This window comes from Ochotona princeps, chromosome 1 (assembly GCF_030435755.1).
Source record: "Ochotona princeps isolate mOchPri1 chromosome 1, mOchPri1.hap1, whole genome shotgun sequence".
Taxonomy (NCBI): domain Eukaryota; kingdom Metazoa; phylum Chordata; class Mammalia; order Lagomorpha; family Ochotonidae; genus Ochotona; species Ochotona princeps.
Genome location: NC_080832.1, coordinates 37,772,470 through 37,844,558, shown reverse-complemented (window position 1 = coordinate 37,844,558; position 72,089 = coordinate 37,772,470).

Here is a 72,089-nt window from a genome sequence, read left to right as displayed (position 1 = left end):
CAGCAAAATTTCTGATGCAGAAACCCATTGGATACAATCAAAAAGAACAAAAAAAAAATTTCACATGGCAAAAGGAGCACTCGGTTTTAAAAGTATCAGGCATCTGGGGCCCCGCAGCATGGCCTAGTGGCTAAAGTCCTCGCCTTGAACGCCCTGGGATCCCATATGGGCGCTGGTTCATATCCTGGCAGCTCCACTTCCCATCCAGCTCCCTGCTTGTGGCCTGGGAAAGCAGTCGAGGACGGCCCAATGCATTGGGACACTGCACCCGCGTGGGAGAACTGGAAGAGTTTCCTGGTTCCCGGCATGGGATCGGCACAGCACTGGCCCGTTGCAGCTCACTTGGGAAGTGAATCATCGGACAGAAGATCTTCCTCTCTGTCTCTTCTCCTCTCTATGTATATCTGACTTTGTAATAAAAATAAATAAATCTTTAAAAAATAAATAAATAAAAGTATCAGGCATCTGATTGTATATGGCCCACAGACTATAGAAAAAACTGGACATTTTATTCAGAGAAAAAAGAAAACCTTAAAAGTCCTATCAGACTGGTAGAGTGAGGTGTCCATGGCAAGGGTCAACCTTGAACCACTTACAGCCTCTATCGCCAGCAACTGGTACTTCTCTGGATTGTGCCAGAATTCTCCAACAAATTTCCCATCATAGCTCAGAGAAGGTTAGTTCTCACTGATTGGTGTTTTCTTATAATCACAGGAAATGGAAAGAACAAAGAGCACAGTACTTTGGTGACTGATTTTAAACTCTATTCTTCACTGAAAATGTCCTGGTGCCAACAGAATGAACTATTTTTTTTTTAATTTTTTTATTGTTATTGGAAAGCCGGATATACAGAGAGGAGGAGAGACAGAGAGGAAGATCTTCCATCCGATGTTTCACTCCCCAAGTGAGCCGCAACGGGCCGGTACGCGCCAATCCGATGCCGGGACCAGGAACCTCTTCCAGGACTCCCACACGGGTGCAGGGTCCCAAAGCTTTGGGCCGTCCTCGACTGCTTTCCCAGGCCACAAGCAGGGAGCTGGATGGGAAGTGGAGCTGCCGGGATTAGAATCGGCGCCCATATGGGATCCCGGGGCTTTCAAGGTGAGGACTTTAGCCGCTAGGCCACGCTGCAGGGCCCAGAATGAACTATTTTTATAAAAGTCTTTTAAAAAGAGCAGATCAGGCCAGCACTGTGGCACAGTATGTTAAGCCTCTATCTGTGGCAATGGCATCCAATATGGACATCAATTTGAGTCCTACCTGATCCAATTCTGATCTAACTGCCTGGGAAAACAGCAAAGGACGGGACAAGCCCCTGGGACCCTGCACTCATGTGGGAGACCTGGAAAAGCTCTTAATTTCAGACTGGCTCAATTTTAGCTGTTGTAGCCACTTGGGGAGTAAACTAGAGGATGAAAGATCTTTCTGTCTCCTTCTCCTTCTGTAACTCTCCTTTCCAATATAAATAAATATTGGGAAAAAAAAAAAAAAAAAGAGCACAGGGCCTGGCACCATGGCCTAATGCCTAAAGTCCTCAGCTTGCACACATCAGGATCCCATATGGGCACCAGTTCTAATCCCGGCAGCTCCACTTCCCATTCAGTTCCCTGCTTGTGGCCTGGGAAAGGCGCAAAGCCTTGGGACCCTGTACCCATGTGAGAGACCTGGAGGAAGTTCCAGGCTCCTGGCTCTGGATCAGTGCAACACCAGCCATTGTGGTCACTTGAGGAGTGAATCATTGGATGGAAGATTTTCCTCTCTGTCTCTCCTCCTCTCGGTATATCTGACTTTGCAATAAAAATAAAATAAATCTTTTAAAAAGGGACATAAAAAAGAAAGTTCAAAGGTTGAAAGGCTGGAAAACATGTTATCATACTTTTCATAATGGAATCAAAAAAGTGAGGATATGAAAAATAAGAGAAAGAGAAAGACAATAACATTAACAGACAATACCATTAATTCTGGTCCCTCAGGGGGAGCTCCATCCTCCCATGCACTCTAGACAGTTTGGTCACATACAGCAATTAACTCCTCCTTAGTGTGAAAGAGTTGTATTTCGGTCCCTTTACCTCAAAGTCAGCATACTCCTAATACTTCTCCAAGCTTAATTATCTTTCTTATTAAAGAATAAAAAGCCAGTGTAGGCATTTGGGGCACCAATTAAGACACCATGTATGATACCCACTTTCTTTAGTGGAATGTCTGGTTCTGAGTCCTGGCTTTAACTCTTAATCTCAGCTTGTTGTTATAGCAACTCTGGGAGGCAAAAAGCAGTATGTCAAATTCTAGGATCCCTATCACTCACACACAAGATCCTGACTGAGTCCCAGACTACTATACTCAGCCTGGCTAATGTTAACTTTTGGGAAGTGAACCAGCAGTTCCAAGATATTCCTTTATCTGACTCCCTTGCCTTTCAAAATGAAAGTAACAAAGCTTTTCATTAAAAACTACTTAACTTCTCAGACCTCAGGTTCATATTTACAAAAAAAATAGCCATCTACTTTTGCATATATACAGCGACTGCCAATTTTTTTCTTTCTTTATTTTTTTATTGCCATTACCTCACAGTCCCTGTCATTCATGGAAAACTGAAGTCTACTTCAGATCAGTATTCCCTACTTCTCAATGACCTTGTCCTTTTGACTATTTCCTGAACCTGGTGCCACACTTCCTTGAATTTTTCAGTTCACACCACTTTCGTCTCTGTTTTCCTAGAGTTAGCCACTTTCCATGGCCAGCACTTGCAACAAGCTTCCCTCTGAAATGTTCACATCAGAGATCTTAAGCTCCAGCTTCTCCAACTCAATCATTTCTTCCCAAATAGAAGATTTAAGTTTGTGTTGATGCCACTACTCATGAGCACACACTTACAAATCAAGGCCATTCAGCAGAAAATGGAACCTCACCGTTACTGAGAACACTGTTTGACATCTAATGACATAGCTCAAGAACTTTCCCTTTTTCCTAGACTTTGGATGGTAATTGAAAGGGTTAGCACATATTCAGGTCAATTTTTCAGTCGTCTCTCATTTCTCTGAGCATGTATGTGTGTGTGTGAGTGTGTAGGTGTTAGTCCATATCAATATGTATGCACACTTCAAAAAAACTCATGGAAAAGAGTCTCACAATACAAATTTATTTTGGTGCAAAAAAAAAATTTAAACCTATGTATGGGGGAGTTGTTTTAAAGTTTTTTGGAAAAATATATTATAACAAGTATGCATGGATTTCAAAATTTATACTTAATTTCTATCAAAAATCTTATCCTGTAATTTAATTTTCTACACAATTTTTTTAAAAATTAGTTTTTTTATTACAAATGCAGATCATATTTACTAAGAGAAGGAGAGACAGAGAGAACGATCTTCCATCCACTGGTTCATTCCCCAAGTGGCCATACGAGTCGGAGCTGGGCCAATCCCAAGCCAGGAGTCAGGAGCTTCCTCCAGTTATCCCACATGAGTGCAGAGTCCCAAGGCTTTGGGCCATTCTCTACTGCTTTCCCAGGCAATAAGCAGGGAGCTGGATGGGAAGTGGAGCTGCCAGGATATGAACCGGTTGCAATATAAGATGCTAGCATGTGCAAGATAAGGATTTAGCCATTGAGGCATTGTGCCTGGCCCTTTCCACACAAAATTTTGAAGTCTCTTGTATGTACTATTCTACATTCCTCTCAGCCTTTGATATGTTAAGCATGCATACATTTCTTATTGTTGACTATTCACATCATCCACCACTCCCTGAGAACCTAAAGCATATACAATATCAAATTAAGGCTCCTGACACAGAGTATTGGTTCTTGTACTTAACTGTATAAATTAACAAGTGCTCAACATCCAACACAGACAAGGCATAAGTTACCAATAATGGTATCTGTGCTCAAATACAAGAAAGCATAATGGGAAATTGTTTTTGTTTATTCTTATCATTTTCTTTACCAACTGGATCTCCAATAGGAGCTATGAGGTTCTAACCAGATTTGCCACATTCTGGCTCATGCACCTTAAGAAACAGCACTTTGGTCCATTCCCTACTTGGTATTCTGTGTAGGCACAACTGATTCTTTTTGCACACCACTCAAAATTATTGTATTGTTCACTACCACCTTCCCAGGAAAGCCAGGTGTGCCTCACTTATAAAATCTCATTTCCGGGCCCAGTGGTGTGGTCTAGTGGCTAAAGTCCTCACCCTGAGCAAGCCCGGATCCCAAATGGGTACCAGTTCTAATCCCGGCAGTGCCACTTCTCATCCAGCTCCCTATTTGTGGCCTGGGAAAGCAGTAGAGGGTGGCCCAAAGCTTTGGGACCCTGCACCTGTGTGGGAGACCTGGAAAGAAGTTCCTGGTACCCAGCTTCGGATCGGCGCAGCACCGGCCGTTGTGCTCACTTGGGGAGTGAATAACTGGATGGAAGATCTTCCTCTCTGTCTCTCCTCCTCCCTGTTCATCTGACTTTGCAATAAAAAAATAAATTAAAAAATCTCATTTCCTAGGTTCTTTCAAAACATTACTAGCTCTCTTCTATTTCCAAATTTACAGTTGACCTACTGTCCTTTGCAACTAGCTACCTACTTCACACTCTGGAGTACTTAGTGATTCAAATATGATCCTGACAAACTATGCTTATAAATTTGTCGATATTTTATTGATCTAACATTTAACAAATCTTTCTGCCACACTGAGTTTCATCAACAAATGGAGATGTTAGTCATTCCCAAACCAAATGGTAATAATTTTACTCCCTTTGGACTAGTCTGAATTGCCAAAGGTACCTCTATCCTCCATGAGGACACCATCAAGCCCTGACCATGTCCATCTTTTTCCATCAAAGACTGACAATGTTCTCATTCTTTACAGATTTATTTTTCTCCTTAAAATATAATCGACAACATCAATGCAAAAATGCAATAATTTGCTTGCACAGTAACAATATCCATAAAAACTTAGGGGATGTTATATTACTATGAATAGATATATATGAACTATTAAGAGAGTGCAAACGGAGTCCAGTATCTAGTGTGTTAAGTCGGGCAAAACACAACTTCCAATGAAAACCCCAAAGACACTTGAAAAGTTTCCATGAAAAGGACTGAAAAGGCTCTGCAGACTTCAAAGAGCCATTTAAAATGTTTTGATGAGTTATGTGTAAATGAACATGAAGATTAAATTTCCATCTAAATCCACATGCTTTTTAAAACATTGAGGGGAAAGGGCTTTGCCAAACATCCTCTAGGTTTTTCTCAACTCACGGCCATTTGCAATATTTCAACAAACTCAAATGTGGCAGAACTCACCCATCCCTGCATAAGCATAGCTACCAACCAGCAAGTGTCAGTGAAAAAGAGAAATGGATGCAGAGGATTAAAATAAATGGAGACTGATTTTGTTCTCAATTAAAGGAGGGAGGACTGTCTTAGAATTTTAAAAGTCAGCTTGTTTTCTCCAGTTTTTATTTGGACAATGATGAGTTTAATATTATATTTTTAAATTTATACTACTCATTTGAAAGGCAGAGAGACAGAAACAAAGATGATGGACAGAGAGACAACTCTCATTTACTGGTTCACTCCCCAAATGCCTAAACAATATTGAACTGGGCAAAGGCCAGAACCAGTTACCAGGAATCCAACTCAGGTCTCCTGCATGGGTGGCTGAACCCACATATGGCAGGATCCAATTACTTCAGCCATCACCTATTGTTTCTCATAATGTATGTTAGCCGAAATCCAGAACAGAGCTTGGGCTCAAATCCAGGCATGTATATATGGGATGTAGATAGCTCAAACCGGCAGCTTACCTGCTGGGCTCAATGCTCACCACAACAAAAACATTTTTGATCAACTACTACATGCCAAGCAGCATAACAAAATCAAAGCTACATAGGCTCTCTTAATTTTCTCAGGATATAAGGGCAAAACAAAGATTTTTTTTTGCAAATCTAAATACAGCACCACTACCTGGAAGACAGTGTCCAACTGCAAAGAAATCATTGGGGGGTACAGAGTAAGACACATAGACAAGGCTCACTTGTATGTGTTGTCTAGTTAACAGAGGATAAGACAGGTAATCTATGGTTCACATAATCCTGAAGTAATTTTAGGGTCAGAAATAGCATCCTCACCTGATAGTACTGCTAAATATCCCTGACCTGACATACCCCCAAGCCTGTCATCCCAGCATCCCAGATAGTAGAGCGGAGCTCTGGCATGAAAGTCTAAGTCATTAACACTTAAACACTATGGGAGGCCACAAATGTGGCATTATCTAGCTCAGAAATCTAATTTGTCAGAGCAGGTACCGTGGCACAGTGATTTAAGCTTCCACTTGGGACACCAACATCCCATAACTGAATGCTTTTGAACCCCTGCACCTCTTCTTCCAATCCAGTTTTCTTCTAATGCATCCTGAGACAGCAGACAATAGCTCAAATATGTGGGTCTCTGCCACCCACATGAAGACTCAGCTGAAGTTTCAGGCTCTTGATTTCAGCCCAGTCCAGCCTTGACTTTTGCAGGCATTGGGCATGTACACCAGTAAATGGAAGATATCTCTCATTCTCTCCCTCCCTCCCTCCCTTCTTTTCTCTCCCCCTTGTAGCCTATCACTACGTCTTTCAAGTAGACAAAAATACAGTAACTTTTTGAAAGAAAGAAGTCCAATTTTCCAGGAAAGCTTGGTGATAAGCAAAGAAAAACTTGATTTGGAGCCTTCCAGATTAAAGAAAAAATGTTACCAGCTCCCTTTACTGAAGAAGCTAGTCAAAATTCCTTGTTACCACAGGCAATGTGAGGTTCAACTTGATTCAAATATTACTGTCACTAACTCACACTTTTAAACATTCCTAAGCCTGTCCACATATTACTAATGAGAAATAAAATAGGACCATTTCATTGTCTGCCACGCCAGTCTGAAAAAGAGGGAAGTTGAGTGACCATACTTAAAATCTGCAAAAGAGAGATTCCAAGGATATGCAGCCCTTCAATTTTAGACATTCTGAGCATTGAACCCTCAGGTTCTACTTCTTTTCCATGCTTCCCTACAATGCCTGATTCTGAAGTCACTATCTGTTAACCAACAAAACCCTAATACCTGAAGGAAGGAAGAAGGATGAATGACCTGAGGGAGGAAGAGTATTCAGGGAAGACGCTGCTGCCAACCTTTTCAGCTGTTATTGCTGCTAATCACTACTGGGGAGAGGGAATGGGCACACCGCCCACTTGAGTGGCAATACACCCTAAGTTCAAAACCTCCACATATTCCCTGGACAAATGGAAAGCAAGAGAGTGAGTGATGGAAAAGGGACCTGCTCTAGAAGGGACAGAGATCTCTGGAGGGTGAATCATTTTTACCCATTCTTTCTTCAGCAACTGTCTCACCATTACTGAGCTACATTAGATATTGTGGGAACGAATTGTTATGCATGCTGCAGTCCCACTAAGTCAAACTTTGTCCCTTGGACTGAAGCTTACAAAACAAAACAAGAAAAATGCACCCAAAATTGATTCTGAAACACAGAAGTTTTGTAGTTCCATTTTGAGTGGTGTTGCATCTTTGTCCCATATTCCAAGGTCATGCACTGCATTCTCGGTTTGTGACCTGTTTCTGGGCTTCACAGAACAAAAGAGCACCAATCAGATTTTCCCAGGACATAAATTACATTCTGGGAGTAAATCAGGCACCTCTGGAAACAACACTGACTTTTTTAGGCCACCAGGACAACTATAACTGAATTACTGCTTCCGCAGAATAAGTAGACTCTTGTCTCAAAGAGAGCCAATTCAGGTTCTTAAAGGACCAAATCTAGCATGCTGGAAGACTTTGGAAAACAGGGATTCAACAGTACTCTGGTGATACACCAGAGATCTGTACTGCCTTCCAAATAAGTAAATGTTTCAAAGAAACCAGAGATCCAATTTTACCCAGGAATATACATGGGGTAAAATACATTGCCATTGAAGCTTTTCCATAAGAGAGGGGCTCCAATGGATGAGGGGACTGATCCAGAAGTGAGGGTCATAGAAATTAATCTAAAAAAGAAGAGAGCTAAGAGTTGGCATAGTCAGGTACCAAGTGAGCCTCTGCCTGTGATGCCAGCTTCCAATATGGGTGCCAATCACGACCTAACTATTCTACTTCTGATCCACCTCCCTGACTGGAAAATTGCTCAATTGACTGGGCCCCTGCACCAAACTTGGTGATTAGGAAAAAGCTCTAGGCTCCCGGATTCAGCTGGCACAGCCCTGGCCATTCCAGCCATTTAGAGAGTGATCCAGTGGATGAAAAGCAATAAATAAATAAATTTCTTTCTCTCATTCTACTTCTCCTTCTCTCTATAATTGATCTTTGACATAAAAACAAAGAATAATTTTTTTAAAAAAAAAGTAAAAAAAGAAAACAAGCAGAGAGCCAAGGCCTAGTCCTTGATTTTGGTCTTTAAGGCAGAGTAAGCAGGGATCAGAATACAAACCAGAAAGAGGAAGAAGAGATCATTATAAGGGATCAAAGAGAAAGAAGCTGAGCATCATGGCGGCTAGAGAAAGCTACAGAGCAGAGCACACTCTGAGATGTCTGAAGACACCGTATTCTATACCATCTCCTTTGTTTCCCAACTCTGATGGAAGCAGCTACACTGCAAAAGCTGGTCAAGGCAGTCCCTTAGAGAATTCATCAACAGATTGGCTCAAGCTCTACAAGTGGCAAAGGCAACACAGCCAACGATCAAATGGGCAATGGAGGCAGGAAGAGAGGCCAACTGGTGCCTAGACCAGTCCCCAACAGAAGACAACTGCCCGTCCTACTCAAACCAGAGGAAGATGGCCTAGAAGGCAGAAGGGTGTTTAAGGGCTCTGGTTATACTTCAGTAGAGGCTGTCCCTGCAGCAGACAGCCAGGTGAACAGCACCAGGAATACTCATCTCTGCCATATGAAGTTTCAAGCTTTTTAGTCACTCTTACCTTGCCACACAGATCTTAAACTTCAATTACAAAATGCCTGCTCTGGCTCCAGTAATCTGTTTCTAGTACTTTCCACTTCTGCCAGTGCCCCACCCATGTTCAGCCCTGGCCTGTCATGCAGGTTGCTTCCCTCTGACACCAAGGCGTAGCTCTATGGTGGCAGCTGCTGAATGTGAACCTCTGGCCAAATGCTCTTCCCAGAGGCGCAGACCCACTTGGCATGGAAGCAAAGACAGAGACCTGTTTTGTTTTGTTTTGCTTTTTTTCTTTATCTTCTGCTGGATATTATTTCTTTCCTATCTCTTCTCTTTCTCTATCAGTGTTCTCGTTCTCTCTCTCTCTCTCTCTCCCCCCTCTGCCCCATCTTGCCCTTTGTCCACACCCCTCCCCTCCTTCCTCAGGTGCAATAAATCATAAAATGAAACACATTTGTCCCTAGATTATTTAGCAATTGGCTAGGCAAATGTTACTCAGGAAAACACTACCAATCAGACTTGAAAAAATAGAGGAAGAAATGAGTAAATTCTGTAGGCAAGACCATGTCTGAAACTGAGATTCTTGTGTTGGCAAGGACATATGGAAGGATTAATTACAATATGTTGCAATAACTAGTTGTAATAACTAATTACACAATTCCTGATCAATCAAAGAACTCTGGTAAGTATTAACTAAACACATACCCCATCAGCACCACCGCCACCACCACCATCACATCACACACAGAGAGAGCTTGGTTCTCTCATATGATGATTGACCATAGCAGAGTTGGCACTGGTTTCATTTGTACCTCAGACAGCCACCTGCATCCCCAACCTGTCCTCCTTCCAGGACCCACTACAGTATAACTAACTGATAAATGTTATTTGAGATTATAGACAGGCACTGTGGTTTCAGGTAAGGAATAGACAATTCTGACACATACTGAGTTTGTTCTATGCATTAGCACAGAGTCAGCAACATGGTTCCTTCTTTTACTCACCTACAAAGTGAGTAAACTCTTAATTAGACATTGAAAGTCCAATGTTAAGGTATAGTACTGCATATACCTTTTTAAAGAAAAAGTACTACATACAATAAAACATAATGTCTGGGCTGTTGGCTGTAACCAGTGGGCTACCCAGTAATACCTTACTGCCAGGAAAATACAAGTATTTTGTGGGATGGTTATTTAGCCTATGGGTTAAGATGACTCACCCCATGTTGGAATTCCTGGGCTTCATTCCTGAATTTGGCCCCTAATTCCAGCTTTCTGCTAATGTGAACCTTGAGAGACACTGGCAATAATGAGAACTTCATTGGGTTCCTGGCTCCCAGCTTCTCTCCCTTCAATATGTTAAGTACTTGAGAAAGGAGAGGGCATAGAAGTATAAGTATGGCATACCAGATAATGAACAGATTCTGTGCTCTTGGGTTCCAGTTTTTCCATCAAATGGGAAGGATCACACTTGTCATAGAGGGATTAATCAGCAATGAATGAGCACAACATGAAGCATGAAACCCATCCCATGAGGGGTACTCAGAACCAGTACCCATTGCTTCCATCTGTGAGGATTTGACATTTGTACCTCAGACAGCCACCTGCATCCCCAACCTGTCCTCCTTCCAGGACCCACTACAGTATAACTAACTGATAAATGCTATTTGAGATTATAGACAGGCACTGTGGTTTCAGGTAAGGAATAGACAATTCTGACACATACTGAGTTTGTTCTATGCGTTAGCACAGTTCCAGCTTTAGATTCCTATTGTCTTTTTTGTAGTCCCTTAGAAATTGACTTTGAGATGGACAATTACATGCAACTTATTGCAGTGTTTGCAGGAGATACATCTGCATGGGAGTAAGCAGGCAAGCGGCATGTAGAGGGCAGTTCTTACCCGCAAAAACATAATAGTTGAGGCCTTCACTTTATCACATAGGAAGCTTTGCAGGTGTAATATTCTTCAGAGTTATCCCAAATGGAAGGCTGACATAGGAATTTGGATTCCACCACCAGATCACACCCCTGAGAGGTACTACAACCTTTAATTGCACAGGGCCATGTTCTCAAGCACAATTTCTGCAAGAGCAGAGATATAAATCCTTAGCAGCCAGTGTCACCAGGGAGGAAATACCATTAAAAACTAGGGTAAATTTCCTCCTGAGAACAGCTTCTCTGGCTGATCTTGCTTTCAATGGACCTTTCAGAAGGAATAGGGGAATGTGCCAAACCACTGCTGGAGCACCTGACCTCATGGCCATGGCTGAGCATCTTTCTTCTCTCCCTAGATTCCCCTGGTTCTCAGTGAGAACTGCTGCTGACCTAGGAAGTTCTCCTGATATTGTAACCTAGACAGTTCTTTTTTGAAGATTTTTATTTATTTTTATTAGAAAGGCAGATACAGAGAGGAAGATCTTCTATCTGCTGATTCGCTCACCAAGTGGCCATAATGGCCAGAGCTGAGTCAATCCAAAACCAGGAGTCTTCCACACAGGTGGGAGTCTCCATACAGGAGTCTTACGGTTCTCCCACACAGGTGCATGATCTCAAGGCTTTGGGCCATCTTTGATTAGTTTCTCAGGCCACAAGCAAGGAGCTGAATGGGAATCAGGACTGCTGGGACAAAAACTGGTGCCCATATGGGATCCCAGCACATGCAAGATGAAGACTTTAGCAATCTGATACTGTGCTGGGCCCAACCTAGACAGTTCTTTCTGGTCAGCATGCATATGTGAGGCCACAGCCAGTAGACATATCCATTTACTATTACAGCTTGATGTAAAAGCATTGTAGTGTTTCCTGTGCTCACCATATAGCCGCAGCCCTGCTTCCTGCTAATTATGATAGCAGTTCCCCCTGTCAGGATGGGACTCCCTTCCTGTTGGTGTCTTGGCAAAAGCCTGAAGTGACCATATGGAGGACACATTTTCAAATATGCGTTGCTCCCATTGTTTCCTGGTGGAAGTAGACCGTGGAAGCCACGACCTCGGGACCTACAGAGATTAACACTGATGATAGATCCTCAGAGGGTGTTATCTCTCAGTTGGCACTTCATTTATATAAGTAAAAGGCCATCACACCTCACCATCAGGCAAGCAGCTTCTACATGTGATGGGACCAGTGGAGCCATAATCATGAGCCCAGTGCTAGATTCCTTACTGTTGAGCAGGTATATTGGTCTAGGGCAATATTGTGCTATACCCCATGTGTATAAATCAAATTTTTCTGTTACGTCTTCATGAGGCTGCACACAGCCTCTGAAGGCAAGAAAGGCAAGTGTAAATAACTGTAGAAATGGAGAGCTGCCTTTTCCAAGGTACAAAGGAACCAACTGCCACTAGCTGCCTGGTTGTTCTCAGGAATAGTATAGCCTGAGGTCTGAGTCCTAGTCCTTTTTGCTGGCAAGTTAGACATTCATTAGCATCAGGAGCTGGATCAGGCTTAATGAACAGGAGGAGTCCATAACAGTCCCTACCCTGCCACTGTGGCTTCTTTATTTATGCTCTTATTATGTCATCACCATGCTAGATAGTGGTCAATGTCAAGTGTCTGAGCCATTCAGTTTACTGGGTTGTGTAATGGCTTTTTCATGGTGAGTACACTGGTAGGCATTAATACAAAAACCTTGCACTTTATATTCATTCTCACAGGTCCACCCTTGTTCCTTTTATTAGACCTCCTTGTCCATAATCTTCCAGGCTTTGCTATGCACCACTGCCTATGGGTCTGTGTACATGGTCACTTCAGAACATTTCTCTATTACCCAAAGTTCTGCCCATTGGGAAAATGTTTCCCTTAGGGCTGTTATTCAGAGCTGTTACATTTTGTTTGCATCACCATACACAGGTTTACCCATAACTAGGCCTTTTTCTTCTCTCTCAGCTGATCACAAGTTTCCTTTGTTCTAATCTAGCCCTAAATGAGAGCTCTAAGAGCTGTCGTTTCATCAACAATCATGGTGACAGAACAAGTTATGATGAGTAGTCTCGGGTACACAGTCACTTGATTTCACACAATCAGCTGCTTAATCTCTATCAAAGTGTGTTAGCAAATAAGGAGATACATTTTTAAAGGCAGAGAGCTCTTATCCACTGGTTCACTCCCCAAAAGCTTACAGTGACCAATATGGAGCCAGGCTTAAGTTGGGAGCCAGAAACATAACTCAAGTCTTCCAAATGAGTGGTAGGACCCAATTATTGGGTCATACTGCTGCCTTGCATGGACTGCATTTTCAAAAAGGTAGATTTATGGCCGAGGAGTCAAATCCAGACACTCCATGTGAGATAGTGTCTTAACACCAATGGTAAATGTTCATCCCAAGAAGTATTTTTTGAATGTTGTATGCCACAGCCATTCTCTAAAATCTGGGAATCAACAATGTGACTCTTCTACTGGACTTGGTCATAAACAACACAGTCTCCTTACAATTCTGTGATAACAAAGTCAGTTAGGTTGCCTGCCCTGCTATAGAGCTCCTTCCTGATCTAGGCCCCACTCAGGCTAACCTTCCATATCATCATTCAGTAAATATTTCTGAAACTCACACCAGTTCCAACATGTGGCTTTCAGAACCATGAGAGGCATAGTAAGCACCATGCTTTTTCCTAATGAGAGGAGGTGTAAAAATAAATAATGTGTCATTAATTTGAAAGAGATGCACCTAATATACTCTAGAATCCTGAACTCCTAAAAGTATTGTTGATTTCGGCAATCTCTAAAGATTCATAGTGTTTATATGTCACCCTTGTCTTATCAAGGCCTCTAACATACTTGAGTTTCATGTTAATCTGTGCCGATTAACAGAGTGTCAATATAGAAGACCAATTGGTTGCTCTGAGGAATGCTCAGAAAGTCCAGCTTCTTTGATACAGAAAGTAAGAGAATTGCCACAGCTTTGAGGCAAGACTGTAAATGTATGTTGTTTATTCCAATGAGTGGGCATAGCAGAGATACTACTTTTTGATAACCATAAAAAAATGTATTTGTCAGCCACTCTACATTAGGTTAACTGATTCCAGCAAAGAGGCAACACAACGCTGCTCTCTGAAGCTGTTGTAAGAGGCTACAAGATGATTAATCCATCCAACTTTTTCAATGAAAGAATGGTAAATCCAGAAATATCAGAGACCACACTATCTGTATTCTCTCTGTATCATCAGTCATACCAGTAAGCTTTCCTGCTTTCCTCTGGAATATACAGCTAATTTTGGTTTATTACATTTTGTTGCAGGATGGCTGGTAGAAAGGAAGTGCCAAAAGCTCCCACTGGACATATCGTGCTCTGACAGCTCATACCCACAGGCCAATAAATGAGCATGAGGATCTTCTTACAAAGCAGGTTAATTGCAATTGTACAATTATAATTTTCCCTGAGCACCTTTGAATGATGGGATCCCAGTCAGAGTGCCCTTTATTACCAGCCTCCTCTCTCCCATGGAGAGCCATAATGGGTCATGGATCAATGCCAATTCAGACCCCATCACCTTCAGATTTGAAACCTTGTATTCCACTTCTCCCATCACACTCAACTAATTGTCAAAGTTGCCTTCAGAGGAAAGAATAGAGGAGTTACTACTAACACTATTATAGACAATATTCTAGATTTCTACCTCATCATCAGGTAGTAGGTTCTAGATTGATAAACTGTCTAGATACAATAAGACTCCAACTCTCATCTCCATAGCTCTCAGGGTTTGGCCCCCAGTAGCAGTCCTTTCAATCTTGACACACCATATAATAACTGTCTACCTGCTTCTGATTGATGGACACCGCCACCTATCCTCTATTATGTCTACCAGCTTCATTAAAGTCAAACAGCCCAGTATTCTAACAGCATCTCCAGACATCAATCTGGGCTAACAAATATCAGGCACTACTGATCTTCCCAACATTTCTACCACTTCTCTCTCAAACACATTTCTGATCAGCACATATGGGTTCCTCTAGGCTTCTCATTATAGGCATCAGCTAATGGGGTTTGGCCTAACCCACTCTGACAAGCTGGACAACCTTAGACTCCTTATCCCTTCCTAAGACACGTGATAGAAAAATTATATTCCCACTTGATGTAGACCATCACACTTCCAAAGCTTCTAAGCGCAATGATATTGTCACTGCATCCAGAGTCCATGCCAGAATGTTTGATTATATTTTACAAGAAAATGTCCCTATATCAATAGATACCCTTATCCAACTTCAGCTTCACCATTCTTCAGTGCAGAACACTCAAGATCTTGGTCCATGCAGATTTTCCCCACTCCTGCTGATCCATACAAACTAGACCCTAAAGCTAATAATTAGTCCCTCCGCTTTCCCAGCAGCCCCAACATATCCTCAGTTTTGACTGTAGTTAATTGCCTGAATATCAAGAAAGGAACAGGGAGTAGATATTATGGAGACAGAGTTGAACATTTCCCTCAGTGCTGAAGCTTTTGCATGACGTTCAAGCTAAATAGAGCCCCTATGTTTTAACAGAAGTCAACAGGTCACTGTTGTAAATGAGTAAATTTAAGGGAATTGTGGACTTCATTGTTGACAATTTCATTTATTCAAACAGTTCCAGTCCACACATCAAAACTTCAATCCTCTCCTATATTGGCCCTGGCACTGACTCAGAAAAACTAATACATTGTTAGGATATAAGTCCAACCCTTTCTGAAATTCCACTGTTCTTATGATTAAGTCCTGAGCATCATCCAATGCTGCCAAAGAATCCCTCTAGTTTTCACCTTTTGCCTGGAATTCACAATTACTACCCTGGTTCAATCATTGTACATCTTTGATGAATCAGTGGTGCTCAGACACAATCATCATCAAATTCCAAAGTCACTGTAATTACAGTTTTCCTCTATTTCTGAAGCAGATGGTAGTATGCCATACAGCATGTCTTCTATCAAAATTTCACCCTCACTGTGCCACAGGGGAGTCTTAATAATTATGTCAGTAAAACATGGCAGGGACTATCCATCTTCCACTTACAACTAGCAGTGGGGCCTGCTTGCCATTCAGTAATCAGTAATTCTATTCTTAGAGTCTATTTCCTACAGTTACTACTAACACCAACTTTCTTCAACTTGTGTTCTCTGGAAATGGTCTTTGAAAATGGAGCATAGCATGCAGAAGGTATTTTGAGGAATGTTCTTGGAAGGTACACCTGCTAGAAAGTTAAGCAAGATGTAGGATTGGACAGAGCAACAAGTTGGCCCCCATGAAATTATAATTGAGCTTCTGCAGATGTTATGATGGCACCTAGAGCAGGGAATGTCTAACAAAACGATATCAGAATTAATCAAGAGTGACAAGCTTATGCATGCCTTAAAAAGTCAATCATGGGTTGCAGGTCATCTTTGGCAGAGGGCTGTAATCTTGGCTGGAAATGTAACAGTGGGTAGACAGTTCTGCACTGCTGTGGGCAACTCCCAGCAAAGGCAGCAGCTTCAGACTACCAGCTTTGGTTATTATCAGGAGCTGGCACTGGACACATTAGCCTCATGGAGGGGATCTGAGTAGAGAACCACAGTATACAGTACCCATGTTAATTGAACTATGCTATAGCTGTGTTCTACCAATGGTTTCAACTTCATTGCTTCTATCTCCAAATGACCATCTGTTTTTCCATGAGCAACAAAGACTACAGATTACAGATTAGATGTCTGTCTGGATTCAAATGAGTTAGTGAGTGACAGAGACAGCAGGATCAGACAGGCAAGCTGGGTAGGTCACTGTGAGTTTCAAAGAGTTGTGATCTTCAGTCCTAGCAAAGTATCTAGATGAGCTTGAGCATTTGGAATCCAATAACCTCATGAGGTCCATTGTCACGGCAGCAGCGGAAGACTCTCTAAGACATCTGTGAGAGGGCTTCTAATTACTTTGAAGGGGAAGCAACTCAAACCACACTGCTCAATCCATGCTTCCAGAACAGACCAGCTGTTTATTTCTGCCTAGAACACTTCACTGTGCAAGTCCTGGAAGTACTAAAGTTTCCTCATGACTTACATGGCATCAAAGGTGTATTAAATATGTAGAAGTTTCCAGTCTCAGCCCTCATTTTCTCTTAATTTTCTGTGTTACACTGACAAGACAATCAATCTAACGGTCATTACTTTTCCTACACTGTTTTGTGATAAGATATTCTCAGAATATGTTCAACATATCTCAGCTACTCCTATATTCTTTGTTGAAACATAAAAATGTGAATTAATCCCAAGGTTTGCTACAAATTAAGTTTCAGTGAAGGCCAAGCCCTACTTCCAAATCATTGTGTTCAGTTCCCTTAGTTGGTACTAATGAGGCTCAGAACCTTTGATTTAGCTGCAATATGGACTAACTGGCCTTATTTTCATCTCTGACTCTATGCTGCACTTCACAGCTTGGTCCCAGATGAGACTGTCGAGGTAGGACAGACATGAGGATGGACCACAAATGAAAATCACAGCCCAAAAGTCACTCTTCTGATAGTGTGCCAATTCTCTTAACTTCCATGAGGAAATCAAATCCCTATTGTGGATGATGAGTGCTTAATAACTGTTGGTGAAGTTAAGGGACATACTTCTCAAATAGAGGGATTCTTCTGTTTCATGAGTCTGCCATGGCTTCTCTGTTTCTTTGTTGACCTGGAAGCTGATGCAGAGCCATCTTCCCCGCTCTCATGTATTGGCAGGAAACACATCTTGTCTCAGCACACCAGGGATACCCGGTGACCTGCTGTGGAGCGTGAGCTGGAGCAGTTCCTATGACAGCATGTGCCACTTTGCCTTAATAAAAACTACCAAACTGGAAACAGATGACAGCTGCAGATGCTGAGAAACTGAAACCATAAACAACCCCCTTTACTTGCTATAATTTTTTTCATTTGGTCAGGATTTTTTTTTGGCCAATTGGGGTGTGTGTGTGTGTGTGTGTGTGCACACGCATGTGTGTCTGTCTATCCATGCATGGATAAGACTGTGGCAGGCCTTTGGCTGGGTGTTTTGGACAAGGCTGCACCATGAAGAAAGAATCTTCCTGGTACACTGGCTAGACTTGATTAAAAGGCAGGGTGGTCTGCTCTAGAAGAATCTATTTCACATAGAGGTATAGGGGGTCTCTTTTGATTATTTATGCTTTGTTCACCAGACACAAACGTGGGATCTTTATTTTCCCAAATCTTCCTGTCATGTGTTATCCTGGTTTCCCCAGAATACATTCTTTTCCTGTCATCCTACTTGTCAATATATTTATTACAATCCTCTTACATGCAGAATGCCACAATTATGTTTTTGCTCTTAAGAAAATGATAATATAAGCTATAGATGGGAAGTATAATTGGTGACTCATTTATCAGACATAGGACCAGTGCACAGAATAAAAGAATTTAAAAACTCAGCACTACATTAGTTTTTTGTTTGGTTGGTTGCTTTTAAGATTCAATTTCTAGTAAGAAAACCATAGGAATAATTATTTCATTGCTATAACACATGACAGCAAATAAGCACATGATCAGAAGTTCAATATCACTACCCATCATGGAAATTGCAACTAGAGATCTCACTGTATACCTATCACAGTGTCTAAAATTAAAACAACACCCCCCCCCCCCGCAAAAATCAAACAGGCACAGAGAAACAGGACCACTCATACACTTCTGGTGAGAACATAAAATAATATGCTATATGTCTACTATGGAAAATTACTGATCAATAAGCAGGAACAACTGATGATACACACACAACACCTAAAATAAATTTTCCTTTAATTTCTTACTAAAAGAATCCCAATGCTTCTTGGGTAATTTATGTGTTTCTATAAGCTCTTTTTCTTTTAGGTGTGGACACATGAGCAGTCCAGTCAATAAAGTGTACCAAAGTCTATTGGAAAGATCCTCTCTTCTAAGAAAACAAAGTCCTTTTAAAAAAAATAAAAGATTCTGCTGCTTTCTTCTTGCCTGTAACCTTTCAAAAATGATCTTCCCTATGGAATAATAGCTTTACCACGTAAGTCTTCCTAAATAGGGCTTCATTTTCTCACATGAACCGAGTTCCAAAGAATAAAAACCTTCATGAAATACGCAGATAAAAAGTTATATGTATTCCTATGTTCATAAAAGCTCAATTCGCAAATAATTAAGATATGGGTTAAACCTAGATATCCATTATATTATAATTGGATAAAGAAAATGTAGTGAAAATACATGGTGGAATACTACTCAGCCATAAAAAGCATGAAACCCTGACATTTGCAACAGAATGTCACAATTGCAGATCATTATGCTACATGAAAAAGACAGACTGAAAAAGACAAATATGATACGTCTTATCTGTGGTAGTTAATACATGGAGTACTAAAATTGTGTGGATGTCATTTTATTTGGCATATAGTTATAAGTACTGCTTCACTGAATCATACCATATAAATGAAGATGTACTCTTCTGGCCCATTAAAAAGAAGAAGAAGAAATGGGGAAAGAGTAGGGAAGTTTCTTGGGATACTGGTAGTGTTTTGTTTTTAATTTGGGATTGCCCATGAGTTTGACTACAGGAAAAAAAGACCTCGTTTATCTGTACACTTATATGTATAAACTCCCAAAAAAGAGACAGCTTTTAGACTTGGGAAAATACACTGATTATATTTCAAATTTTTAATCTGTTTTCACCATTATAATATTAACATTTTTCTTAATCATAAGTATATGTTTTTATAATTATGTTATCTCAGTTTTTGCTTACTTGCTTGCTTGTTTAATATCATAGATCCTCGACAAAACATGACTGTATTTTTCATTTTGTACAGTAAATGTCCTCAGCATACAAAACATACTCTCTGTGTGCTTATGAGGTTGGCTGTGTAAAGCAACCTTACCAAGGAAATAATCATTGCAGGAAGTGACATTTTGTAAATAGTAATTCTCACCAGCGAAGAAATATTCAAAGTGAGTTTACATTTTTAGTGAAAAGCAAGAAGAGGAACAACAAAATTTATAATGTTTCGCACAAAGAAGTAAGCATAACTGAAGCGTGATACCAACCCCGTGCTGCACCCCAGCTCCTCTGGATGTGACTGCTGTAATGACTGTCAGTTCTCAAGCTGGTTTCTGACTGCTGACTTATTCTACAATGCCCTTCTTTACTGAGGATCATGATAATATACAGGTAATTTTATTTTACAATGATAATAATAGCCTATTTGTCACTGTAAATATATTGTAAATATTTCTTATTTCTGGCATCTAGAAAACAATGCTGTTTTCAAATTGACTGATTTCAGGATTTTAATACCAGAATGAGCTAAAAATACTCTAATACTCTTGGATAGAGATTGCCAAAAGCTGGATTTAAAAATTATTTATTTATTTATTTATTTATTTATTTATTTATTTATTTGAATGAGTTGCACAGAAAGACAGGAAGAGACAGAGACAGCAAAGTAGAGAGACAGAAATCTTCTGTCTCCCCAAAAGTCCACCTGGCCAAGGATGAGGCAGGTCCAAGTCAGGAGCCTAAAACTCCACCAGGTCTCCCTCCCAGGTGGCAGGGGCTGAAACACTTGAGCCATCTTCTGCTGCTTTCCAGGGTGAATCAATACAGAACTGGATTAGAAGTGTAGCAGCTGAAACTTGTACCAACACTCATTTCAAGATGCTGGTGTCATAGGTTCATTGCTGAGCAACACAAAGCCACCTCTGTTACCACTCTCAAGACTGATTTTATGACATAATCATGGAACATACAATTTAGTGTATAGAATGGGGTCTGGAGTCCAGGTCCTCATGGCACAGATAAGAGATCTGCTAATCAAAACAGATATAGAGCTTTCCCAAGGTCACAGAGTTAAGCAGCAAGCAGAAGTCAGCAGCTCCAAGCACAGAACTCAGTAATACATCTTATCTGTTCTTCTATGGTCTTAGGTGTGTTTATCCTGTGTCCCCATTAGCATCACAGCAGATGGATCACAGGAACGTTCTACCCTTCCCCTCATTCCTTCTACAGGATGCTGTGCTCAACAGGTGCTGATTTCATATGTGTGGAGCTATTAATACTCCAACAATTGCTTGATAGTTATTACTCCTAATCAAGCTTTCATTGGGATTTTAACCTACAACTTTTTGCTCTAATTTCTTCTGTCATTTTCATGCACAAGTTTTTTTAAGAATTCCCAATATCATGATCCTAAGCACAATGATATTTTAAATGAGAACTCAGTTCTGAGGAATAAATGGCAATGCTTTTGTTAGGTTAAAAGCGTTCAATTTTTCTCACAACAAATCTTCCCAAGGGTGAGTATGTTCCATAAGTAGGCAACTTTGGGAAACACTATTAAGGTTTAGCCTCAAATACAAGTTGGGAAAGTATTAAAGAGTAGAAGCCCCTTTGTCTCCATCCAGTACAAACATCACACAGGAACATGAGCAAAGGGTATTCCTTGCTTTCTGGTTCGTCACTATAGCATTGTGCTCTAGAGGAGAGAAAGTACTGAAATAATTCACTGAAGCCTTCTAACTCCATAATCTATGAAATAAGAAACTAAGTGGTTTGTGGTGCTCATGAGGCATGATACCATTTTTAAATTTCAAGTCACTGGACTTGAAATGCCAGGAATTTGACATATCCTGCATCCTTTTTCCATTTTTCAGTCCCAAGTTAAGCCTAGTGGCAAATGTTAGAACATGCTTTGTTAGCGGGAACTTCCCTCTGTTTGTAGATAGGGAAGCAGATCTTTAATAGCAACTACAGGGTAGAAATGTACATTCTAGATGGAATACTCCTGAAAACAAAGTCATCACCTTTAGTAAAGAACTGTCACTACACTTCCAATGTCTTATTTTATCAAATTCAAGTATATAGAAAAATTACAAAGTTGGGTAGGGCAACGAATCTCTACATATTCCTACTGAAATTTACTGATTGTTTATATAGTCCTGTCTTTCTTTTATTTTCTCCTTTATTTTTGTCACCTTCAGACATCCTGACTTTTTATCTCAAACTCTCCAGGTTACATTTGCTTAAGAGCAAGGTCATTCTGTTACATAACCTTAAAGACTTAGGAAAACCAGAATTCAGCATCAGTAGCATATATTAACTCATTGTAGTAATGCTTTGAAAATAAAATGTTGATTTTATATGCCTTCCTGGAATTTATCATTTTAAAGTTACGATAGTTTTTGAATGTAATTGCTCAACTGATTGATCCTTAATGTCATTCAGTCACTTTTCTAAACAGCATGCCCAGAAAATTATCATCTAAGTCAGATTTAGGAGATGCTTCTTGTGCTGACTCATAGAGAGGACTTCAAAGGTTTCACCAAAAAGTGGAATTAAAGGACTGGCTTATTTTGATACAAAAAAAAGTGCAATAATTCATTTTATATGATAATTTGATTTAATCAAAATTTTGTGACAGGCCAGTCAACAGAGACAGTAAGAAGTATAGCGTTCTCATTGGTGAGTTCATTTCCCAAATGCCCAAACCACAATGAAGCTAGGAGCTAGGAATTCAATCCAGTCTTATCTGTTTGATTTTGAACGAGTCACATTCCCTCTATATAGAAAAGAATCTTAAGGCAACATGTTTGGAATTACTTGGAACCTTGTGGTCGCTTCTCCTTGATGACCAGCTTTACCTTCAGGCTTCACAAGCCCAACTCTGTATACCCTGATTATTACAGAGCCGATTTCCTATAGAACCCATTCCTTTGTGTAGCCATACAGCGAAACCATAACTTCAGCATCTCTTTCCTTGAAGTTAACCTTTCAGGCTTGTAAAGCACAAGAAAAATATGTATTGAGCCTCTATGTGTATCAGGCACACATCAATCATTTGCTACCAGTTGCTTTATTTGATATCCAGGGAAGTGAAGTGAGATGGCAGAAAAGTAATCTGAATCCAACATCACAATTCTAAAATCTGTGTTCTGTTCTTGTGCAGAAAAGGAAAATGACAGTCTTAACTTCCAAACAATGATGTGAGGATTAAATGAATAAGAAAAAATTATTTTAAGTGCTTTGTACACCACAGTTTTAAAACACAGCACGTGCTTAGGAAAGATGATCTTTAGGAAAAGATCATTTCATTTGAGGATGGGCACTTGGCAGACCAGTTGAGACACTGCTTAGGGTGCCTTCATCTAAGCCAGAGTACCTAAATTTAAGCCATGTTTCCAACTCCAGCTTTTAATTATGTGCACTCTAGGAGGCAGCAGGTGATGGGTCCCTGCCATCCACATAAGAGATATGGACTGACTTCAGGCTGACCCAGCTCCTTCTGTTGAGGGCTTTTGTAGAGTGAACCGCAGATAAAAGATGCTCATTCTCTCTCTCTCTCTCTCTCTCTCTCTCTCTCTCTCTCTCTCTCTCTCTCTCTCTCTTTCTCTCTCTCTCTCTCCCCCTTCTCTCCCTCTCTCTTCCCCCTCTCTCCCCCTCCCTCTCCCTCTCCCACTCTCTCTCTCTCCCCTCCCTTCCTCCTCCCTCTCTCTCTCACTAGCCCTCTTTTTCTCTGCCCCCTTAAATAAATAATATAATTTTGGAAAAAGCTATTTTACTTCTAACTTTTAAGAAGTCTAGCTCTAACATTATTATTCAGTTGTTTTTGTGGGCTTGCAAGTAGTCTTGAAAATACACTGGGACAATCTTAAATTCCAACATTTTTTTACTCCCACACATATTCCTACCACAAACAAATTTCTGAACACTATCTGCCTTCTCCAAAGCCCAGGTACTGTCTAGTACTACAGAGAAAGAGAAGCCATGTCAATTGTTATACACAACCAGATGAGCATATGGCAAGGAGGCACTTTTAAAAACAATTTATTGTATTAAAGTCATGAGTACTCACTTTACTTCTAAATTGACTTTCCTTCACAAACAGCTAGCTAGCAGCTAAAATTTCAGACTCCCTTTGGTAAGCCTTCTGGGTGGGTTTCTATACCATTAAGGGAAAGGTTTTGTCAGACTTGAGCCTTCCCCAGAGAAACTGGGACACCAAGCACCACTGAAAAGAGGGTCAGCACACAACAGCCTGTGGTGTTGCTTTCAAGTGGATGACACATGAACTTCAAAGAGCATTTTACAACTTGCTGCATCGCCAGGGGTGGCTGGAACCGAAGAGACAAAACAAACATATCCATTTGCTAGGTAGGGAGTGAGCCAATTGCAGTGAGCCCCCTCGTTAAACACAGGGTCTGGAGTAAAAAAGTATACTGAACATGCAGAGCTCATTACTGTGCTTCCCTATAAAGTGAGCAAAAAGCCTATTTCTGAAATGGTGTTTATTACCATATCGTGTATTCTCTTAAGAGGTTCAACAGCTGCTGTCTAACCACTGTCTTAATGGAAAGCAAATTTAGGATTTAGGAAACTTTGAGGAAATTGACAAGGCGAGAGGGTTTCTTTTCTTCTTTGCATTTTCCCTTTTATATATAACTTTGCAAAGATTTTGATACTGGATTGACACAGAAATAAGTTTATAAACCTCAGCCACACCAAGTACACACACAGAGAGAGAAAGAGAAGCATTTGTGTATAGATGACAGTTTACTTTTCTTAAATAACCAAATCACTAACAGCTCATAACCATCATCATCAAGAATAGTGCTACCACCCCTTCAAAAACGAAAAATTTGACTTACTTTTGTAAAAACTTTCCTGAATTCAATAATCTGAGTTTGCAGGCTCACTTTGTGAGTCATTAACTAACTGTTGACATTAAATCAAATCTTACAAGATTTGGGACTTAAATCATTAAATAAAGCTATTCAGATTATTCAACAAACATCCAGCAACCCATTCCCAAGACAGACCCTCACAAAGTCCAATAAAGTCACAGCCATAGCGCAAGAGTAGTGATGTGACAGGTATGTGAGCCAAATGATGCTGAGCACCACTGGGGAAATAGCCCACGCTTTCAGACAACTTGCTGGAACATACTTGGAAAGAAAGAAGTTCACCTAACTTCAAAGATACACTGCTCTTTTCCTGGTTGAGCCACAGGGTACACACAGGGAGAAGCAGCAATCTACTGGTCCGGAACTAGCTACTTAAAGCTAAAAATCTCAGTCTCCCATTCCAGCACTCAATTTGAAGCTGTTAAAGTGATAATTCCATAAACATGTCAGTTGGGTGGAAGAGCAAAAAATTGGAACAAGGAACATACAGACCAGGTATTACCAAAGGGGTCTCTAAGGAAGAAACAGCACTTCAACCCAGAACACTTCACATCACTGCAGGTGATGGTAGTGGCTATACCACTAAAAGAAGAATGTGTTTTGAGCTGATGGGATGTTATCACAAACTTGTGGGGAAACTGATAGAGCCTACTCCACTCTGGAATTTTTATATTCATCCCCTTCCCTGCTTCCTCAGGATTGGTTCTCATTGTCCAACTGCAAAGATGTGGATCGTTCCAATTACATTTTTAGTTGAGCACATCTGCAGCACAGCAGTGAACGCTGTATCCCTCAAAGGAAAGTTAGCCACATGAGATCCATGATGTGTGTTTCCAACGTCAAATGTAATTAGTTTTTAAATGGATACTTGGGGTTTAGAGGTATTCACCCAAGGCTTTCACTGGCGACTGCCTGAGTGATGATTTCAGTTCTGCTCATCAAGGGCAGTCATTCCTTCCATCCAGTCATTCCTGGCACAAGCTGACGTCCATCCCAATCTGCTCAGCCCATATGGACAAGGGTACCCAGTTTCTGTGTGTGCATGTCTGTCTCCCCAAATGTGAAGAATGAAACAATGCTGGTGAGAAACAGCCTTCAACATTCACATCACTATCAGTAGTTTCTTAATTGCTCCTTGAAATTTGCAGAGTTTAAGGAAAAACTGATATCACAGCACAAGGTTCAGACTTTTCTATTTCCAACACACTAACTTGCCTGCTATAACAATATGTGGCATTCCACTGAGGTTTTCATTAAGAAAAGGGCTCATTTTGTGCCAAATGCATAACAATCCTTTCTTCTACTACCATGATCTCATGATCCTAAAATTCAGAAATGTTGTAGTGCCTTTCATTCCTTTGCTACCACAGAGGCTTCATTTCATTCACATGTGAATGTTTTCAGATCACTAATATTACAATTCAGTGGTTTTCCCTAAAATGAGTTACAAATAGTTTATTGTCCATTTGGGAACACACAGTCAGGAATTAAGCTTGAGTCTAACTAGGATCACGTGTTTGAGTGTGAGTAGTCGAGTAGCCAAGTGGTGGAAAGGGACTCTCAGAAGCCTGGGCTGAGGTACTTCCTGGGAGCTCTCACAACCCACGAGTAAAGACACATGAACTGGCATAGGCATAGTCTATTATTCCACTTTCCCAACTCCCAGAGCAAGTAGAAAATGGAGGGTTCAAACTATAAAAGCTCTTCAAAATGTTGGCTCATGGAGAGATCACTTTAAGACTTCTCTAACCAAGCACAACTTAGCAGCCTACCCCATCACGCTATAGCTGGCAACCTAAGGGATTCAGAGCAGCTAAGGCAATATCAGGCAGCACAAGCAGAGCACCAGGGAGGAGGTTGTGATACACACATACACAGTACCCCTAGGGACTCACAGCAGCAGGAAAGGTAAGAAGTGTGTGGACAAAAGAGCTGGAAAAATCCAAGCTTTGATGTTATCATAATCCACCTCTGCCTATGGGTGGCAATGGATCAAAGACCAGTTTTACACTGATGCCTATTCTGTAAAGGTGTCAGTCTTGTCCCTAGCCAATTAAAGATATTGATCAGTGAAACACATAACAAATACAGGCTACTTAATTTCAACAAATATTTAAGTTCAGAATTTAGGATTTGGTTCCAAAACAACCACAGGGAATTAGTGATGAGTCCAATATCCCGCACTAGAGATCAGTGCTGCTGTGTGGTGGGTGGGTCAGTTGGTTACTGGGGTCGAAGAGAGATTTTGTACAAACCATCATATGGAAAAATATAAAATGGATGAATGAATCATGAGGTGGCCCCATTCTCCAGGTGATCCTATAATAGAAGTTCAGCTCTTACAGGTTTTGTAAATTCACCTATGATTTATCTGCTGACTCTCAAACCTCCTCCTCCAAATGTGCTGGATAAAGTTCCACCTTCATGAGTAACTTTCAGGACTCAGCTGGCCTAGGCAATGAGGGGGAAAACACAGGTTCAGACAGGAAACAAGTCTTATTGAAACCCCTGACAAATGTACCTGAAATCAAGTGCATGACTGGTATTGGATTTCAGATACAAATTCTAAATGGTCAAAAAAGGATGGGTGGGCTCAAAAGGAAATCTCTAGGATTTAGAATTAATTTACCAAAAGAAAGGAGAATTAATTTGGATTAAATGGCCCTCTTTGACTATTGTATATAAATGATGATCTTATGAAAGGAGACAGGTTGGTAACCCAACTCCACTGATTTTAGAATATAGGATAATTTAAAACAGTTTAACATATGAGTGTGATGTAAAAACCAACTTTGTTCTGTAATTGCCCAAGTGTATGTTAGAGATTTATCTTGGGGGGGTGTTTGGCCCAGGGGTTAGCCATTGATTGGGATACACACAGCCCATATTGGAGTGCCTGAGCTCCAGTGCCCTCATTTTTCTAAAGCCAACTTCCAGCTAAGGCCCACCATGGGAGCCATCAGGTAATAGCTGAAGTAGCTGAACCACTTCCACCTATGTGGGACATGCTGCATTGACTTCCTAGCTCTTGTCTTTAGCCTGACTCATTTCCAGCTTTGACAAGAATTTGAGGAGTGAGCCAGAGAATAGAAGCTACTTCTCTCTCTACCTCTATGTCTCTATTTTTACCTCTCCCTGCCTTGATGTTGAACAAAAAATAGAAGGAATTTGGTTGTGCATGTTATCAAGCAGTGAAGCCAACTTCAGGAAACAGTGATAATATCTTATGATTTTAAAGGTAAGCATCTACCTGTGTATAGAAAAAAGCTATGTGGAATGGAAAAACCTGCCATACTACTTTTCAGCTAATCTTTCATTCTTCTACTTGTTTTTCTGTTTGAACTGCCCTGAATAGAGTATAATTAAAGTAACCTTAGTTTTCCAACTTGCCCCATAAATACAGAAGCTTCAACAAAGTTCAGTAGTCAGAGGACAGAAGACGTTCATTTGCTATAGACAGTGACAGAAGCAGCAGTGGCTTTGTGGCAGGGACCAGGATTAGCATCACATGACTCTGCCACTCAGTTGGGTGATAACAGCAAAATATATAAACCTATAGTACTCATTTCACTCATTCATAAAGCGGTAACATTGGCAATACCTATACTACTCTACAGATCAATTAGCTCCTAAAGTATAAGCTTCCAGTGCCTCAATTCATGTTTGGCACATAATATATGCTTAGCAAGTACTCATTATTGGCTAAATAAATATTCCAATATTGTTTTTATCTAGCTATTTATGCTATAATTCCAATACTGTTTTTATCTAGCCATTTATGCTATAAATGTTAATCTAACCTCAAGGGGCCCACTCTATTTAGTAAATAGCACATTGTTTTCAAGGGTCTTGTAAGCATATCCAGCAGGCAGGCTTCACACTGCAGCTATATTCATCCATTCTCATTACTCCTCTCACAGATAGCACTTGGAAAGATTCACTAAGTGCCAGGTTTTGTGCTGTTTCATATACACAGTTTGTACAACCTGCAAAATAACATGAGGAGGGACCAGAATCAATTATCAGATTTGGCAGAAGAGGAGAAGGAAGCTTAGGAAGATGAAGAAATGTTTGCAGAGTTCCCACAAGATTAATGACAGAGCAAGAAGTAAGAATGCAGGCCTCTGAGTCCAAAGTCCTGTCCCCTAGGAAAGAAAAAGAAAAATCAGAGCCAGGATACCCAGGCTTGAGGACTAGCTGTGCCCCTTTCAGATGTGAAAATTCCAACAAAACCAACTGCCCCCAGCCTAAATAATCCCATCTTGAGAAAAGAAATAAATGAACATTTCCCTCCTGAATTTTGTGAAAACAGAACTAGGTCCTACCGAAATCTATAAACCTGAGCACATAAAACATAGCAGATTTCAGGAAACTTTTTTGATAAATCACTAGTATACATGAGTTTCTTTTGACTGTAAATCACTTCATACAGTCCAATTATCATCATTATTGACAACTTCACCATGAAGTGATCAAGAGCTTCCAGACAGTGGAATATAAGTGATTTCAAGAGTCTTTCAAGAACCTAGTCTGTGTAAAATTGCAAAGGGAACTTTGAATACCCAAGATATTTTGATCCAGGACCTATAATAGAAGACAAGTAGCTGGTCAGCCTAATTACCAACAGATGATTTCAGAAATGAACATTTTTTCCAAGGAAAAAGCTGAAAAATCATTAGAAAAACATTCAAAATGTGGTCAACAGCAGGGACCCAGCATGAGGCTTGAAGCAAACAGTGGAATCTTTAGAAGCCTCCTTGGTGTTCTTAAGGTCAAGGGAGCAGACGCAAAGCACACGGCAGTGCTGAGTCACTGCAGGAGCCACCAGGACTGCAGCCATCTTAGCTGGCAGGAAAACAGGATTATAATAAAAGACAAGGAATGTGATACTGCCCGTAACATAAATATCACAATCAAGGGCCATGTCAGCTATAGCATCCCAGCTATTTATAATAACATATTTGCAAACTGTAATTTATCAAATGTCTCCTAGGCTGAGATGAAGTGTCAAACATCCTGCATTATAACTGTAGCCCGAGGTGGAATATCTCTAGAACTGGCAGGCACCGACCTTGAAGCTGCAGGAAGTACTTCCTTGTGCTTGGCAAACTGCTGAAAAGCCTGAACCCCTGACCATTCTGCCTGCATGACCTGATACGCCAAACAAGACAAAGGTTGAGAAAACAGGAGCTCAAACTTTAGATCTTGTGAAGCAATGTGGCATATGGTTTCACTTTTAAAACCATCAATATCAATCAGTTTTTTTCAGTGGAAAAGATCTTTCCATCTTTTGACACTAAAGAAAAATTAGAGTGGGTTAGAGACAAGGGTGGTACAGGGAGCTGGCATAGTGGTGTTTGCAAGCTAATCCTCTACCTGTGGCTTAAACATCCCACATGGCTGCTGGCTGCCCTCCTGGCTGCTCTACTTCCCATCCAGCTTCCTGCTAATGGCTTGGGAAAGCAGTGGAGGATGGCCCAAGTTCTTGGTACCTTGCACCAATGCAGGAAACAAAAAGGAAGCTCTTGATCCCCAGCTTCGGAACAGCCCAGCTCTGGATGTTGCTACCATTTAGGGAGTCAAACAGCAAATGAAAGATAACCCTCTCTCTGTCTTTCTCTTTTTCCTCCCCCTCCACCCCTCATACTCTGACTTTCAAGTAAAATCAATAATCTATTTTTAAAATGCTTTATAAAAATCAGAAGTTTTTTTTTTACCTGAACCTGAAATAATGCTTATTTTAAACAAACATTTACTTCAAAAACCTTTTCTTTCACAGAAATAATTAAACCAGGAGCTAAAGTTGCAGCACAATGGCTGGGGCTTATGATGTGATCACCCTCTCTGAAAATGCCTTTTGGAATCCCAGATGTTCAGTTTATGATCCAGCACCCTGCTAATGCACCCAGGAAAGCAGTGGAAGATGGCCAAAGTACCTGGGTCTCTGCCACCCACTTGGGAGACTCAAATGGAGTTCCATGTTCCTAGATTCAACCTGGCTCAGGCTAAGCCATTGTAGCCATTTAGGGAGTGATCCAGCAATGGAAGTTTTCTTTATCTCTCCATCTTTTTCAATTCTCTTTAATTCCGCTTTTCAAATAAATAAAATCATCAATCTTTAAACAAGAAGAATTACAGTGTATGCCAGAGATAATGTATGTCTCAGTGGAGAGATCACCATTCTCAGGATAAGAATACTTGAAGTTCCACTCCTAGCCCCAGTGAAACTTTCCAGTTTCCCTAAGACCAATCGCATGACAGCTCACAGTATGTGGATGGTAATTCATAAGCTTTCATATAGGTTATTCATTTCATGCACTCATTATAATTCCCACTTTGCAGGTGAGAAAACGGATTTACAAAAAGTCAACAGTTAGATACAGAGTAAAGAGTAGAGCATGGAATAGGAAGACTTGGGGTTGAGTCTGCCCCACCACATGCCATCTGTGGGGTCTGTCAGTTAATATTCACATGAAGTGTATATGAAATACAAATTCTGCTTTCACGGGGACTCTACATCCTCCTTTACTGTCCATAAAAACTTAACACTCTTGAAATCTTGACTTAATTTGAACTGTAATACTACAACAAGGTGGAGGAATCCACCACGTGGGGAGGGGCTAGGGGAATCCCAAAGCCTATGAAACTGTGTCACATAATGCAACATAATTAATTTTTTTAAAAAAAAAAGAATTGTTTAAAAAAAGAAAAAGAAAAAGCTTTACACTCTTGAGCCTGAAGATTACAATTCAAGTTGAAATATGTTGATTCCAAAGGCAACAAATAATATCCTTTATTCATTAGGAGAGGGTGTACGACAAGGTCTGACTTCCTTGAACAAGGAGGTGTTTCTGAGAGAGTAGCAAGAATAACACAGAAAAGTCTTAAGATACAGGAAATCAATCAGGAACTATGAAATCTGGCCAGTGTCCTCCATCTTTGTTCTTCAGTTGTGTTATAACAGCCTGCAAAATACTATTTATCAAGTGAGTCGGGTTTCTGTCACATTTTGCTGACAACAAAAATGCTAAATAAGATCAGCGGGGCTTTAGAGGGATGGACTGAGACTTCTCACATGAAACGATAAATATTTTTAAACAGAGATAAGGAAGAAATCCACATTATAGAATTTGCCATCTGTGAAAATAGCCAAAGTTAAGCACTCCAATAATCATGCGTATGGAGAGAATCAGAAAAATGTTAACACTTTAATACATTTCATCCTACATATTTTGATGAACATACTTTGCATGCTTTCATGGAACGTACAGATAAACATTAAACTGCGACTTCACTGCTTTATGCAAGCTCTTATTCTGCTCCTCCAAATTAAGAAATTTTTCAGGCTCTGACTCTATTGTCAAGTTTGTGAGATTTTCCCAGTTTTTTTTAACATTATAAACACTATAATCAACACTGTGTACCCCTACACATAAATCTGATAGAATCTCTTTTAACTTTCAGGAAAATGTTCCAGGTACAATTAGAGCACTTAATGAGTGATTCTATGTGTCAGACTGTGTCATGCTTTACAAGCATTATTGCCTCAGTCTGCTCCAAAGTTCTGAGCTATAATGAACAATCCCTCACACCAATGAAATAGGTGAGCAGAAGAGAGTTTAAGTGACTTGTCCAAATTCACACAGAAATAACAATGCCAGAATCCATCTGCATCCCATCTACCACCATCACCTTGACTTGAGCTGCACTAAAGATGTTACCAGATTGGCCAGGTCTCCAAACCCATGTTCTCTTTCCCCTTCCCACTTAGAAGGAGTTTTCTCTCTAGATGAGGTGCAATGTGCAAGGCCTTTTCAATTAGAGAGTCTAACTGCTACCACAAGGAGAGACTCCAAATCTAGAATGGCCTTGGATTTGATTTTGGTCCAGGATGTTATCAATATGTAACCACTCAGACACCCAAGTGCATTTCTGAGCCCAGCTCCTGAGTTCATCCTACACAAGACAAAGGACATTTATTTGAGGAATTTTGGCAATACAATCTAATGAAGCCACACAGCAGACAATTCTGCATGATTCTCCACTCAAGCTGATTTTTTTTGACAGTTCTATTTATTTTTATTTGGAAGGTAGATATACAGAGAATGAGAGACAGAGAGAAAGATCTTCCGTCAGATGGTTCACTCCCCAAGTGGCTGCAATGGCTAGAGCTGAGCCTATCTGAAGCCAGAAGCCAGGAGCTTTTCCGGGTCTCCCACACGGGTGCAGGGTCCCAAGGCCTTGGGCCGTCCTCAACTGCTTTCCCAGGCCACAAGCAGGAAACTGAATGGGAAGCTGGACCACCGGGATTAGAACCCGTAACCATATGGGATCCCGGCACATGCAAGGCAAGGACTTTAACCATTATGCTATCGTGCCAGGCCCTCAAGCTGATTTTTCAACCTGTTGGTTAGGAGCATGTGTCTTTCTTTAGGAAATTCATCTTCCTCTTGTTTTTTACATCCTTATCTGTTATACAGAATATATTGCAAAGCTGACTTAAGAAGAAAAAATACTGAGAAAACACATAAGAGTTCTATAGATAGTTTTGGGCAGAAAGAATTAGGACAGCTACTAAAGCAGTTGTTAGTACCACTTGACCTTTCTTTAAAGATGAGAAAATCTGTTCCATGCTCGCAAAAGCAAAAAAGTGCAAACAAACACAGTAGCCAGAAAACAAATTTTGTCATCTTCACAGAAGTGAAGAGAATGTGTAAAGAAGAGTGATCCATTAGTAAGGGAATTTGGATCATACAGATAACAATGGTGTAAAACAGCATGCACTTAGAGAGGAGAGGGGGACTTGACATAAAGGCTGTGCCTGTTTGTAATGGGATACAGCCAAATAGGGGACAGCTCCAGATGAGTATCACAGAAGACTTCCTGGCGGTGAGAACTGCTGGGTTGGAGAATGGCCTCCCCTGGGAAAGACGGGAAGCTCCCCTCACTCAGGATGCTGGAAACCAGACAAAGCCAGACAGTGGTTACTGGGCTCAAGGAAGAAAGCCTGCAGTAACAGCGGATGAACCGGATAACCTGCAAGGCCTTTTCTCTCTGCAGTTACTTTGATTACAGTAATTCAATCCTATGGGGATGTAGGAAAAGTTGTAGAGGGTGGTGCACTGTAAATTTTTGAGTGAAATTAATTCTGATAGAAGGTGCTGGACTGACATTCTGAGACAAAAGCTCTCTATTCAAGCACACAACAGATACAACATTGACGGGGATACAATTCCCTACTGAGCTTTCCCAAATGTGTCCCCAGCCCAGGCATTAAAATAGAAGGAAAGCTGGACCCTAGCACCATTTGACTCCTTGCTTCTCCCACAGCTCTACAACAACAAAGGGGGTACTGCCCTAAGAATTCCCTGCTTTCCTTCTCCCACCCCTAGCAAATGAAATGCTGCATTTGGAAGGGACCATGTAGAACACTGTAAAGGATCCATCTGAAAGTCATGCAAATGAGGCAAACCACTTTCAAAAAATGGTGTGCTACAGCAAGGCTTGGCTTCTTATTGTGTTTCCTATCTAGATAGCTGTAAAGGCAGTCAGGGGACTGATGGATTTTATCGGATCCCTATATATCTTCAGCACCTAAATCTTGAATGTGAGGGTTTAATGTAGGTTCCTTTCCTCTTCCTCTGTTCTTCTTTATCTTCTATCTCCATTCCATCCTTTCCTTCCAGCAATAAAATATTTCCCTCCCTCAATTCTGGAACATGCCAAAGTAAGAGATCACAGTAATAGAAGTCACAGGATGGATCTTCACCTCCCAGACTCTGTGTTAGTATATTCATATTTCTTAAGAACTCACTCATTACCACGCTGTTGCTGGTTTGTTATTTTTTTCCTGATTTTTTTTTTGTAGAAGTAGCCTCAGAGTGTTAGAAAATTGCTCAGATAAATGAAACAGTCACATCAGAGATTCAGTTTAGTGATTTTCTCGGCAAAATCTGGGCAAATCAGGGGGGTTTGCTTTTGTGTCTTTTTATATCAGTGTTAACATGGTCAAGAAGTTGCCCATCTCCCTATTATGGGAAGGCCTAGTCTCACTGCTTTCCAGGTTAAATGTCTTGGTCCTGCCATATTAGCCTCAAGCCTGCCAAGCGCGAGGGCAGAGTGCATTGCACCCTTTCATGCTACACTGTAAATATCCATCTGACCAGCCATATCTCACATCCATGTGAAAGCAAACCTCAAAGAGACAAAAACCCTCAGTTCAGGCAAGGGTACAGATATTGCTCTTAAGCTCTCTGTGGGCCCAAAAACTGATCTCAGCAATATATTACGCAAAAAGAGAAAAATCTAGTTTGGACTTCCCCTGCCTTGTGCAGTGATTGTCAACAAAATTCCCTGCAAGTCTCAACATTGAATATAATCAGTAACCAATTTGCTATAAAGCTTCTCTTGCAGTAGAACAGACTTGCATAAAGTCAGACCTCACCAATGGCCCCACAGAATTCAGAGAGCACCCCTGCTTATACTTGCCCACAGAGGTCAAACTTGTTTTTCCTTCTACCTTTCAGTAATCAAAAGAACATCTAGTCAATGAGAGAGTGAACTGAGTTTGCCAGGAAGTAGTTGTTACCTTTGATTTCCTCATCCTTCATTATGGACAAAAGCCTGCTATATAGTTACCTCCAAGGGGCTATGGTGCACCTAACAGACCACAGTGTTAATGAATCCTGTGAAAAGCCAAGTGACCTGACCCAAGATTCCATTTCTAGTGGTGAGACAACCTGCAGCCTATCAACACATTGTTTTCCAGCTGTGAAAAGCAATTTCTAAAAGTTAAAATCACAGGAAAATAGAATAAAATCCTTGTGCAATGAAGAGTATTTATTTTCATGGCTAATTAAAAAGAAAGTGATTCAATACATACAATGACCAATGGTTTGACATGGCCAAATATAAGAATTAAACCTCACTAATTAATTATGCCCTGGTGTCCACTGACTGGCTAAAAATCTCCTGTATTTCCATATTAATATCTACTTACAGGAGACCTTTCTTTGAGAACGTGCCTGACATAAACTTGTAATATTGTGGAGCCATGATAACATTCCCCAGGCCCATGGAATAAATGCATTGCTCTATCTGAAAATAAGTCACAATCAGCACATTGACTCACTTGTATTTACAATACTCAATGTGAATGATTGCTTAATCAGTCCTTCCGTCCTTAAATTGGAGCACCAACTTGCCAAGTGTGCCTCTCAGAGCAAGAGGAAGGACCACCGCTATAAAACAATAGGCACACCCTATGTACTGCCAAGACCATGAGCTTTCCACACAGAAAAAAATGGCAGTAGCCTTGTATGTCTTTATTCAGTCTACTGGCTATGGCATGAGGTAGTTTCCTGGGCCTTTTATCCAGAAGCCAAGTTCATAGGGAAAAGAACCTGACATTCATTCCATGTAATCATTTTGCATGTGATTCTTAAGTTCGTTTTAACTCTGCCATGAACAGGCTTCCTTTTAAACAGGGTCACCTCCATAGCAAAGAATTTAAGAGTCTCTTTGCATCCATATCCCCAACCCATTTCAATAAAATTCCATTCCATCATAACTTCTGATCAAGGACCAGTTCTAAAGAAGAAACCAGATTATCTGAATGAAAAAATCAGGTTATCTCAGGGATTCCTGGATTTGAATTATGACTAAAGTGCTATTTAAACACTCATCCATAAGTCTCCCAAGATACCATCTGTACTGTGACTTAATTTTTTAAGATTTATTTATTTTTATTTGAAAGCAGATTTAGAGAAAGAAGAAGAGACAAAGAAAGATCTTCCATTTGCTGATTCACTCCCCAAATGGCCTCGGTTGTTAGAGCTGAGCCAATCTGAAGACAAAAGCCAGGAGCTTCTTCTGGGTCTCCCATGTGGAGGACCCAAGGACTCTGACAGGAGTTATAGGAGCAACAGGCCCATTTGAGGAACCACACCAGTCCCCCACAAATTAATTTGATATTGCTTTCCATGAAAGGTTAAGCAAACCCAGAAGGCCATGGTCAAAATGTCTATACCTGGGCCCGGCATGATAGCATAATGATTAAGCTCCTCGCCTTGAACGCACCAGGATCCCATATGGGCACTGGTTCTAATCCTGGCAACTCCACTTCCCATCCAGCTCCCTGCTTGTGGCCTGGGAAAGCAGTCCAGGACGGCCCAAAACCTTGGGACCCTGCACCCGTGTGGGAGACCTGAAAAGAAGTTCCTGGCTCCTGGTTTCAGATCAGTGCAGCACAGGCCGTTGCGGTCACTTGGGGAGTGAATCATCGGAAGAAAGATCTTCCTCTCTGTCTCTCCTCCTCTCTGTACATCTGCCTTTCTAATAAGAATAAATAAATCTTTTTAAAAAGTCTGTAGCTGAGTAAAAAACAGTTCACTTGTAGTTCCATTACTGCCCACTATTACCAGCAGTTCATTCCCACCCGTTTTTACATTATCTCATAGAGCTCAGGATGTTTCATCTCTGACCCAAAGCTATTCCTCTGGGGCAGCTGGAAACTAAGACTTTTCACCTGTAATGATTCTTCAAATCTCTGGTACATATAAGTTACTTGACCATTCTCATTCTCTCTCTCTCTTTCCTTGTGCTCCAGGGTCTCTCCATGGAGTTTGAACATTGCATGAATTACAGTCCTGGTAGAGCTGAATGTCTTATCTTCTTTTATAACTTAGAGTTATAAGAAAAAAAATCATTCAAAATAAAAATATTCCAAATAGAAACTACTGGGCTTCTTATGACTAAGCCTCAGAAATCTCTGAATATTACTTATATCACATTGTATTAGCCTAATAATGCAGGGATAGAAGAAGTAAATACTACTGATAATGGAGTGACAAAGAGACAAAATTGATGATAGTCATCTTTCATACAAATCTCCACAGAGAGAAAGTTACTCTTTCTCTATTAATGCTGCATTGTTTTGAAAAGATTGAAAGCAGTGATGTTTATACCTTCATTTCTTATAAGCTGCTTTTTAAAAAGTCTTTCTTTTTCATCTAATTGTAAGTCATTTAAACAAAAAGCTTCAGATGGAATTCTATAAAAAAGCTGAATTTTGTTGCTCATGAATGTTAAGAGTAACAAACATTGCACTTTACTCAAAAATTCCTCCCTGCTAATAATATGTCACAGAACCAGATTAGTCTATATAACTTCTTCTCCAGAGAAAAGCTCTTTTCAAGGATATTCCTCAGTTTCCTCTGAAAGATCCATATTCCAAGGTCAACAGGTCCCTTGTACCTAGTACCTTGCTCCTTGTTCCTTGTACCTAGACTTCCAAGACTGTAAGTGCTGGATTTAGACTAAAAACACTGCTGCACAAATTAGTCTAACACAGAGCCCAGCACTTAGAAGATGCTCAGCTAGTATAATTTTTTCTTCCTTTCTCTGATCATATAATAAGAAAGATGTTAAATATCTCATATCATTCCCATTTTCAGGTAACACTGAAGTTCAGAGAAATCAAGGAGTCTGTACAAGCTCATATAACCAGCCTGTGACTGAATTAAAATTCTCAGGTTTTCTGATTGCTACCCTAGAGTTCTTTCAACTCAACCACAAAGGGACAGAATAAATTTACTTGCTGAAGTCTAGATTATAAAATTCAGATCACCTTCTTCAGTGAAAGGAACAAAACGACACAAAACATGGGGTATTAGGGTTGGTAGAGGGGGCATTGAAAAAGCAGATTGCTAGAAAATCACACCACCTAATCAATAGCATAGAAGCCATTTTAGGCTCCCAAGAAATATTATCCCAGAGGATTTATTCTTGTAAATAGATACAAAGGGTGTGCTTTTTGCATTTAAGACCTTTCGGTAATTTTTAGCCTTGTACTACTCACACCAACTCCTTTTAATCCCTCACATCCTGCTTATAGTTGATGGAATGCAAAAGTCCATCTCGCCATGTTCTACATATCCCCTAGTGGGACATCATTGCTGTGGATCAGTTACTAGGTATGGGTTTCCTTTTGCACCAGCTTGACTGCCTTCTTAAAGATGAAATGAAGCCTTCCCCAAGGAGAGAACCCAACATCATTGCTTTCTGCCTGGTCCTCTTCCATGGAGAGGTTGTGGCAGTTTTTGTTTCCAGCAGCAACCGGCTAGGTATCCATAACAAAGGCAGCAGTAGGCAGTGATCTTGCCATCTTCCACTCTGTCATTTAGCCAACATGGTTTTCCCTAGGCTTGTTCCAGAGCCCTTGTCCCAGAGCTCTGATCTTAGGTTGCTCCACTACCTGGTGTACACTTATGTAACAGTAGACAAATGAGCCTGGTTGCCCCTTTTCTTGACTCAAAAGAGCCCTGTAACCATGCTAAAGAAAGCTTCCTTTCTTTACTAAAGCAGCAAGAGGATGTTTGCAAAGAGGTAGTAGACCCCAGCCAGAAAATAACACATTAGGGGACAAAAAGTCTTGAATTTAGTCACAGGTATGGTGTTCTTACTACATACTGGAACAAGAAGGTTTAAAATCTGTGATTAATGAAATTTAAGTTATATTGCTGAATATGTCAAAATATGTATTTTGAAATTCCACAAAGAAGATTAGTGTAAGAATTCACTTATATTCTTCCTTCCAAGGGAAGCATGCCAAGAAGGAACTGGAACTACTACCATTAAAGTAGTTGCAACTCATAGACAATGCACTTAATACTAATGTCACCAAAACAGGAGGAGGATAAAAGTAAAAATTATATATCATACTCACCCATTTAAAATAGTCAGGCTATGAAACATGGGCAGCCTTCAATCCATTTCATTAAGATTATATGTAGTGCTTACAAATTATTAGAGGGCCCAGCGCGATATGTGCCATTAAAATAAAGATACTCTTCAATTGCAGAACAAGGAAAGACTGAGTTTGCCAGAAACTTGTTGGCCTGATGTTACATGAATCCTGATGTCAGGCAGTGGAAGAAACTTCTATCACCTATAAAATGTTCATATCACCTATAAAGTGTTATTATATTCTGTCTGTATATGATGTCATTGAATCAATGCTGATTTTCTTAGGTATGAAAATGATTATGTGAAAGGAGTGTCTAACAATGAAACATTTATAGGAGGCAAGACACAGGCTTCTAATATCAGCATTGTATTTACTATGTCATTTCTTTAAATTGGTGTTCTAAATTCTTTACAATATCTAATTTTGAATACTCATAGATTTTCAAATTCCATCAAAAAGTGCTTTCATTGCAAATTCAAGCCTATGGAATAATGTCAGCTACCCTCCCTGTCCTTCCATCTATTCATATTATGTCTATCTTCATTGGTAGAAATACATCTTTGATCATTGTCCTCAATGATCAAGTGCCCTGTCCCTGTAAGAAATTAGTTTATGTCTGATTTCCACGATATAAATATCATCACTTGAACATTCTCTCCAATGATTCATCACGTTCATAATGTAAGACACACATCACTGAAATAATGTCCTAACCAACCAAAACTGACTCTTAGCTAGTCTCAAAGCTATTCCTAATAGGCTTGTTCTTTTCAACATGTCATGTTTGTCATTATTTAAGTAATTCAAAAGCAGCTAGATTGTTGAAAGCTGGCTCTCTCATTCTCTATGTTATTCCCTTCCTACACACACACACACACACACACACACACACACTCTTGAGCATGTGAAGAATATTTTCCAGGATCTCACTCTGACCAAGTGATCAAAAAGCAAAGCAAAGTTACGAAAAATAGACATAGCCCTTTTATATGGCATATTTTGCCACCAGAAGTAAAATAGTTGACCTAAGAACCCAAGCAAATTCTATTTTAGCTGGATCCATTTCAAATAATAATAATAATAATCAAGAAAGCCTCAAATAGCTAAACTAAAAGTTATCAAATGTGAAGGCATTGAGAAAGACTCACGCCCAATCAATATTTTCTGTTGCTGATTCTAAAATGATATCCTAACTCAGATCACATTGATGAGGAACAGAAAGTACATACAAGGAAAACAGATAATGAGTTCTACTGAATTCCTTAATCCTTCTCCAGACACAACTATTTTTCTTAGGCACTCATGGGAGATCAGAGTTCCAACCCCTCGTTGCTGTGGTTTTGGCTATTGCACTTCCACTCAAAGCACACAGGTCTGCCTTCTTCCATTGCCTCATAAGACAGAACACACAAGCCCCATGGTGAACTGTGTATTGGGGTGGGGCAGAGAACAAAGGAATACCCAGGAAATACAGATCTGTGTAAAATGGACAAGAGTGATGGGTCACCTTTGCTGAATATAACCTCAGGCAAATCTCATATCTTCTTACAGCCACAGTGTTCACATTTATGCTCTGGCTGAATTAACTCAAACTCACAAAGCTTCTGTGTAGACTAAACAGAGAACTGTACCTACTATAAAAGTTATACATTCAGTATTTTGACATGCATAAATTAAAGGGGGAGCAGGACAGTGAAGTGGATTTATCTGTTTTTAAGAAAAATCAACAAGCTTACGAGGTAAGAAGAAATTTACCAGCAAGGTGGCACAGCTTATAAAGCTGTGACTTGTAATGCCAGTATCCCATATGGGTGCTGGCTCATGTCTTAGCTATTCTACTTCCCACCCAACTCCCTGCTAATGTACTGGGAAAATTAGAAGATGGACCAACTGCTTGGACCCCCTGTATCAATCCCTTGGCTACTGGATTTGGCCTGGCCAGCCCCAGCTACTGCAGCCATCTGGGAAGCTGAACCAGTGAATGGAAGCGCTCTCTTTCACTGTACCTCCCTCTTTCTCTGTTAACTCTTCCAGATACATAAAAAAGCCTTACAAAGAAAAGATCAAAGGAGAATTTTATTCTGAGGCCTATGTTATTAGTAAAATGGGAAATTTTGTGCCAAAGAAAATGTTTAAGTTTTTATCAGTAAAACATAATTAAAACAATACATGTACTATTGATGATGTTTTATGAAGCCAAGTGACATGCAAATTTTTGTTTTAAATAACCTCAGAGGCATATCTATTTTACATTTCAGCTCAGTGTTCAGTGTGAGATCATATTCTGCATCCTTCTGCCAAAGGTGATGTATTATATCTATAGTCATGGGTAGAACAGCCCCAGCTACTCAGTTCAGGAGCTACATGGCATTGAACAGTTATTTTATATTCCAAATCTGGGGTTTTCATCCTCCAATTTAAAATCGAAGGTCATGAATTTTAGGGGTACGTATGAACATGCAATTGAGGGCTGCATGCTTATCTCTTGCTCTGGCTCTCTCACTCTCTCTCTGTTTGCAAATTTATTTGAGAGGCAGAGAGAGAAACTATCATCTACTGATTCACTTAGATTAAAGGCTCACAAATGGTACCAGCCAGGCTGCAGGCCAAATCTGGAAGCCAGAACCCTACTACCACTCTCCAGTGCAGGTAGCAGAAGCCACTTGAGCAATCATTGTCTCATAGGAGGTACATTAGCAAGAAGCCAGAATCAGCAGCTAGAGCTGAGTAACACATACAAGCACTCCTCTATGGGATGTGGGAATATCAACTTCTGGGCCAAACACTTTTACTTTAGGTATTTGAGGATTTCTTGCTTATTATTATTTGAAACAGATCCAGCTAAAACTGAATGTACATGGAGTCCCAGGTCAACCAATACACTTCCCATGTCAAAAGCAAGGATGAACATCAAGAAAGCTTGACAGCATTGCTTCCAGTTCCTTCAGCAACTTTGGTTCTGGAACATTCAATAGGGCAATCTCAGAGGACAGAACAGCATCTGTTATGAATCGGTAGACTTCACTCCCACAGCAAAGTCATGCTTCCTTCTCTCTAGATTTACTTCCCCTTTCCATATCTTACTTTGTCTAAATCCACATCCAAATACACAAACCATGTTGGTAGAGTCATCCCCTCTCTCCTCAGTTTCACTTTCCACAGTTTCAGTTAACCACAGTCCAAAATATATGAAAATTTTCAGAAATAAATAATATATAAGTCTTACACCAATTCTTTTATAGTATATTGCTATAATTATTCTACTGTTACTAGTTTACGTCAACCAAACTTAAATTGTGCCTAACATTTGCCTAATTTACTAATTAAACTTTATCATAGGTATGTTTACATAGAAAAAAAACATATAAAAGTATCTGTGGTTTCAGGCATCCACTGTTGATCCACCTGCAAATACGGGTTATATACCTGACTCCAACAGTGCTTATTCTCAAGCTCTGTGTGCCATGATCAACACCAATTCATTTCTTCCCCTATTCTGGACCACCCTGAGTGAACTAAAAGCCACTCCACTCAAAACAGGAGAAAACATCTAGGCTAACCTGAACTGTTCAGGGAAACAGTGCCTTGAACACTGTTTTGAGTATTGTTCATTCCTCCAAAAGAACATACAAGAATTCTTTACTAGCATTTAAAACCCTCTCTCTGGAAACGAAACTTTTCAAAGTGTATTGAGTCTAGGACACTAACTTCTCTTATTTTATTGCTAGTACAATATTCTCTCTGGAATCTGTTCTTTCACCCATCCAAGAAAACTGTGGGAATGTCTCATTGTTGTTGGTAGTGTACACTTTCACCATTGTTTCTACCTTCCGAGAGATTCCAAGTTCAGCCATCAGCAAAGAGCAGATGGGGACTGTTTAGAAACCCTGTGCTGCAGCTGCTCTCTGTGTTGTGGCCCCACCTTGGTTATTCAGAAGAAGGTGAAGGCCAACTGTCAAGATGATGGAGTGCCCCCTTGCTGTGCTCAGCTTGGCACAAGACAGCCCTGGAAACACACATGTTTCATCTATGCTCCATAATACTTGGTTCCAGTAATAACACTACATGTTAGCAGATCCATCTTGTTTCTAAAAGAACTTAACTATATAAATGTTTAAATAAATGCCTTTATCATATGGCCTTCATTTCTGAAGCACCTTTGTGAATACTGGATTTTCTTTATCTTCTTGCATACCAAAAGAAGTTGCCCTGCTGAAGTCATCTCACAACTGAGGTACATATATCCAAGAAACACTACTTTCTACAAAGTAGTGAAGGCTACAAACATCTTATTGTACGTTTTCCTTCATATGTTAAACAAATAAATTCTAGTATTTCTTGACAGGTTATTTGTATTTAATCAATCTCTCTCCAAATTTCTGAGCAGATCAGGAGATTTATTATTTTTGGTCCATAACAAAAGAAATCTAAGTGTAATTAGATGAAAAAGAAATTGGTTTTTATATTGGATATTCATTGTTTTGGCTCTTCTAGGAAGGATGCTGTTGGTCTCTTTTTATGGCCTATTTTCCTACTTTCCTAGTTGTGCATATTATTACCTCACGAAGCAAAAAAGTAACTGCTTAAGTGTAGTTTGGCTGAAACCAAGTAGCAGTCCTACTATGTGTCATAATCATCTCACGATCAAGAATCAAGACTGGTATATGATGAACTGAGGTAAAGGTTTTACATAATGAAATTTTCTAGGTAATGTAAATTATTATTAGCTCTCCTAAATGGAGAATGAACCTTACTGGAAGTGAACATAATGAAATGTTCTAATTACATCTGCCTTTTAGCTTGGTCAGATACGGATATAAAAATCTGCTTGGGCCTGGCAGCATAGCCTAGCAGCTAAAGTCCTCGCCTTGAAAGCCCCGGGATCCCATATGGGCGCCAGTTCTAATCCCGGCAGCTCCACTTCCCATCCAGCTCCCTGCTTGTGGCCTGGGAAAGCAGTTGAGGACGGCCCAATGCATTGGGACACTGCACCCGTGTGGGGGACCCGGAAGAGGTTCCAGGTTCCCGGCTTCGGATTGGCGCGCATCGGCCAGTTGCGGCTCACTTGGGGAGTGAATCATCGGACGGAAGATCTTCCTCTCTGTCTCTCCTCCTCTCTGTATATCTGGCTGTAATAAGATGAATAAATCTTTAAAAAAAAAATCTGCTTGATTCCTCCCCAAATCTTCTAAATGCTATTCATAAAGTATTAAAGGTTTTTTATAGTTACACAGTCTTGATTCTTATCAATGGAAAATGAAAACTTGTAAAACTTGCATTTACAAGTTTTACAGTGCAAAATTTTTACTACTACCTTTTAGTGTTATATCAATATTTTCAAATAATAAGGATCATATTGCTAAATATACTTTGTGCCCCTGCTGATTTTGATTAGGAAGAAACTATAAGTGGAACATTATAAATAATCTTTTGCCTTTCTAATTACATCTTTAAGTGTCTACAGGACAGGAAATCGCTTGAGACAGAGTTGCTAGTTAAGATATCTGCATTCAGGGCTGGTATTGTAACATAGCAGATAAAGCTGCCTCTCACTACATCTCTGACTTTAAAATAAAATAACATAAATACTTTTTAAAAAGATGCTTGTATGCCACAAAACAGTTTCTGAGTTCAAGCCCCAACTCAGTTCCCAATTCTAGTTTACTGCTAATGTGCATCCTGGGAGGCAACAGGTAGTTTTGGAGTCTGATATTCACACTGGTGATTTTGGTTCAGTTCCTGCTTGGCTTCAGCCTGAACCTATCCTGGCAGTTTGGGAATTTGGGGAGTAAACCACAAAATGGGAGTCCTCTTCTCCCCTCCGCTTTCTCTATATAGTTTTTTTTTTTTTTTTTGGCTGCCATTTACTCTCATTCTCTCTCTCTCTGTCTCTCACCTTCTTTATGATTCTCAAATAAATAAAATTAAATAATGCTTTTTATAAGATGAATTTTCAAATATAAATAACTACATTTAAACTCTAGTGAAATGCTTTACAATTAGAGAAAGATATTCTTAGAAACCAACTTGGAAGGAGTCTTGAGCAACACTAGGAACTTTTCAAAATTTTTTAAAATGAAACTAATAGCTTATAGCAATGGTCTTTTCATGACTATATTTAAAGTATTACTCAAGAAGAAAAGCTACAGAAATAGATTTTAAAAAAATGTTTAAAATAGTTCTTATAGGGCCCGGCGTGATAATGTAGTGGTTAAAGTCCTCACCTTGCACGTCAGGAATCCCATATGGTCGCGGGTTCTAGTCCCGGCGGCCCTGCTTCCCATCCAGCTCCCTGCTTGTGGCCTGGGGAAGCAGTTGAGGATGGCCCAAAGCCTTGGGACCCTGTACCCACGTGGGAGACCCAGAAGAGCTCCTGCCTCCTGGTTTTGGACTGGCTCAGCTCCAGCCGCTGCAGTCACTTGGGGAGTGAACCATAGGATGGAAGATCTTCCTCTCTGTCTCTCCTCCTCGCTATATATCCACCTTTCAATAAACATAAATAAATCTTAAAAATAGTTGTTATAGGCATCTAAGGAAGGTAATGAAGTGCATCAGAAAGCAGCACAGCAGAGCTTGGGGACCTGGGAACATGACAGTGACGCTGCCTCAAACAACTTACAACAGCCATCACTTTCCTAGGCTGAGCCTCATTTGGCTAACTGATACATTGGTTTCCAAGATCTGCGACTGCACCAGCATTCTACAAGTCCTTATTTTACTCCATTTACCTTGAAGAGATAATTTGTGTCACCTTACTTTAATATGATACCAATGCTAAATATTGTACAGTTATATAACACCACCCTTTTCATATTCTCTCAAAACAAATCTGTGAAGACAGACACACTGAGTGCCAGCAGGATCAGCTCTGAATGTGCAATCTGAGCCACAGAGCCCCTAAATGACTCATCCAGCACCAATGTCCAACAAAACAAGCACTTTTCTTTTCTTCAGCACTCTGCACAAATGCAACACCTAGTAGCTGACCTGTTGAGTTTCTTTGCTGACAGAATACTGTCCATGTTTAAGTGAGTTGCTGGTGGCTATCTGCATAGTACTTGAGACCAAGGTTGTGACTTTGGCCAAGCCTCTTTTCCAACACCCCAAGTGACCTTGGCCTATTGATCCACCCAGGGAATAAAAAATCTACATCCCAGAAGAGACTCTGGGCATCAGGCCACACTACTGCCTGAGAATATTGAGAGAGTTCTTGATGTTGGAGTTCTTGAAGTCATAAGGATGGAAGGAATACAGACAATAAGTTTTATCAATGAGTTCCCAGTGAAAATTTTTAATAGAAAAAGTGAGTTCTCCAATCTTTGCTTTCTCAAAGCCACTTTTCATATACATCTCTTGTCATCAAGGATACATTAAGGTCAGAAAGAATAACATCATGCTCTTTCCCATATTATATAATGTTGGATTCCTAAAGGTACTGGAAGGAAATTTGAAAGTGTTTGTGGAGGCAACTAAAATATTCTGTGCATTTCTCATATAATGAAGATCACAAAACGTCACAATTTCTCTGCAGAAAAAAAATCTCTACAGAGCACTTCTCTAGAATCTAAATTCAAGCTAAGATCTAGCCCCCAGAACTCCACTGGTCCTCTCTGACTGTGTGGATCACATTCTTTTTGTGCCCCTTTCATGGACTCCAAGTGGGGAAACTGATCAAACGCATTCTGCACATTCCAGGCAGCCCACAGAGTCAGCCTCGCAGCTGCAGTGCTAACCTCACAAATTCACAGAGCATCTCCAGTTTCCCCAAGTGCAGTTCCCCACTTAAATCCACTGATACCATTTCCCTGTCTAATCAGAGACTACTGGGTGAAAAAGATTTCTCTTTAACATTGTTAAAAAGCATTTCCTTGGGGAGGGGTGGGGAGAATCCCAGTACCTATGAAACTGTGTTACATAATACAATGTAATTAATGAATTAAAAATAATAAATAAATTTTAAAAAAAGCATTTCCTCAATATACTGTCATCCCCCTCACCACAGCACAATATAATCATCATATACAATACCACATTATAATTGTTGATGCCTTGGTCAAGATTTGAACAGTGATGAGGTACCAGGACATTGTTAGGTTTTCAGTTGGAGGAAAAAAACGTAGCTTCACGCAGTCTGTATGTGAAGAGCTTGGCAGATGAAAGGTCAGAAATGCTGCCATGGAGGCAACTGTCTAACCTTGGGGAGTCCTTCCCAGAATACAACTGATACAGAGGAAAAGGCATCATGAAAACAGGATGGCCATAACGCTAAAACTTGGGTGCAAAGACAGCAAAGGAAAAGGGAACTCAGAGTCAAGTTCCATATCCCTTCTTCTAATTAATTGCAACAAAAGAAAATACGCAGACGTTTCCTTTAGGAGATAGAAAAAACGCAGAAATTTCAAGTCAGAATAACACAAAAATAATAAAATGCTTGGATTTTCTTTGTACTATGATAGATATCTTCCATTTTAACTTTTTAAAATACTTTTCAACATTTTCCCAAGTTGCAACTGGGGAAAATGAGATGAAGGCCACTAAATTAATTCCTGCAAAAAGACAAAAATAGCTGTGCTACCTACTTATTTGTATGTTTTTTTTAATCACCTGTTATATATAAAAGTCATTTCTTGCTAGCATGGTGTTCTCAGAAAGAAATTTGTAATGACTTCAGAGCATTTAACCAAACAAATCTATTGAAAGATCAATTGTTAGCATAGAATTCTAAGAAATGCATGTTTTAAAATGCATTATATTTCATTTGTGATAATATGAAAATTATTTGGTAAGACTTCTTTCCTTTGACCAACTTGCCTTCTAGCTTCAATGGTTCAGTACAATTGTGAATTCTAATCCCATCTGATAATTCTGAGAATAATTTTTTACTTCTTTTTAATAACACTGAGAAAGAAATCATTATCTAAAACACCCAAAATAGGAAATTAGCTCCCATAGTTCAGATAAAGTTCATACCTACTTAAACAAGATTTTACATGTGTATCTAGGAACTTCCATTTGGTTTCTTCTGAGTCATCTCTAAATTATGCCTTTGCTAAACTGTGAAGATGCTTTCACCACCCTCCACAAGATCCTTCTATTTCATCTGTCATCAGAGGGTCTGAAAGTCTTGAACCAACCTACCGCAATTTGCAGCCACAAAATTGTTCTGATATGAGCTTCCAGGATTCAAGTCAAACTTACACTTTTTTCAAGATGGTAGGACAGGACATACCTGAAAGAAAACTTGGGTTAACAGGAAGGAGGCAAAGGCCTACTCAAGAAAGCAGTACCGGGGCCTGGCGCGATAGTGTAGTGCTTAAAGTCCTCGACTTGCACGTGCCGGAATCCCATATGGGCACTGGTTCTAATCCCGGCAGCCCTGCTTCCCATTCAGCTCCCTGCTTGTGGCTTGGGAAAGCAGTTGAGGATGGTCCAAAGCATTGGGTTTCACTCCTGGCTTTGGGTCAGCGCAGCACTGGTCATTTCAGTCACTTGGGGAGTGAATCATCGGACAGAAGATCTTCCCTCTCTGTCTCTCCTCCTCTCTGTATATCTGACTTTGCAAGAAAAACAAATAAATCTTTTTTTAAAAAAAAGAAAGCAGTGCCAACCACAGTCTGAAAAGGCAAAGCTTGGTCACTGAAGAGAACATGAACAGAGGTTACGAGGAGGAAGAGAGCAAGCTAATCCTGCACCTGACAGTGCCAGTAAACCATGTGCACACTGATTCATGGCTCAGCCGCTCCACTTCTGATCAAGCTCTCTGTTTAGGACCTGTTAGTAAGTAAGTCAATCCTTGAGCTCCTGCACTCATGGAAAACTCAGAAGAAGCTCCTGGCTCCCAGTTTTGGATCAGTCCAACTCTAGATGTTGTGATCATTTGGGGAGTAAACCAACAGATGAAAGACCTATCTCTCCTCTCTGTACAAACTACTTTAAATTTTAATTTTTTTTAAAAAAAGAGAATACTGTAAATCTAGAAGATTGAGGAACTGGCCCCCCATATGACAGAGTTAACAAATAAGAAAAGAAGAGAAAGAATATGAAGGAAAAGATGCTAAAATTCCCACTTTCAGTGGGACCAGGAAGTTAAATGTAGATGAGCTGGAAGCACAAAAGGAATATTTCTGCAAGGTCAAAGAAGCCCAATCAAGCAACACTAAAAAACACATATAAAATTCATAAACTTCCACATGAAAATGCCTTTATATTACCACTGATACTTAAAGGCAAAACAAGCACAATAAAGAGACACCTTGAATATAACAGGAAGACACCCAAAATGAATCACCACCCCCCAGCAAACATATACAAAGGACTATACAATAAAGCATACTTTTCAAACAAAAGAAAAATGGTCCAAAATACAAAGGGAAAGATACAAGAAACAAAAAACATCAAAACTGGTACTATGTAAGTTAGTCTAAGTGATTGTTGACTTCATAAAAGAATAACAGTGACAGATCTGGACCAAATAAAGTTGAAGTAATTTTGAGGAAAAGTGATATCCTAGGATGAAAGCCACGATGGTACCAGAAAGAAAAAGTAACTAGTTAAAATTAGAGCAAGATAGCAAAATACAGACTCACACTGAGGACTTTGTCAAGTCGCTTATTACCATTTGTAACAGCAAGACTTTAGATACTTCATGAGACAAAATGGAATTAAATGTTGGGGGATAATTTGGTGGAAAATATTTCAAAACCCATGAATAATTTTTATAAGATGAATTTTCCACCAAAAAATACATACTTTGGTTTCATTTTCCACACAGTTTTTTGAAGTACTCTCGTACCTATCGTGAGTTAAGGATGCCTGGATGAGCTAGCCCGAACGTTTTCTGTACATGGCTTGACTAGCTGTTGAATAAAATACTTTTCCAATTCTATATCATCTCAACTGAAGATGGAGAAAACAGTGAGCGATTCACTCCCCTATCTTTTCCCACTTGTATCTTACCCACAACACAGTACAGACTGCAGGCCGAACTTGAGTGCCCCAATCCAGTGTTACCAAACATTTGCAAGATCTTGCTTGATGACTTCAGGGTTCTTATCAACTTTGAGGGAAGCTAAAGCCAGATTCAGAGTACAAGGTTCTGTTCTATTCAAAGGGCAATGTTACCCTTACCCTATAGAGTCAAGTCTGTGCTTTCCATAGAGTTTGCTAAAACAAATACTACATTATGTAGGTATACCTGTGTCACTCATAAATTTATGAACAAGCATAACAGAATAATCAAAATGGGTCAGAATCTGAAAGGGGAAAAAAGGTGGTTAAGGAGGTGATCAGAAAGGCTTTTAAGGGCAGTAACATTTTTATTTCTTAATTTTGGCAATGAATACTCAAGTATCCACTTCACTAAAATCTATACATTGTTTCTATAAATTCTATAATAAAAAATAAAGAGAGGGAATATTTCTGAGCCACCATGTTTCCACCTCCCTGACCCAAATGTACAGCCCTGGGCATTTCCTGATCCTTTTCTGGAACACTGCCAACACTATTCAAAACAAAAACATACCTGCCTGAAATTGTTAATTATCCTAGTTTGTCTCTTTGCTTCTATCTGCCTACAGCATGTTTTATGCACAAAAGGCCAAGTAGTTTTAAGATTTATTTATTTTTATTGGAAAAGCTTATTTACAGAGAGAAGTCAAGACAGAAAGAAAGATCTTCCATCTGCTGGTTCACTCCCCTAAATGGTTGCAAAGGCCAGAGCTGAGTTGATCTAAAGCTAGGAGCAAGAGCTTCTTTCAGGCCTCTCACATCAGTGCAGAGTCCCAAGGACTTGGGCTATCTTCCACTGCTTTCCCGGGCCATTAGCAGGAAGTAGGATGGGAAACGGAGCAACTTGGACATCAAGTGATAACCCTATGAGATGTTGGTACTACAAGGTGGAGGATTAGCCAGTTGAGATATCACACAGGCCACTAAGTAATTCTTTTAAAGAATAAGTTGGATCCTGTAACTTCTCTGTTCAAACTTGCAGCAGCGTTCACTTATCAGTGATAAAATGAGAGCTTGTATTGTGAGTTGCAGGGCTCCAAAGGATCTGGCTCTTTTGACAATCCTCTCTGGCCTGCTGGATCACCATCTCCAGACATTCCTCATGGTGCCCTCAACTCACCAAAAACACTCCCACCTCAAAAACTTGTTTTTCAGCTTGGGATGTCCAATATAGCTCACTGCTCACTTCAGATCAATGAGTTCTCATCAGGAAAGTCTTCATTGACAACATGAAATATTAGCCCCCCCCCTGATTTTTCTTATTTTTTGCACTAGAATTTATTCACATGGAACAGATAAATGTTTGCTTATTTCTTTTTTCCCCCTAACTAGTACATGAACCCCATGAAGCAAAAAACTTTGGGATTTTTTTGTACTGCAAACAGTGCCAAGCAACACAGTAGAAATTACTGTAATATACTGAACAAATGGAGAGTAATCCTTTATTTATCTAGATCCTTAGTCTCGAGAAAATCCTCCAAAAAGTCCTCGGTTTACTGGACTTTTTTGTTATTTGCTCAGGTTATTACAAATGATCACTGGAAGAGAATGATGGCGTGTCAAATAAATAATTTGGGGTCAAACTTGTGAATTACAATGGCAAAGAAATAAAAATATATAGGCGGGCCCGGCGGCGTAGCCTAGCGGCTAAAGTCCTCGCCTTGAAAGCCCCGGGATCCCATATGGGAGCCGGTTCTAATCCCGGCAGCTCCACTTTCCATCCAGCTCCCTGCTTGTGGCCTGGGAAAGCAGGAGAGGACGGCCCAATGCCTTGGGACCCTGCACCCATGTGGGAGACCCAGAAGAGGTTCCTGGTTCCCGGCATCGGATCAGCACGCACCGGCCGTTGCGGCTCACTTGGGGATTGAAACAAAGGATGGAAGATCTTCCTCTCTGTCTCTCCTCCTCTCTGTATATCCGGCTTTCCAATAACAATAAAATATTAAAATATATATATATATATAGGCAAACTTGGAAAATGCAAATCTCAATTATATCCTTAAGAATAAAACCAAGCAAGCAAACATAAAATACCTAACTATAAGGATATTCAGATATTAATCATGCCACAAGTGTGTGGCAGACTCTAATTAAATCCACACTTCGGGGCCTGGCGCCGTGGCCTAGCAGCTAAAGTCCTTGCCTTGAACGTGCCAGGATCCCATATGGGCACCAGTTCTAATCCTAGAGGCTCCGCTTCCCCATCCAGCTCCCTGCTTGTGGCCTGGGAAAGCAGTTGAGGATGGTCCAAAGCCTTGGGACCCTGCACCCGTATGGCTGACCTGGAGGAAGTTCTTGGTTCCTGGCTTCAGACCAACTCAGCACAAGCCGTTGCAGTCACTTGGGGAGTGAATCATCGGATGGAAGATCTTCCTCTCTGTCTCTCCTCCTCTCTGTATATCTGACTTTGCAATAATAAATAAATAAATAAATAAATCTTTTTTTAAAATCCGCACTTCTTGGGAGTGAAACCATCACTGACTGATGTCTGGGTACCTCAAATTCTTACACTGAAGTCTAATATAATGGGATTTGGGGAGTATTATCAGATTTAGATGAAGTCTAGCATGGTCCTCATGATGAAAACATTATCTTTACTAAGAGTTAATTATTTTTATTTGAAAGGCAGATTTACAGAAAGGAGAGATGGACAGAAAGAGGGAGAGACAGAGAGAGAGATCTTCCATCTGCCAGTTTGCTCCACAAATGGTTACAAAGGACAGAGCTGAACCTATTTGAATCCAGGAGCCAAGAACTTCTTCTAGGTCTCCCACATGGGTGTAGGGGCCCACGGACTTGATCGATGTCCTACTGCCTTCTCAGTCCATAAACTGGGAGCTAGATTGGAAGTGGAGCAGTCAGGAAAACAAACCAGTGTCCACACAGGATTAGCATGCATGTCACCGCATCAGCACCTAGAATACTATCTTTATAAGATGGAGAAAAGAATTGAGTCCCTTCATTACTAAATCAGGATACACAGTAAGTATCTGTAAGCCCTGAACAGGACCTGTACCAGGATCAAAACTGCTAGCAACTTAATCTTAGACTTCCCAACCTCCAGACTTCTGATATATAAATAACTGCAATTTAAGCTGCTCACTCAAGATTGGATTATTCAGTATGAGCTAAGACAAAAGTCACTTACTTAACAAATATGTGAAAGCACACAGCCTGTCAACCATATTCATGGAAAATAAGGTATCTAAATGGTTATAAAAATCAACAAGTATAAGGATATTTGAGATTTAAGTCACTATTAATTTTAGTGGAAATTTAACTCAATTCATAGACTAATGACTCCAAATAAAGTGAATTTCTATAAAGGAGAGGGATTCCTGGCTATACATTTCAAAATACAGATTAATATTTCCTGAAAATTTTATTGCTGCATATGTTTTCTTTATTTTATCTTCCTTCCCCACCCAAGAAAAGTGTACCCTTAAATTTGACTTAGTTGGCTTTTGTTAGCCTACCTTCTAAATATTTTACTTCTTAAATTCTGTTGAAAAGACGAACAACCAAAAAGAAAGAAGAAAAGAACCATCAGTAATTGAAAGAAGCTGAAAAAAAATAGGCTAAATACTTCTTGACATATTAATATGCCTGGATTGCAATAGTTAGGCAATATAATTTACTCTGAATAATTAGTATTAAAAATCCCATCATAATTTGCAAAATTTCTACAGAAACTAAGTAAATCACTTAACGGCTAGTGGCTTATTCTATTGGGAAAATAAAATTATTATTACAAAATCATTGTAAAGATCCTACAAACATCTTATTTTTCTCTCAGACATTGCCTATGTAAAGCATATGCTTTTTACTTACTTACATATGCATTCATTTATACTTATATATGTTTACATATATCTATGTGTGTACATAAAAATTATATATATATTAAATATACACACACAAATTTATTGATGAAGTCTGTCCAAGTTACACAACAAAAAGTATTAGATGATACAAAAAACTTCTACCTACCCCACACCCTGCTCTCCTTAATGTTAAATCTTTTATCAATGTAATTCATTTGTCACAATTGATAAATCACTCTCACCTTCCCTGATGATAGCATTTCATTTGAGAATGTCTGTCATAACTACTAAGCCATTGTCCGCTTTCCTAAAATTTTATCCAAACTCCCTCTATCTCTCCCACCCATCCCAATCTCCTTTAATAATCATGATTCTGTGCTCAAATAGAGTTCTTTTTCTTGTTAACTTTCACATAAAATGCAGAACACGCAATATTTGTCTTTCTATTTATGACTTATATCCCTAAACATGATGTTATCTGGTTTTATCCATTTTGTTGCAAGCAACAGGATTTCATTCTTTTTATGGCTAGATAGTATTCTATTATGTATATATATTTTCTTTACCCATTTATCTGATGATAAACACCTTGGTTGATTTCATTTTATGGCTACTATAACCAGTGCTGCAATACATATGATGAAGTAAATATCTATTCGTTAAATAATGAGTTTGTTTCTTTTGTATATATACCCAGTATTGGGATTGTGGGATCATTTGGCAGTTTAATTTTTAGTTTTTGGTTTGTGTGTTTGTTTATTTGTTTGTTTTAAAAATTTCCATGCTGTTTTCCATAGTGGCTACACTAACTTACATTATGAATAACAATGTTTAAAAGCTCCTCTTTCTCCTCAACCTCATCAACATTTGTTACTTCCTTTTCGATAACAGCCAGTTTAACAAGGGTGCACTGATATCTGTAGTTTTGATTTGCATTTCCCTGATATCTAGTGGTTATTGAAACTTTTCTCATTTACTTCTTGGTCATTTATATTTCTTCTGAGAATTACATGTTCTCAAGGCTTTTGCCCATTTTTACACTGAGCTATTTATCTTTTTGCTATTGAGTTGCTTCACTTCCCATGAAATTTTGGATAATAACCCCATGTATAAAAAATTTGAGACAGATATATATAGATAAATAGATATATATATACACACATACAGACACACAAATATATACACACAAAATAGAAAACAATAAAGTCCAAAAAATAAATTCTCTCATTTGTAGAACATGGGTGAGTATGAAGGACATCATGCTAACAGACAAAACACATAAAGACAAATATTGTATGATTCCACATATATAGGATATTTTTTAAATCAATCTAATTCATAGTAACAGAGCATAGAATAGCTGCCACCCACAGAGGCCCCAGCTACAGGCGGCTCCCGCCCCGAGCCCAAGAGGCGGGACCGACTCTGTAGACCTGTGTCCTGAGGTGGCCCAGAGGCTCTGAGCCCAAGAGGCAAAACACAGCTCAGCAGAGTCAACGAACCCAGACGGAGGCGTGGAGCAGTGTGGCTTCCAGTGAGGCAACGACTTTGAGTGGGAGCTGCAGGGGGAAGGCCTGGCACTAGGGCTGGGACATAGAGTCTCCTGACCCAGCTTGGGGCTGTGGTCCGCAAACTCCGAACAACAAACAGCTGGATCCCCCTGCTGTGCTTAGCTATACTTAGGCCAACAATCCATAAAGCAGTTGCTGGGTCACACTTCCTATAAGCTACAGCACCGGGGCAACGGCTCCGGACAAGCAAGTCAGAGGCTAAAATCCCAAAATGGCAAGAAACAACAACACAATGAGGAGAAGTATCAGAAAAGGTAATGACTCAGAAGAAAGATCAAGCATTTCCCCCCAAAACAACCAAAAACTAATCTCAATACCTGAGATGCAAGATGATGACATAGAGGAATTACAGAGAAGGAATTTAAGAAACTAGTGATGAGATTCATCAGAGACAGCGAGAAGCGCTGGGAAGAGTCCAAGGAATTCGAAAACCATGTCATTGCAGAAATAAATCAAGTCAAAAAGGGAATCCTTGATATAGAACACAAAGTTGAAAGCCTAACCAACAGAATGAACACAGCAGAGGACAGAATATCAGAATTGGAAGACATTCAGAATGAAAGGCAGCAGTTCATCAAACAGTTGGAGACAAATCTGGAGAAAGCCAATAGGTCCATACAGGAAATGAAAGACAACCTCAAAAAATCAAATATTAGAATAATAGGCCTTCCAGAGGGAGTGGAAAAGGAGATAGGCTTGCAACAGGTCTTCAATGAAATAATACAGGAGAACTTCCAGAACACCAGAAATATAAATCCAGCACAAATCCAGGAAGGTCAGAGAACCCCCAATAGAGTCAACCCAAAGCGATCCTCACCCAGACATGTGGTCCTCAAACTGTCTTCAAGCGAATACAAAGAAACAATTCTAAGACAAGTAAGAAAAAAGGACAAGATTACTTTCAGAGGAAGGCAAATCAGAATCACAGCAGATCTCTCAGAAGAAACACTCCAGGCAAGAAGAGAGTGGGGTAAAACCTTTCAAATCCTGAAACAAAACAACTGCCAACCGAGAATAATGTACCCGGCAAAACTCTCATTTGTATTTGAGAATGAAATTAAATATTTCAACAGCAAAGAGAAACTAGAAGAATACACTAGCATGAAACCGGCCCTAGACAACCTCCTCAGGAAGGTGCTAAACCCTGAGAGAAAAAATGAAAACCAAAACCAAAGATGGCAAATGGGAAGACCTCCCCACTAATATCCATAAGAGGACAGTCAACCAGGCAGAGATTCTAATGGTCGCAAATATGCACTTGCACACTTACACACACTCATGGCAGCTCAAAATCAATTTCTCTCAATATTATCTCTAAACACAAATGGCCTAAACTCACCAATCAAAAGACACAGATTAACAGACTGGATCCTGAAACAGAACCCATCAATCTGCTGCCTACAAGAGACACATCTAACCAGAAAAGCCTCTAAGAAACTGAAAGTAAAGGGATGGAAAAAGATATTTCATGCCAATGGACGAGAAAAAAAGGCTGGGGTAGCTATTCTAATTTCAGATGATATAGACTTCAAGCTGACAGACATCAAAAAAGACAGGGAAGGTCGCTATATATTGGTGAGGGGACTGATACATCAGGAAGTAATCACCATTGTGAATATATATGCACCAAATTCCAACGCGCCTAGCTATGTGAAGCAATTACTTACAGACTTAAGAGGAGACATTGACATGCACACAATAATAGTGGGTGACCTTAACACCCCGCTAACAACAACAGACAGATCAACAAAACAAAAACTCAACAAAGAAACAACAGAGCTCGTACAAACAATAGAACAACTGGGCTTGGTAGACATTTATAGAACTTTTTACCCTAAGGCCACAGATTATACATTTTTTTCAGCAGTACATGGCACCTTCTCCAGGATTGACCACATGATAGGACACAAAGCAAACCTAAATAACTTCAAAAAGATAGGAATCATACCACGTACCCTCTCAGACCACCACGGAATGAAATTGGAAATCAGCAATTCAAAATGCCCCAGGAAATACAGAAACTCTTGGAGGCTAAACAATATGCTATTAAACGAACAATGGACCAGAGAAGAAATTAAAGATGAGATCAAAAAATTTATGGAAACCAATGAAAACTCTGACACAACATTCCAAATCTTATGGGACACGGCCGAAGCAGTGCTGCGGGGTAAATTCATCGCAATTGGAGCCCATGTCAAGGCCCAAGAGAGGCGTCAAATACAGGAACTAAACACACACCTCCAGGATTTAGCAAAACAGCAGCACAAGAGCCCCACATACAACAGGAAACAAGAAATAATCAAAACAAGGGAGTAAATTAATCAGATAGAAACAAAAAAAAAAACTATACTCAAAATCAATGAATCAAAAACCTGGTTTTTTGAAAAGATAAACAAAATAGACACCCCACTGGCCCAATTGACAAAGAAAAAACAAGAGAAAGCAAGAATTAACAGCATCAAAGATGAAAAAGGCAACATAACAACAGACACTGCAACCATTAAGAACATAATCAGAAATTACTACAAAGCACTATACTCCAACAAATCAGAAGACCACCAAGAAATGGAAAAGTTCTTAGACTTATACAACTTGCCAAAACTTAGTCCAGAGGCAACAAACGACCTGAACAAACCCATAACTGAAGCAGAGATTGAATCAGTGATTAAAGACCTCCCAACAAAGAAAAGCCCAGGCCCAGACGGTTTCACTGCAGAATTCTACAAAACATTCCGAACAGAACTGACCCCAATCCTCTACAAACTCTTCAATACAATAGAAAAAGAGGCAACTCTTCCAAACTCATTCTATGAAGCCAATATCACCTTAATCCCAAAACCCGACAGAGACCCAACTGAGAAGGAAAACTACAGACCTATCTCTTTGATGAACATTGATGCTAAGATTCTTAACAAAATCCTAGCCAATAGAATTCAAAAAATCATCTGACAGATCATTCATCCAGATCAAGTAGGATTCATCCCTGGAATGCAGGGATGGTTCAACATCCGGAAATCCATAAATGTGATACACCACATCGAAACATTGCAAAACAAGAACCACATGATAGTATCAATAGACGCGGAAAAAGCTTTCGACAAAATCCAACACCACTTCCTACTAAAAACCCTAACCAGGTAGGAATAGATAGAAAAATCCACAACATAATCAAAGCAATATATGAAAAGCCCAACGCCAGCATCATACTGAATGGAGAAAAACTGGAACCCTTCCCACTGAAATCTGGAACAAGAAAAGGATGTCCGCTTTCTCCGCTACTATTCAACATAGCCCTAGAGGTACTCGCTGAGGCCATAAGACAAGAAAAAGAAATCAAAGGAATCCAAATGGGAAATGAAGAAGTCAAGCTTTCACTAGACGCAGATGACATGATTCTCTACATAGAAGACCCAAGAGACTCAATACAGAGACCGCTAGATCTTATACGAGAGTTTGGAAGAGTGGCAGGGTACAAAATTAATGAACAAAAATCAACAGCCATAGTGTATGCGAACAGCCCAAAGATGGAAAAAGACCTAACCAGCAAGATACCATTCAAAATAACTGAGAAAAGTATGAAATATCTGGGAATAAACCTAACCAAAAATGTAGGAGACATATTTGAAGAAAACTACAAACTGCTTAAAAAGGAAATTGAACAAGACCTCAAAAGATGGAGTAACATCCCATGCTCCTGGATAGGTAAAATCAATATCATTAAAATGTCTATACTGCCAAAAGCAATATATACATTCAATGCAATCCCAATCAAATTGCCCAAAACATTCTTCACAGATCTGGAAACAATGATTCAAAGGTTCATCTGGAAACACAAAAAACCACGAATAGCTAGAACCATTCTCAAAAACAGGAAATTAACAGGGGGAATCACAGTCCCAGACCTCTGGACATACTATAGGGCAGTGGTTATCAAAACAGCCTGGTACTGGCAAAAAAAATAGAGAAGAAGATCAATGGAGCAGAATAGAAACACCAGATGGGAACCCACACAAATACAGCCAAATAATCTTTGACAAAAAGACAAGCGACAATCCAGGCAAATGGGAAGGTCTGTTCAATAAATGCTGTTGGGACAACTGGTTGATAGCCTACAGAAACAAAAAGATAGATCCACATCTCTCACCATACACTAAGATCAGATCTAAATGGATAACAGATCTAAACCTACATCCAGAAACCTTCAAACTTTTGGAAGAAAATGTTGGAAACACACTGCAACACTTAGGGGTAGGCCCTCACTTCCTAAAAAAGACTCCAAAAGCAGTAGAAATCGAGACCAAAATAAACAATTGGGACCTCATCAAACTAAGAAGCTTCTGTACAGCTAGAGAAACAATCAGCAAAGTAAAAAGGCAACCCACAGAATGGGAGAAGATCTTCGCACACGACATAGGTGATAGAGGGCTAATCTCCAGAATATACAAAGAGCTACAAAACAACCAAAATGTCAAAACAAACAAGCCACTCAAGAAATGGGCACGGGAAATGGGCAAACACTTTACAAAAGAACAAACCCAAATGGCAAATAAACATATGAAAAAATGCTCAAGTTCCCTGGCAATAAGGGAAATCCAAATTAAAACATCAATGAGGTACCACCTAACGCCAGTAAGACTGGCCCACATGAATAAAAGCACCAACAACACTTGTTGGCGAGGTTGCGGGGAAAAGGGAACCCTACAACACTGCTGGTGGGGCTGCAGGCTGGTACAGCCTCTATGGAAATCAGTATGGAGAACATTCAAACAACTCAAATTCAACATACCATATGATCCGGCAATAGCACTCCTAGGAATATATCCAGAACACTTGTCTTATGAGAAACCAACATGCACTCCTATGTTCATAGCAGCACAATCAGTAATTGCAAAAACATGAAAGCAGCCAAAATGCCCATCAGCAGAGGATTGGATAAGAAAGCTATGGTTCATCTACTCCATGGAATACTACTCAGCTATTAAAAAAAACAAAATGCAGTTCTTTGTGGCCAAATGGGCCAAACTGGAAACCATAATGCTAAGGGAAATGAGCCAATCCCAAAAGGTTAAATACCACATGTTTGCCTTAACTTAAGATGTCACGATGTTATGTATAACATGTTATGTTAGGTTTGTTATATGCTGTGTATAAACTAAAATTGAAATGTCAATGAGATGGTCACAGAAGGTGGTTAAGAACTCGCATTTACTTTTACCATATTGGTTACTCATTACTATGTCAATTAATTAAATAATGATGTAAATTTTTGCTGATGGTATGTTGGAGCTTTCAATTGATCGGGATGATACTCTGCTGGCTCTGTCTTCAGACCAGAGAGGGTATACCTAAGAAGCCATTGAACTTGACTGGACAATAAGATGCTGGACTCTATGTTTGGTATATGCTTGCAATGGGGGAATCACAACTGAACTTGAACTGTGGTTATGCAACTAGGTGGAGGAATCCACCATGGTGGGAGGGTTTGGGGAGGGGTGGGGAGAATCCCAGTACCTATGAAACTGTGTCACATAATACAATGTAATTAATGAATTAAAAATCATAATAATAATAAAAAAAGAGAGAATAGCTGCCACCAGGGGATAGGAGAGTGAGGAAGATGAGAAAACGGGAGAAGCTGGCAAAAGGGTACAATATTTTAGTTTTATAGTGACCACAGTTAATAGTAGTATATTATATATTTGAAAATTATTTAAACAATAGGATTAAGACATTTCAGCACAAAAATAAGTAGGTGAAATGGCAGACATGGTAATTAGTTTTATTTGTTCTTTCTATAATCTTTACATGTAATAAAATATCAGTGTTCCCCATAAATAGAATTTATTTTAAAAATAAAAACAGAAGTTATGAACAGGAAAGCACTCTCTCAACCTCATAAAGATCAACAAAAACACCTTATATTTGACATCCTATAATGATGAAAAAGTTCCAAAAAAGCATGTTCAACCTATGTTTTATTATTCTTAATAGCATTATTAATAGTAGCCAAATGTAGAAATCAAAAGCAGAAGCAAATGCCTACCAATTTATGAAAGATTAAACAAAATGTTGTATACCCACACAATGGATTACTCAGTAGTAAAAACAAAGTACTGACACAAGCTACCACATGGAAGAATTCTGATAACATTCACTAAGTCAATAAAACCAAACCCAAGGGTTCACATATCATATGATTCCAACTAAATGAAATACTCAGTAAAGGCAAATCCATCAAAGAAGAAAGAAGATCAGTAATTTCCCAGGCCTGGGAGATGAGAAAGAAAGGAGACTGATTGCAAATGGACATGGAGTTTCATTTGAGATATTGAAATTTTTCTGGAATTGGTAGTACTGGTTGTACTTCTATGACTTTGAAGGCTTCATTTTTACACAATTACTTTAATTAAATGCATCTGTCGTAACAAAAAGATTTCTGTACCCTTTGTACAAAAGACATATTGTGGGCTAGCATTTTTTACCAAATGGCAGTTATCATGCATTGACTATTTCATTAAATCCCCATCATATCTCTGTAAGGTAGGCAATTATTTCCATTTTACAGATGAGATAGCTGAGCTACCCCAAAATTTGTCTAAGTTTACAAACTCGGTTAAAGTGCTTAAGCATCTGTGAATGTTATGACCATGTCAACCATATATGGGAAAATTAAAGACTCACGACACTTCTATTAGCATCAAGAATATTTTCATCATAATTTTATAAATTCCACCCAATTTTTAAGATTTAGAAAGTCCTTGAAACCACTTGGTTTATTACATTTTAGTAGAAGAGTACTTGCATGTTTAATCCTTAGCTCTGTGAAAAATGTAAAGCAACCTAATAGCATTCATTTTCCATGATAGAACAACTGGATTGGGTTTTAGTCCATTAAAATGCTCTTCCCCAAGAGTGAGCCATTTTTTAAACATGATTTTAAACAAAGTTTTTTAAGCATTTTAAAAACATTTTTAAACAAAACACACTTTTAGCCAAATCAGCAAAGAAAAGCAAGTAATTTGTAGATTTTTAGTTTCAATTCCATTCATTTTTACCATGATTTTTATCACTTCTTGCTTTCTGTTCATTTTTTCTTTTTCAATAGGTTCTTGAGATACATTATTAGATCATCTATTTGGGACATTCTATTGTATCTAAGCATCTGATGTTATAAATGTCCCTTTCAATACTGTTTTTGCTACAACTCATGGGTTTTGATATTTTTTCTTTTATTTTCATTCTTCAAAGTTTTTCTTATTAATTTCTTCAGCAATGCATCTCTACTTCCAAATCATGGATAGATTCCCAATGAAACTGCTACATATAACTTGACAATAGGATCCTGGACTCTCTGTCATTGTCCATACCTACAATGTCAGGATACTTTTAAATAGTAGAATGATGGGCTTACGATGGTTTATGAAGGACTATACCACTGTAATAATATAGGGGAAATCAGTGGGAAAAGAGGAGATTTGGTGAGGGGAAATTCCAGAGCCCATGGAACTTTATCATAAAATAATAATTTTAAAAAGATATAAAAAAAAGAAAAAAGTTTGGCCCCAAACTCTCAACAGGATGCTGAATAATGTCAGTCCTCTTTCTGAGCCCTTATGGAGACCTACTGACTATTTATTTTTTAAAAATCGCTAGGATCCCATTTTTAGTGGTATTTGGACAAGGAGGACACAGTGCCACTGGCAACCAGCAGGATGTGAGAAAAAATAATGAAAAGGCATGTATTTTTTTAAATAGATACCAACTGATAAAGAGACACTAATTAGAACTCATCTTTGTATTAGAATTCCTCCAAGACTGGAGGAATTGGTCACAAAGACACAAGACAAGAATACAGGCAGAGTCACATGGATGAGAAACAGGTGAACTATCCATGAACCAGGTGGCCAATATGAGAGCCACCACTGAGTGCCACTACACAAGAGTGATAATACCAATCGCTCTCCAGCTTTGGGAAATACTGAGCTCTTGGGATAAGAGCCAAAGTTCCAAGACTGCCAACAGACAGAACTGTCAGCATTTAAAGGAAGCTTGAAGGAAGGCTACTCTGTTGTTCTTTGTTGTCCAGAGCTTTAGGTAAGATATGCATTACGCAGGCTCCTGTGTGTCCCAATAACCCAATCACCAATGGATTACATACCCACAAGGGCTCTTCTCTTCTCATCTCATCAATTCTAGGAACACACTTAGTTGATTCTGCTGCAGAGAAAGCGTGGCAATCACATAGATTTTGTCTCCCTGACAAGGCACATCTTATACTGCCATGACTCTAAATTCCACTCCTTGGTGCTGCCTCTCTAAGCATCAGCCTGAAACATGGTGTTGCACATAACATTGTGGCTCCAGAGGCTTCTTCCATTCTGTATTATTCCACAGTGACTGCGAATCACAACAGTAACCACGACAGTCCTCAAAGAGCATCCCAATGCCAAGGGATTTTCTAATTCCTTGACAACTTCCTACCTTGGAACCAGCATAAACAGGAATTCTTACTGTGTCCTTTGAAGCTAACTTAACCAATCTTTACCCTTTTTTTTTTTTTTTTTAAGAACACAAAGTGAGCAGAAGGAAAATTTTGCTGAGGGTTTCAAAAAACAACATTCAGAAGATAGTTAAGCAAAAATGACAACTTGGTCTCCCCAGAGAAACAACTGTGGGACTAGGAAAAGAATCATACTCTGAATATATGAAAATGTTCAGAATAATGTATAGAAGTGTATGATCCCACTCACATATGGGATATGTAAATTTGCAGCTTACATTCTGTGCTAAATTCTAAAACCTTCCAGAAACAACTGGGATTGGAACTTTAGGTTCTGAAGCTTAAATGGTAAGGTCAGAGGGCGGGGGGAGGGGTGGAGTGATTCCCAGTTCCAACGAAACTGTATCACATAATACAGTGTAATCAATGAATAAAAAAAATAAAATATTAAAAAAAATGGTAAGGTCACAATTCAGAAAATGATGCTCGGAGAAAACGAGTCCCTCACATTTGGGTCTCCTACTAAAGCAACCACTTTGTAGTAACGCAGGATTCCATGTGGTTGTGATATTTTCAGAATAAAGGATTAAGTCAGTCCTGATAAAACTTTGAAAGATGCCACCAAGTCTAAGTGTTTCAAAGGCAACACTTCAACTGCTAAGTCATTCCCTCTGTTTTAAAGGAGTGATTATCTGATCGGCAATGGGGGTGAACGGAAATCCTTCCACAGTAACGCACTCAGGGGCATCATCCCCGTGATTACATATGAAAGAAGATGGATCTGGTGAAAACCTCCTGATTCCTTCAGACACACAAATCATCCAAAGAAGGGGGTTGCCCCATTTTTTCTTGAACTCTAGTAGGAAATTTCCCATGCCATAATTGTATTTGTTATAGTGTAATGATCAAAGTCAATAAATTCCTCCATCTATCCCTGTTCAAGGAAACCATATGGCATTACTAGGAGAATCACATGTAATGCTGGTTTGTTGTATACATGATTAAATACCCGTGGGGGAAGGGAATACTGGAAGACCCAAAAGCATGAATTCCAAGAGACACGTGGAGATACATTCTACTTCTGTAAGATTTACAGAAAACATGCTGCAGTATGATCATAAAAGAGAAGATGATGAGTTCCTTTAAAAAAAATAATTCCTTTCAGCAGCTGTGTGCACAGAAATCATACAAGTCTTCATCAGAAGATAGAGTTCTGGGAGGCAGATTGCCCATGCTGCAGCGCACTGCTTATCACAGACAGTTCCAGGATCTGTTGCTGTGTTGTATTGTAAGGACAATGTTACCAAACAGTGAAAAACAAGGAGATAGCATTGTTTTACCTTTTAGACTGTTAAAGATTAAGAACTCAGGATTCAATGGAAATATGAGAAAACAGGCCCTTTTGGGTTAAGGTTTTAGAAAATACAAGTTTGACTATATTCATGAAACTTTCAATCAGCATAAATATGGTGCCACAAGTCCATTACAAAAAATTGAAGAAACTATAGATACGGGCTCAGTATTATGAATCAGTTGGCTAATCCTGCCCTTGCAAGTGCCAGGATCCCATACAGGTAACAACTCATAAATCAGTTGTTTCACTTCACATGTAGCTTCCTGCATGTCACCTGGCAAAGAAATAAAGGATAGCCCAAAGATCTGAGACCCTGCACCCACCTGACAGACCCAGAAGAAGCTCCTGGTTCCTGACATCAGATCGCCTGAGGTCCAACTGTTGTGGCCATTTGGGAAGTGAACCAACAGATGAAAGATCTTTCTCTCTGTAAATATGCCTTACCAATTAAAATAAATAAATGAAAAATAAATAAATAAATAAAGAGCTTTTTGTCTTTTAATAAATAAAAAGAAAGTATAGATATCACATGCATGTTCATAAGAATCTATTTTTACTTTTTATTATAGCAAAACATGTAAGAAATCTGAACTATCTCAAAATAGAGGAAGGCTAAATGAATATATATTTAGTAAAAAGAAAGTAAAAAGTAAATTTACATATTTAGTTTCCAAGATTTTTTTTCAGAAGTAATAGAATATAAATCCATTTGTATGAAAAAGAAAAATTGTGGGGCTAATGGCATAGCAAGTAAGCTGTTGACTACAATATCAGCATCCCATAGGGCACCAGTTCAAGTTCTGGCCACTCCACTGAGCCTGTTCCCTTCTAATGCAGCTGGGAAACCAATAGAGACTGGTCCAAGTGTTTGGACACCTGAACCCATGTGGGAGACTCTAAAGAAGTTCTGGGCTACTGGCTGTGACCTGGAACAGTCCTGGCCATTGTAGTCACTTGGGGAGTAAGCAAGTGGAAAGAATATTTCTCTGTCTCTCCTCCTCTCTCTGTCATTTCATCTTGCAAATAAATGAATATCTAACAAATGTTTGTTTATGTTTAGAAAGCTTCTGGAAATTTAGATAAATTAGTTTCAGTACCATGCCCCATGAAGCAGGAACTTGAATGGGGAAGGCACTTTTACTTTCCATTTTATACCTTTGTGTTCTGTTTAATTTTTTGTGTTAAAAATAACATGTAAGCATATAATCTTTAAAGCTAACTTATAAAATATCATTTGTAACTGAAAGTGTTCTTTTTGTCTCATTCCTCTTTGCTAATGTTCAATTTGTAGGTCCAATGCCTTGGCTAAAGCAGAATCTTCAAAAAGTTCACAGAAAATGGTATTAGGGGGAAAAAAAATGGATTTTAAAATCTTGTATCAAATTGAAATACTTAATTCAATTTTTTGCAAACTTTTTGAAATACTCTTGTACTTTGTATCTCAGTCCTTCAAAATTTTTTGAAATTTGGTTTACGAACAAGAGCACAGGACCTTGGTAAATATTCCATTCACAATCAAAAGGAATATTTATTCTACAGTTGTTGAGCAACTTGCTCTATAAATGTCAGTTAAATCAACTGAGATGCTGATGTTGTTTAGTCTTCTTTTTCTCACTGATTTTTCTGTCTACTTATTTAGTCAACAAAGAGGGATGTTAAAATCTCTAACCATCTTTCATTTCTTTTAGATTTCACTTAATCTAATCTGTAGCCATTTTACTGATGCATTAACATTAGATTTGTTAGGCTCTCTTAATGAATTTACCATTTTATCATTCTAAAATGTCCCTGTTTATTCCTGGTCTGTGTCTAACTCTGAAGTCTACTTTGATGTTAACATAGAAACTCTAAGATTTTTTTCAATGAGATATGCATAAAATACGATTTAAATACTTTCATTTTTATCTTACATCATTATACTTAATGTGGTTTTCTTAGACACAGAATGTATTTGTATATTGCTTCTTTATCCACTGTAACAGTCTGACTTTTCATTGGTGGATTTGCACTATACAACATGATAATCACAAGCCACACATGAAAATGAAACAAACAGCAAAATTATAATGTTCTTTAGGGATAAAACTAACACTAGATATTGAAAACTAACATTAGATATTGAAGGGGAAATTGATTACTGATTTTTATATTCATTATATGTTGAAGCAGTAAAATCTTACGCTAAATCAAACAGATTATTAATTTTATAAACTTTGACTCTCTATGACTATTACAAAAATTTTAATTACAAATGTAGTTCATGTTACATTTTTATTTAACAGAGCTGGCTAAAGAAAGCTTAAATTTAAGATAATTGTCACTATGGCTGGAGTTGGAGCTATCATGTTAATACTGATTTTCTTGGTTCCTCTGGGTTTTTTGTGGGAAACATAAAGCCTCTCGGTCTCTCTCTCTTTTTCAAGATCTGTTCATTTATTTGCAAGGAATAATTAGAGAAAGGGAAAAAGAGATCTATCTGCTGGCTCACTCTCCAAATGGCCATAATGACCTGGTCTGGGCAGACTGCTATTAGGAACCAGACTTTATCCAGGTCTCCCACACGGATACAGGGGTCAAAGCCCTTGAGCCATCCTCCACTGCTTTCCAGGTACATTATCATGGAGCTGGGCCAGAAGCAGAGCAACTGGGATTGAACCCACGCATACATGGGACGCCTTTTCATGCAGTGCTGTACGTAGTGTGTAGCTCCACACCACAGCATTAGCTTCTTCCTGCCTTCCCTCTTTCCCTCCTTCCTTGTTTTCCTTCCTTCCTCTCTCTCTTCTTTATTTTCTCTCCTTTCTCTCCTTTATGTACTTATTCATTTGTTCTTTAACTGTTTCCTTTTAGGTTCATTGTAGATTATTGTTATTTCATTTTATTTCCAGTAATACTAGCTTTACCACTTGCTTTATTGCTTCAGAGACTGCTTTTAGGTTTGCAATATTTAAATTTATCATATTTTACTTTTAGACAATATGTCTTCATACATATTATGAGTTTCAAAACACTACTATCCCATTTTTCCCCTCTCGTTAACTGTACTATGTCATACCTCTTACTGCTATGTCATATACTACCATGAATTTTTCAGTATTTTTGCCTTAAACAGATAATTACTTTTTCAATTGTCATATCATTTTACTTAACATAATTCCATCTGAATGAATTCATGCTAAAGATTTAATCAAATATGTCTTCATAGGACATTCAATGAAATAGTGATTATTGAAGTGAAATTACTGGCAACAACTTAATACACATTAGGATTGTTAAGTTACTATTAAAGGGCCCAGAGCAGTAGCCTAGTAGCTAAAGTCCTTGCCTTGCATGTGCTGGGATCTCATAGGGGTGCCAGTTCAGGTCCTGGCAACCTACTTCCCATCCAGCTCTCTGTCCATAGCCTAGGAAAGCAGTCGAGGTTGGGTAAAAGCCTTGGGGCCCTGCACCTATGTGGGAGACCCGGAGGAAGCTCCTGCCTCCTGGCTTCAGCTTAGCTCAGCTCAGCTCTGGCCATTACAGTTACTTGGAGAGTGAATCAGCAGACAGAAGATATTTCTCTCTGTATCTCCTCCTCTCTGTATATCTGACTTTCCAATAAAAAATAAAATATTTTTTAAAAACTACTATTAAAATATTCATCATACTGGAATATTAGGAAGCTCTTAAAGAACATGTTTCAAACACATTTAAAGAGACAGAAGAGAACCACCTGGAGAGTGCAAGGTCCAGGAGTGGGAGTGGGCCCATTCAGGAAACAGTGGATACCTCTCTGTTGGGTTGCCACTCCAACTCGTGAGCATGAGAATCAGGACTGGGGCAGGCATGACTAGATAGAGTGGCCCCTACCAGCAGATGTGTGGGCTGGATAGTGGGGCTGGTTGGGGTTGAACTGGGTTTCAGTGCCTACTGACATGCATGAGAGCTGAATGGGATGTGGTATAGACTGGACCAGTCTGCTGTACATACTGCCAAGCACAAGAGTCAGTGCAGGGAGCAGGCCTGGTGGGGGTTATTGCAGGTAGCTCCAACTAGCCACAGCTCCCACTGGTTTGCCTGAGGGCCGGGTGTGTGGTGGGCAGAATTGTGCAGGGCTCTAACATTCACCGGTTTACATAGAAGATTGGGTTGGAGACAGAACTGACCCAGCAATTGCAACTACCAGTGTGTGACAGACTGTGCCAGAAACAGTATTGGCAAGCACACACAAGAATCAGGTCTGGGAACACCTCAGATGAAGTTTTGTGGGGATCTCCCCAACTGAATCAATGAACTCAGAACCCCAATCATGGAGAGAATTGCAGGTTCCATGGTCTAACCATGGTGTGCATGTGTCAGAGCTGGGCCTCCTCAGTGGCTTACAGCAATGGACAGCATATCCAGGTGCACATGGAGGATATGGCAGTACACTGGAGCCTAGAGAAGACACCTAGTACCACAACAGAGGACAGAGGACAGAATAAATTGATCAACTACCCCAAACAAGTGTTGCCAGTGAATATCTGGGCAAACAGAGACTCTAAGGTGAATTATGTTAACCAATGGATTCTGGAAAGATTTCGTCATGCTTGGAGTAAGAAGATCGGCAGTAAGTCACAACTGTTGAACTATCAAAACCTCTTGAGTAGGACCCTTGAGGCTCACCGCACATCTAGGACCCTGGGATGGCACTGGGTGGCTGTCCTCTGTCCCAGGATATGGAGGCAGCTGGGAGGCTGGTGTGACTTCTCCCTTTCCCCCAGTTGCAGGAAGGAAAAAAAAGAGAAAATGTGAAAATGGTGGTCTCACCCACATTCCTATAGTCCTTGATCCTTTGCACCCTAACCAACTATATAAAAATAATCAAAAGTAAAGATAAAAATTTTTTAAATAAAATAGGAGAGAGAAAAAAAGAGAGAAAGAAGAAGCAGATATTGAATATAGCAGTTAAGATGCTTTTTGGCACACCCATATTCCATATTGAACTGCCTGGGTTCATTCCAATTTCCTAGGATGCACCCTGGCAGGAAGCAGGTCATGGCTTGTGCCTGTTAACCATATGGGAGGCCTCATTTGTGTTTCTGACTATGTAGCTTTGGTCTAGCACAGCTCTCTTCATTGAAAGCATTCAGTGAGCAAACCAGCAAAATGAAGATCCCTCTCTCTCTCTCTCTCTCTCAATCTCTCTCACTTCCTGTCTCTCCTCTCTCTGATTTCCAAATTAAAAAATCAATAGAACTCTTACAAAATAAATTGACAGAAAACACTAATGATCTAATGTTCAAGGGGAAAAAAGGGGCAGAAAGCTGAAGATTCTCTACATTACCCATAGTTTTTTATACTTGAGAGATCATGGAAATAAAAGAAATGGAAAAAAATTATGCAGAGATAATAGAGGGTTTGGTAACTTTTCATTTTCCCTCCAACACATTTATTTATCCAATTTTCTAACTCAATGTCTGATGCTTATTTCATGAAACCTCCTGTTAATTGAGGATGCAGATTATCTGATGCCCAAAACCATAGCTTCTAACTTTATTTTGACTTTTTTCCCATTATCATTTCGGTTTTTCTGATTTATTTCTTGCAAACTCTAAGGTGGATATTTGCTTTTCTATCACTCCAAATAAAAGTTCATTATGTTTTTAAGAGACTTAAATAAAAAAAACCAATGGCCAGTGCTGCGCCAATCCGAAGCCAGGAGCCAGGAGCTCTTCTGGGTCTCCCATACGGGTGCAGGGTCCCAAAGCTTTGGGACATCTGTGACTGCCCAGGCCACAAGCAGGGAGCTAGAAGGGAAGCAGGGCTAATGGGATTAGAACTGGCAACCATATGGGATCCTGGTGTATGCAAGGCGAGGACTTTAAGCCCTACACTACTGCGCTGAGCCCGAAGGACTTCGTTTAGTAGTTCTGGTAGTAAATCTGCCATTAGTGAACTCTTCCAGTTTTGTATATATGAAAAAAGACTTCGTTACAGGTTTTTTTTCCCAAATGATCTTTTCAATAGGAAAATATTATAAGTTCACAGTTTTTTTCTTTCAATTTAAAGAGGTTGCACTACTGTCTCCTGGCTTGCACTATTTCCAACAAATCAACTGTTACCTTTACCTTTGACCCACTAAACACTTTTTAAATTTTCTGTTTGTTATTGGTTCTGAGTCATTTTGATGTTATAATAGGCCTTGATATGATTTTATTCATATTTCTTCTTGAAATGTATTGAGTTTCTGAGAATCATGAATTTAGAGTTTTCACCAATTATTTATAAAACCCAGCAATTAATATATTGTTTGTTGTATCATCCTCTCTATGGAGAGTCCAGTTACACCTACACTAGAAGGATTGACACTATCTCACATGATGTCTCATTGATGACTGCAGCTTTGGTCATTTTTCATATTTTTCCACTTTCATTCTAAATAGACTTGTGTCATTGCAGTCAATACTTTTTTGCAATATCTAATATGCTAATTCTACTTAATCTAACATTTCAAATTTTATATCGTTCAACTCTGGAATATCCACTTTGGCATTTTTAT